Consider the following 60,948-nt stretch of genomic DNA (forward strand, 5'->3'; position numbering starts at 1 on the left):
ACCAAGGGGCCATCAACACTGTCTCTTCAATGACTGTTCAGTGAGCCTTGCTGTGTAAGTGCCTCTGCAGCAGGTGCCTGGTTTGTGCACTCATGCTGGTTGCAGTTCATCGGATATGGAGACTGGAATTTGCATGCCAATAGCACAATGGGGTGTCAACTGGGTGGCAACAAGTGGCCTTTTCAGACAAAATCATCAGACACATGGCCTTTGGCATGTACATCTGAAAGCAAACACAATGCAATAATCATCTGAAGGATCTGGGCCAGAGGGCAGTCCCTCGGTGATCTCTTCATTCTGGAAGGCACAATGGATCAACACAAGTATGCAGGTACCCTAGGGGACCACGTCCACACTTTCATGGAGTTTGTTTTTCCTTGGCACGATGCCATCTACCAGCAGGACAATGCAATGTGTCACACAGCTCGCAGCGTATGTGCGTGGTTCAAAGAGCACAAGGATGAGTTTACCCTACTCCCCTGGTCACTCCACTCCCCAGATTCAAACTCGAACAAGAATCTGTGGGACTACCTCGATCGGGCTGTTTGTACCATGGATTCTCAACCCAGAAGTCTAGCACAGCCGGCCATGGCACTGGAGTCAGCATGGCTTCACATCCCTGTCAGCACTTCCCATAATCTCAATGACACTCTTCCTGCACATCTCTCAGTAGTCTGTGCTGCAAAAGTTCATTAATTGATAGGTTGTCATATTAATGTGACTGGACAGTACAGTTTATTGAATTCTTTTGGGGTTTACATTACAACTATTAGCCAAAGATACAAGGAATGCGTGTATAATATCGCTTCCTTACTTGAATTAAAATATCTCAAATGATACACAATTAAAGACTTGTGCATCTGATCACTGGACATTAGTTCTTAGAACCAACCATACAATAGATGCTACAACTAACAAAATATACAGAGTGAGCACAAAGTCTTGCCTTGATTATAAAAATTTATAACATAATAACCATTTGACATAATAAGTTACATTTGATGCTGTTACATAGGTTAGTGTTACTAGTTGTTTTTTAAGACCACTTACGTTAGTAAACCTCAACGTGTGCTCCCATGGTAGCTCGGAGAATGTCAAGGCGGTATTCAATTTGCCGCCAGGTGTTTTGTAACATGTGTTCTGTCACAGTACCCACAGCAGCTGGTATCTTTGCCTTCAGTTCATCGACGTCAGCAACTGGTGTGACGAAGACTCTGTCCCTGATACAGCCCCAGAAAAAAAAAAAAGTCAAGGGGCGTAATGTCTGGAGAGCGGGATGGCCAGGGTGTTGGACTGTTCCTTCCAATCCACCGATCCAAACATTACAACCCTTGACTTTTTTTTCTGGGGCCATATCAAGGACAGAGTCTTTGTCACACCAGTTGCTGATGTCGACGGACTGAAGGCTAGGACACAAGCTGCTGTGGTTACTGTGACAGAATACATTACAAAACACCTGGCGGGAACTGGAATACCGCCTCGACATTATCCAAGCTACCAAGGGAGCACACGTTGAGGTTTACTTATGTACGTGGTCTTTAAAAAAATATAGTAACAATAACCTATGTAACAGCATCAAATGTAAATTATTATGTCAAACGGTGATTCTGTAATAAATTGTTACAATCAGGGCAAGACTTTGTGCTCATCCTGTATTTGCCAAGAACAAATATATATGTGGTAAAAGAGCAGACACAGAATACATTTAAATTTCATTTATAATTGTAACTGGTTGCAAAAATATTGATAACATTCCACTGACAAGAAAGTTGATGATCATAAAGCCATTCTGTTCAGAATTGTTAACATGTCCTCTCCCTGTAAAATATATGGTGAGGAAAGGACAAGATGGTTTAATAACGTGTGTTATGAGGAGTCTTGAAGATTAAGAGAATGTGGCATCAGTGTTATAATTGGTATAGAACTGTGGGATCAGATGTGGTAAAGATAATGTTCATAATTGAAAAGAAAAGATTGTCATGTCTTAAAAGAAACAGGATGTAAAAAAGAATGCTGCAATAATACACCTGAAAATATGAGAGTCAGGCTGAAGATTATTAATAGTGAGCATAACAGCAAAAGGGGTTCACCAATCGGATTTGGTGATCTGAATAATAAATATTTCAATATTTTCTGTACTGACAAGGTACGGCAAACAATGAAGATCGACACTCACAACACAGTATCTTACCACAAGTATTTTTGGAAAATTTGGCAAATTTAGTTAGGTGTATTCAGTTTTAGATTGACTGAAGGACAAGATATTTTTAACTTTCTTGAAAAAGATGAACTTCAGTAGTGATACTTGGGCGCCGAATACAGTAATGTTAAAACATGGATCACTTCGTCTAGGAGAACTAACACGTGTAATGAACACACATGTACTGGTACTGCAGCTCTCAATAATACTGAAGTGTGTAAAAGTTACTCCAGTTCATATGAAAGGATACCTCTCAGGTTGTGACAATTACAGGCCTGTATCAAATTAAAGCTGTAATGAATAAACAAACTGTAAACTACTTTGAAGAAAACAAGATCTTTAGTGATAGTGTGTTGCATTAAGCAACTATAAAACCAATCATCTACACCTACATCCATACTCTACAAACCATTGTCAAGTATTTTCCATTGTACCTCTTATCAGGACTTCTTCCTATTCCATTCACATATGAAGTATGGAAAGAATGAGTGTTTACATGCCTCTGTGTTCACTGTAATTAATCCAATCTTGTCCTCACAATCCTAATGGGAGCAGTATATAAGGGTTGTAATACATTCCTAGAGTCAGTCATTTAAAGCCAGTTGTTGAAACTTCATTAGTTCAATTCCTTGAGATAATATGCCTCTGTCTTCAAGTTGCTGCCCAGTTCAGTTTCTTCAACATCTGTGTAACACTCTCCCATGGAATAAACAAACCTGTTACAATTCACACTGTCCTCCTCTGTATACACACAGTATCTCCTGTTAGGCCTATACGATATAGGTTTTACATATTTCAGCAATATTCTAGGATGGGTGCACAAATGATTCATAAGCAATTCCTTTGTAGGCTGATTGCATTTCAAAGTATTCTACCAATAAACCGATGTCTGCCATGTGATGGTTTTATGTGACATCTGTACGAAGTGTAATGGCAAGGTATTCGTATGAGTTGACCACTTCAGACTCACTGATTCTTTAGTCATAGGATACTCTTTTTTTTTTTTTTTTTTTTTTTAAGTGCACAATTTTATATTTTTGAACATTTAAAATAAGCTGCTCATATTTGAACCACTTTGAAATCTTATCAAGATCTGACTGGACATTTGTGCAGCTTTTTTCAGGCATTACTTCTTTACAAATAACTGCATCATCTGTGAAAAGTTGGAGGTTACTCTGCAAGGTCAATAATATACAGCATGAATGGCAAGTGTCTTAACACAATTTCCTTGCACACACCCAATGTTATTTCTACATCTGCCAATGAGTCCTCTTTCCAAGATAACATGCTGCAGTCTCCCTACCAAGATATCTTCAAACCAGTGACCAATTTCGATTGATACCCCATAAAATCGTACTTCTGACGATAACCATAGGTGTGGTATTGAACCAAATGCTTTTTGGTAATCAAGGAGTGCTACACCTATCTGACTGCCTTGATCCATGTCTTTTAGGATATCATGTGAAAAAAGTGAAAGCTGGGTTTCACATGAGCAATGTTTTCGGGATCCACTGTTTCACAGCAGACTTGCAGATTTGTCAAAAGCTTTTAGACACTCTCTGATATTATTAAATAAACTGAAGTACTATGGCTTCACAGAAAATGCTCTTCAATTAATGAATCCTTAGGTAAGTAGTAGAATGCAGAAAGTTGTTAATGGTAAAGAATCTAAGTACTTGTGAGTGTGACATTCATACCAAGCTGGTATTGAGTTCAGTCTTATTTATTGTTTGTATGGTGAGATGAATACAGATTTTTCTGTCTCAACACCTTACTCCTTTCTGTGTCACACTGATTATTCCTCAATGACGAGTTACCCCCAAATATGATGCCAATAAAAACAGAAAACACAAGTCAACTTTTGGGCATTTTTATCACCTCGTGTTATCTACAACGTGAAAGTTGCAGAGCTTTGACGTTTAAGATGATCTATAACATTTGACTTCCAGTTCAGGTTCTTATAAATATACACAACTAAAAATTTAGAATATTCTGTTTCATTTACTGCTTTACCAAGATGCGTTTCTAATGGTGTGGTCAATTTTACCATGATGCATAATTTTCCACAGTGTGGTCAGACCTTGTGTAGCACTGAACAGCATGTATTACATTTTAAAGAATTCCATGACAGCTCATTTACAGATAACAAGTTATTTGTTTTCAAGAAAATATTCCTTACACTTTAAAGTGTTGAAGTTACACCTTAGCGTTTATTATAATACTTGTATCATCACCAAATAAAACTATTTCTGCTTCTTGGGTGAATGATGCAGAGATCATTTATATACAATGGGAAGAAGAGTGGATCAAATACCAATCCCTGTAGTGATTATTCCTAATTCTGAAGATGCTGTTTCACTGGGTACTGTAAGATCTCAAATATGTAATATGTAAGCTTCTCTATCAGAATACTTTACTGCAAATCAAGTGCTTTTGACAAGTTACGGAAAAAAAACCAGTAGGCAGTATTTTGTCATTTAACTTTTGAATATTCTGATTTTTTAACTGAAAAATAACATGTTCCATGATAAGATCCTTTTCTTCAACAAATTAAGACTAGTTAATCTTATTTTGAGAGAGGGTGTTATGGTTCTTTCAAGCATAATTATTTTTCCAGTATCTTTGAGAATGTCACCTCGGTGGTCTATCTAGTAGAGTGCTAGACTCTGGCTGTGGAGGTCCAGGATTCAACTCAGGATAGAAGCAGGGATTTTTTCCTTGTTCCAGCTCCTTGGGACAGCCCTAGGTCCATTCAGTCTGCTATAAAATAAGTACCACGGTAAAAGACAACCAGGGTGACGCGTCTACCACCCTTCCCCTGCTACTACCATGGCGAAGAAAAGTTCCACTCTACCTGCACTAGGCCTAAGGCGCTTGAGCCACAGATTTCACTGCAGCTTTTACCTTCCAGGATGAGGTAAGTTGTGATACTAATCAGTTTACTTTCAAGTACATGGTAAGTTATGTGACTGATCATGTCATATTACCTTGCTAGTAAAAGGATCTGACAATATCACATTTCAGTCTTTCTGGAAATATACCTTGATGGTGGCGGGTTCCATATGAGACTAAATACACTGCATACGTGGAACAGGATATTAGAACTTTAATTGAGATAAAGTCATCTCCATGAGGATTTTTAGTTTTGAGGGAGCATGGAGTAAATGTAAATTTCCTTCTACTGCTTGACCCTTGAACTGTCCATGTCACTACTTTGAGTTACTTCAAGGAAGTGATTGTTAAATATTTGACTATCTGACTGCTATAATTTATTATTTTGTTATTTTCTTCAGTAAAAAGAATTCCCACGTTCCATGGCTGATCTGATTTTTCTTTTAACTATTAATCATATAGATTTAATTTTATGACATCAATTATTGATTTAGGACGATACACAGATATTTTCTGATTTTTTACATCACTTTCTTCAAGACAACACAATATTTCTTGTAATTTGTATTCACTCCTGCTTCTCTACTTGTCCTAATCATTTCAAATAATTTCCTTTTTATAATTCACAATTTCCTTGCAAATGATATTTTTACTGCTTTTTAATCCATGATTTTTTAAGTCTTATTAGTAACATCCTTTATGGTTTTCTTGGCAAAGCAGCTGTTAAATATTGACAGAAACCCATCTGTAAATACATTAAATTTAAATCAGTATAGACTGATACTAGGCACATAGAGGAGGTGCTAAGCGGCACATTTAAAAGTGGACGTGGACTAAGCCACTGGATAAAGGGCTTCACCAGATTTGGAAATACACACATGTTCATATATGCACAACTCTCTCGCTCTCTCTCTCTCTCTCTCTCTCTCTCTCTCTCTCTCACACACACACACACACACACACACACACACACACAGTTCAAGGCACTGAAGCTCAACTCGAGATAGCACCTATCTCAGCTGGAAGGCTGCTAGGTGCAGCATCTGGGGGAGGGCAATCTGAAGTGTGAAAGAGGAGAGAAGCAGATAAGAGGAAAGGACTATTCAGGTGCACTGGGGAAAAGAAGACGTGTGAGACTGGAGTCAGAGCAGGGAAGGGCACAGCATGGTAGGGGGAAGGCAGTAACTAGCAACAGGCTAGGGGGATTATGGGAATGAATGATATGTTGCAGGAAGAGTTCCCACCTGTGCAATTTAGAAATGCTGGTGTTAGTGGGAATAACTCAAAAGTCACAGGCTATAAAGAAGTTGTTGAAGTAGAGCGTCTTATATAGCGCAATATGTTCGGAATCTGGGTGGTTCAGCTATCTCTTTGCCACAGACTGGCAGCGGCCATTCATCCAGGCAGCGTAGGTGGTGGCCATTTATGCAAGCAGCTAAACTATTGGTGGACATACCCTCGTAGAATTCAAAACTGTCATTGTAGCTAAGCTGGTATACTGGATGGGTATTTTCACAGGTGGTCCTGCCTTTAATGGATAAGAAATGTCTGTGACAGAGCTGGAGGATGTATAGGACAGGTTCTGGAACTAGGTCTTTTACAGGGATATGAACCATTGGCAAGGTGGTGGAAGCTGAGGTGGGACATGAATTGTAAAGGATACTGTGTAGTTTGGATGTGTGCAGAATTCAACTTTGGAAGGAGTGGTGGGGTTTCTCATTTCATTGCATGACAAGAGGTAGTTGAAATTCTAGTGGAGAACGTTATTCAATTGCTCCAGTTCTGGGTGGTACTGAGTCATGAGGGAGGCACTCCTTCGCGTGGGATCACTGGGTATGTGAGGGATGATAGTGGCTGGAGAGAGAACGCACAGAAGGTCTCTTTCTGAACAAGGAGTGAACACCTTAATTAGACACTCGGCATATGTGGAAAGATAATGCTTGTCATTGCAAATGCAACAACCATGGGTGGCTGGGATGTATAGAATTGGCTTTGTAGTGTGGAATGGGTCAAGATGTAAAGGGGTGTGTTGGTGGTGGTTTGTAGGTTTGATGTGTATAGAACAATCAGGGAGGTGGAGGTGGACATAGCAAAAGGTGGCTTGTTGGGCCAAGGTCCAGGATTTTCCTCTGTCACATTAAATTCGGGACAGACATCTATCACTTTATACAGATACGGTTTCCTGTAAGGCTGTCTAGGAACTGTCTGTTGACTGCTCTTTAATTATTCTTTTTTCCATGATACCACTTCATTACACTTAAATTCATTATCAAGTATGGGTACTTGTGCATCAGGTCAGAGGGGCCACTAACTACTGCGCAACCAATTATGTCACCTTGAAAAATATTGTCTATTAGTATACTGCTTTTCTCTGTAATTCTGGTGGTAAAATGAACAGAGCACATTTCCAGGTGACACCAGCCTATTGATTCAATGGAAAAATTATCCCATATGTTGTAAAAAATGAAAGAGAAAATTTGTGGTTGCTATGCCAGGAACAGCCTAATACAAAATCCCTAAAACATAAACAAATAACAAAGATACAATAACTGTTCATGCACGTCAGAATAAAAACAGTCTAGTATCAAAAGTGTTACTAAAAGCATATGCCAAGCCTTTGACGTTGGACTACATCGTATTCCTTAATTCAACGTTCTCAGGAACCACTAAGGGTTTTATGGGTTGAAACAATTAACTATGCTACAATACATTTTGTAGAAATTCTCTTCACAGCAAAACAGTTTTCAGGAAACAGAAACTGAATACAAGAACTGTGCATTTAAAAAAAAAAAAAAAAAAATTCACACAGAGTCAACATTTTTATTCAAAATAACAAGACCACAGAAAAGACTGCGTGATAACATACACAACAGTAACTGCAAGTAAAATAAGCACCCTTCGTGGGCAAAATTTCACACCATGTTAACTATCTGTATACAATGTATTTCTGAAACTCCGATAAATGTATTTAACGTCATATAAACTACAAACCGGTTGTCACGTAACCTCTTAGTGTCTCGGTCATGCTCCTCTGTAGGTCTGCAGTATGTATCACATATTTGAATTAACATATTCAGTTACAGTGTCAAATACTAAAATAATTCTATGTCTTCTGTACGTATCGTGCTTCGTCCGCCATAAAAATCCAAATATAAATCCTTCCCTCTGGTTTTATACTTACGTAAAACGTAGCACGCAAATACTGTTTTGCTTCCCTGTTAAAGGCTATATATTGTGAAGATTTTAATGAATAAGTATTTTTTTAAAAAATACGAACGGTAAGAACATGATTGTTATTCAACAAAAAAAAAAAAAAATTATAACGGATTACCAATCATTCTTTTAGGGAATACATCACGAATGAACCTCTTTATCGTGGACACTAGACACCTAATCATACTTCACCTGTCTCAAGTTTATTTTTTTGTTTTTTGTTCGTACAGATGGAAAGACAGCTGAGAACCACATGACGAAATGTTTAGATGGCGAGCATGTATTGTCAGGCATTTTCTACAAAGCATCCCATTACTAACATTTCACAGCAAATAAGTGATTATACCCAAGACAATAAACTACATGATACTCGTATTTACTAACCGAATACTACTTTCTTAACAGGTCAGTTAACACCAGAATTACTTCAACGGTGCGTATTGAACAGATTACATGTGATATTGTGATCTGTGGTGATGGATTCGTATCATTGCCCCCTAATGCAATCGTTCCATTGTTCGCTGTATTGCGAAATAATAAGATCTCTTGTGCCATTATTAATCATACGCGTTCCTTAGCAATTCTGCTTAAAAAAATCCTATGTGATGGATACGACCTACGTCAATAAAAACTTTGCATTTTATGATAAAGGTTTCAAGGACAGCAAATGAAATATTAACAGTTATCGCATTACCCAGTATTTGGGAGTGTGAAAGTTACCATTCGTGCAGATTATCCTATAATTTCAGAGTATATTTAATATTAGATGTTCGCAATCACATTTTTTTTTTTTTTTTTAGCTTTCAGGCATCTAACTTCGGAAATGAGTAATTTAACGAAGACGCCAGACCTACCCTCACAGCCCTGCCCCCTCCCCCCAATTCTTCTTAGTCACTGATCAGTTGTAACAAACAAATATGTAATACCGTGTTTCAACTTCGCGAACAGATCAATACTGTGTCACTAGCGTTTCCCCTAAGTTCGCATGTAATAGAGGGTACCTTTTCAAATACATATTTGTATATGTGGTAAGTTTTAGTCAACTGAACATATGTGCCCACTGATCGTATTGAAAATCCCGTAACGTACACATAGCTCTCATGAACCAGTTAAAGACGTCTGAATGCCAGTGAAACTGGTACTGTGGTTTATTAGATTAGATTAGATTCAGTTTCATTCCAGAAACCTAAAAATGAGATGATTCTCAAGGGTGTGGAACATGTCAAAGAGCATAAACTAGAACATTTGAATGTAATACTCACTTCCCAGATCATTTGTCAGGAGGCTGTCAAGATATCACATTACAGTGAACTGGAACTGCTAAGATTTACAGGTTTAATACATTGTCAGAATGAAACAGTGTTATGCGCTTTAATAAATTTGTCGTACACAGAATACCTAATCTTGACAGTTGTTACCAAGTCCTGTCAAAACTGACATCCTACACACATTTCTACTTAAGAAGGTCGAACAGTCCCTGTTATGGTATTCCATATAGAATAAAAGGAGTTGCCTACCAAAATGCCTTTCAAACTCTGTTTAAACTGTGCTTCTATCTGAAACAAAGTTTATAGCTTAGTCTTGTAAATCAATAATAGAATATTACTACAAAGTTCTTTTGAAGTCTGCCAGTGTTAGAACATTCTTCCATAGCTAGCACCATAAAGACCATTGTACTTACCAAATACTATTGGATTATGTCACAAGGTCACATGGGATGTTAAACCATTTACATTCTGTAGAATACATAAATGTGATAGAATAAAAGTGTACACACCACAAATGTGATCATATAAATTTCTTCAAGAGTGGTCTCATGTATATGTTTATGCAGAGACCTATCTTCGTGAAATACTGGATAAATATGTTACCATTGTGTTACCAATTCTATGTCATTCGCCAGCCATGGCTGGACAAACTGCGTAAAAATTATGATAATCCTACACAATTAAATGAATATAATATTGTAACTGAGACTATGACATGAAAATGGATTTTATAAGAATTAGATTACAATATACTTGAAAATAATAACAAATATAAAATAAAAAAATAGTGTAATTAAGTAGTGGAGTCCCTGTTGTTGTTGTTGTGACACTGAATTGCAGCTCAGGTAGACACTCTTCTATTACCTGAGAAGAATTCTTCAGTACTGTACAAAAGGTTGCTCTCTTAATTTATATAAAATTTTAATTGTAAATTGCTCCACTGGTGATGACTGAAAATCTTTAGGTAGTGCATTAAATAGTTTTAGGGCCACCATTGGGAAACTGTTTTGTGTCTTTGTTAATCAACATCTTGGGCTTTCTGATTTATCTTTGTGTGAAGGGGGCAGCTGAATCTATATTGGCTAAAACAGCTAGAACTCCTAATCTGTAAAGAACTGATTTACAATACATAATTTTATGGTTGAGATAATGATATTCATTGCTTTCTTTTGCAACAAAAGCACAGTCTTGCAGCCTGCACAGCTTGCAGCAGCAGCCTATAGCTGATGTGACTGTGGAGCATTGATTAGTAGACTTTTAGTTGGTACTGTTCTGATATTGTACTTTTTAGTTTCCACAAGAGATGCAGGATACATGAAATTTGAAATCTATGTATTTAGTGGTCTCTTGCCAGGTTAACTTATTATTAACAAAAAAAAAAAAAACAGACATTTAACAGTGCTCCAGTATCACTGAGGTTGCACGTCTCAGCATTAGGTTCTTGCCTTGCTAATTGGGACTTCTGCTTGTTGAACAACACTTTCTCCTTTTGAGAACAAGGTTGTATTGTCCATGAACAACAAGGTATGCTAATCGAAGCTTATGTCATTAACGAAAAAGCTGGAACAACATAGGCCCTATTAGGGATCCCTGTCACACACCTTGTTGTAACTTCTTTTCATCTGATTATGCAAGGATCACACTCCTTGCACTGATGCAGTCTGTCATCTGTTATTCAGGTAGGACTGGAGAGTTTGTAGAACAGTTCCTCCAATAACATATGAGTTTAGCCTTCTGAACAGGGCCTTTACATGGCATACAATTGAATGCTTTACCAAGATTACATAGTGTCAATGCTTTAGACTCTTTGTCTTCAAAACCCTGACTTATATTTGTAACTAAGTCAAGTACTGCTGTTATTGTTGACATGCCCTTCCGAAAGCCATGTTTTGAATCATAAAAGAGGTGACGGTTGATATACTTTCCGGGATGTGAGGTCGTGGTCCAAGAACTTTTCTGCTCATTACTGAGCAGAAAAGTTCTTGGACCACGACCTCACATCCCGGAAAGTATATCAACCGTCATGTCAACCGGTCGTGAAAGCCTTCATTCTACAATCATAAAAGAGGTGATTTCCATCTAAATAATGCAAAAGAGCTGGTCTTTCATTATAGACTCCATCACTTTAGCTGGTGCTGGTAGTACAGTTATGAGGCAGTAGCTTCACATTTTATTTTGCAAACTGGTACCATGACTGCTTTTATGAAGTCTGGAAATTCCCCAGCATAGTTGCATTTATTTTTTACTTTTGTCAGTGGTTGAACAGTTCCTCAGATTTCAGACATGCCCTGAGAGTCTTTTTACAACTTTTACTAGATCTTTTGGATAAACATTCTTCCATATGACCATGCCACATTTATTTCAAAATTTCACAGCAGCTGCAGAATCTCTTCTAATGTCAGATGTTTCACCTACCCTGCAGTCCAATTTCTTTATAAAATGTTCATTAAATTCATCTGAACTGCAAAGAATTAAAGCACAATGTGGGCTTTAGCTTGCATTCCTAACAAGATCCCACACTGATTTGTGAGAATCACGAGCTGCTTCAATAAGTATAGCATTGCTTTCCTCCTTTGGTTTTTGTACTTCTCTTTATGTAGGTCCTTTTGACCTAATCCCAGTCTCTTTAGCAGCTTTGTCCTTATCATTTAGTATTTGGGCAAAGCATTTTATTTCAGTTAGTCCGAGGGAACACTACCTTTTCACTTTGACAGTTTTCTATAGGCATTTTGATTCATTTTGATTTAGTATTTCGATATCTCTTTGGTTTCAGTGAAAACTTTTCATCACGTTTGATATAAATGGTCTGAAACATGCAGCTGAATGCAAATTTGGTGCCAGTCCTTGATATATTCGGTGCCAATCTACGGAAGACACTAGTTTTAAAAGCATCTAAACTTTTCTTTGTAGGAACCCTGTTTATGAATGCATGATTTGAATGCCTGTTGAAACTTTCTCGAGTACTCACTGACTTTGTCCATAGCTTCATGATTACTACACTGTGGCCACAACTATTTAGTTTTGTGACACCTGACTCAAGATAAACTTCACTTCTTGTTCGTAGATAATTTGCCACTAATAGTCCATATACTGACAACTAGTACAATAACTATTATGTTCTACTTGTATATCAAATGACAAATGTAAGAAATAGAAGCTCTGCAGCAAATAATGCTTCAGAATACAACCAGATACCAAGTAGCAGCATGTGTGGGCACAATAAGGAAATAACTAAATTGTGTTCCTACATATATTTATTCATAATAAGATCATTGCAGATCCTAAGCAATCATAGTTTCTAAAAATCACTTTTGGAAAATGCAAAGATTTATTCTATAAAGGCATTCCGTACATTTCCTGCATCATTGCGGACTTTAAGAAACTGCTTCATCTCAGATGACCTCTGCTTGGAGCATTTTATATCTTAGAAGAAAAGCAAAATCAAGACAGGAACACATTATTTCTGTTAGGCGTGCAAATGCCAAGGTCTCATTTTTTCCTCTCTTATGGCATACCTTCTACAACTACATTTACACCTATTTTGTACTCTCCAAACCATTGTGAAGTGCATAGAGGACATGTCCCACTGTGCCAGTTATTAGGGTTTCTCCTCGATCCATTCACATAGGGAGTGCAAGAAGAATGATTGTTTGAATGCCTCTACTGTAATTATTCTAATCTTGTCATCATGATCTCTATGTGAGCAATACATTGGGGAGTTGTAGTATATTACAAGAGTCATTATTTAAAGCCAGTTCTTGAAACAGTAGACTTTCTCAGGATAGTTTACATCTATCTTCAAGGGCCTGCCAATTCAATTTCTTCAGTATCGTTGTAAAACTCTCCCATGGGTCAAATAAACCTGTAACCATTCATGTTGTCCTTCTCTGTATACATTAAGTATCTCCTGCTAGTCATATATGGTATGTGCCCCATACACTTGAGCAGTATTCTAGAATGGGTTGCATGAGTGATTTGTAAACAATTTCCTTTGTAGACTGATTGCATTTTCCCAGTATTCTATCAACAAAATAAAAGTCTACTATCTGTTTTACCCGTGACTGAGAATATCTGATCATGCCATTTCATACCCCTAAAAAGTGTTACGCCCAGGTATTTGCACGAGGTGGTCAATTCCTTTTGTGACTCACTTATATTATAGTAATAGGATACTACTTTTTTTCATTTTGTGAAGTGCACAATTTTACATTTCTGAACATTTAAAGCAAGTTTCTAATCTTTATGCCTCTTTGAAATCATATCACTATCTGATTGAATATTTATGCAGCTTCTTTGAGACAGTACTTCATTATAGATAACTTCAACATCTGCAAAAAATCTGAGATTGCTATTGATATTGTCCACAAGGTCATTAATATACAACATGGACAGCAGGGGTCCCAACACACTTCCCTCGGGCACACCAAAGTTACTTCTGCATCTGTCGATGATTCTCCATCCAAGATAACATGGTGCATCCTCCCTACCAAAAAGTCCTCAATCCGGTCACAAATTTCACTTGATACCCCATATGATCAGGCTTTTGACAAGAAGTGTAGGTGTTTTAGTGAGTCAAATGCTTTTCAGAAACTGAGAAATAATATGTCTATCTGACTGCCTTGATCCAAAGATTCCAGTACGTCATGTGAAAAGAGTTGGGTTTCACATGATCGATGTTTTTGGAATTGATGCTGGTTGGCATGGAAGAGGTCATTCTGTTCAAGATACCTCATTGTGTTTGAGCTCAGAGTACAGTATAAGAGTCTACAACAAACTGACGTCAAGTAGCTTTGGGCTAAGAAGAACCCTTCTTTTATAATGTAAACAGGTTGTATTAACCCTAATACAAGCTTTGTTTCACGTGCTTGTTTTTTTCAGACAGATGAATTGGTTTCTGTAACAAGAGTACCAGATGGATTCCGCTAAAAAAGAGAGCAACAGTGTTAAAAGAATATGGTTTCTTGTACCCGTTGCTGTTTTAGCAACAGGCTGGCTGTATTTCTTGACAACTATTGCCCCAAAACTCAATAATGGAAACAAGGTAAGCTGATCAGAACTATAACCTGTTTGAGAAGGAATGTCATTTGGCTGCATTTCTTGATTGATGATGCCCCAAAACTTGAAAATGAAAACAAGGTAATCTAATCAGAACTGCAGCCTGTGATAGAAGAAACAACTTGTATGATTGATTTTTTTAGTTATCTGTGACTTTTAAAATTTCATAAATATTTCTTTGGGACTCAGTGGTAAAGTGTCAGACTAAAGTTCCAAAGGTCCTGGGTTTGAGCCCCAGTCTGCCCCAAGATTTTTATCTGTCACTTATCACTTCTTTCACCCCTGACTATTTTTGTTAATCAAAAAAATATGGAACTGCGCTGTGGTTCAGAGTCCATGTTAAACTGTAATACCACCTATAACTGGTTGGGAAAGTCAGTCCAAGGCATACCATCTCCAACAGGACCATGCCTAGTAAAGCACTGTGGTGTTCTGATGAGTTGATGATGGCTTTTCCTTTATGTAGATATTCCATTCTGAATTGCTTCTTATTTGCTACTACTAATCTAGATCAAGTTTATTATATATTTTCTATTTTTATGTATTGTATCATTCTCTTCTTTCAGGATGAGACTCTGCTTGTATTATGTTTTGGCACATCATACAATTGTGTATGAAGCCTTATAAAGTGTTCATTCTTGCATCATCCTTTAATAATTATTAGGTGCCAATATTTGTCAACCAAGTTTATTTTTCCTATGTGAGCTCTTTTAAACTTCAGTTGATACTTTCTCACATCTAAATTCGATTGCTGTCAGTTTTTTTTCCTTCATGTTGCATTTCAAATAATATCTGATACATTTTAGCACATAGCTTGACACACATTGTTATTTTATTACTTTCCTTTAACACATGGTATCAATTCTGTTTCTATAGAGAAGGTCCCCGTGACAGCAGTCAGACTGTTAAATATACCATATTGAGCTTCTGTAGGCAACTCCCTTCAAACCCTGCTGATGTTGCTTATTATTGCTGATTTCTGTGACAAACTATTTGAAAAATAAGTCCTTCGTGTTTTTTATGTCTAGATAAGTGATGTAGAAACATATGCTTACAATTTGCACTCTGTTAAATTTCTGAGATCTGGAGAATGTGTGTTAAACTGTAGTCTAGTTGTAGATTGTGACTGACATTGCTGTAGTTCTAGTGTTAAGCTTTGATGGTTTAAATGTTTCCCATCCAACTGCTATGTTAGTTTTTCATCTGATCTTCAATAATCTGTAGGATAGTTCAGATGTATTTGATAAAGTAAGCAATCATTATCACCCAGCCACACTTCAAGCACTTTGACTTCAAAAGTTACACCAAAATTATTGGTTGTGATAACTGAAGCTGCCATGTCATCATAGAGTACTTTCAAGATTGATATATATTTAATTGGGTACTCATGGAATATAAGAATTCTCTGTAGAGTACTATGATCAGCAGTATCAGATGCCTTCACTAGATCTATAAAGAACTGTTGAGGTGTGTGTTCTGTTTCTAACACTTCTTTTATAGTTGTTGCCCTGTAAATGCCATACCAATTTAGGTGAGTATGTTTAAGATGCTGGATTTGCATTTGGAAGAATGTTCCTTCATTTTCCTGCCCAGGCATATAGATTTAGGTTTTCCATGGTTTCCCTGAAGTCATTCTTTTGAAAAGGATATGGCCAATTTCCTATCCCTTTCTCCCCTGATTCTGATCTTGTGCTCCATATCCAGTCAGCTCATCATTGACAGGACATTAATGCTTAGTTGTCCTGCCTGCCTCCTTTATGTCATATCTGTCATAACTTTGTTTGTCTGAGAACTTTATTTTGGTCAGAATCTTTTCTGAAAATATTGAGATAAGTTTGCATTGCATCTGAGCCATGATCTTCCAAGTATTCAACACAAATGAGTTTCCCTGCTGGTATGCTGTCTGGACTTGCTGGTCTGTGTGCCGTAGTATGAGTTATGGCTTTCTAGACTTAAGTTAATGTTGGAGGTATACAAAGTTCTTCCTTTACTGGTGACTGGTCTAAAGTCATTTTCAAGGGAGCTAGATGCCCTAGATGGTACTGATATGAAATGTGTTATCTAACTATAAATTGGAAACTAATTGTGCTAATGCAACAAAAATTGACATACTGGTAAACATTCACAACGTACATTACCACACAATAGTACAGTATCATGGAGGCTGAACTCCTTCATGCATTAAACTGTGATGCCCATCTTAAAATTATTTAACGCTTTGTAACCATGGATATGAAGCAAGTTTACACTACATATTAGAAAAAAAGCATACACTAATGAATTCAATGTTTGTTTATGTGGAAAGTGCAAAGTTTCCCTGTGGTTCCATGTTAAACAGTAGTTGCCCAAGAGGCTGGGTAAATCAGTTCACAGGTCTGAGGAAGGCAAGCAAGGGGACCATGACTACTAAAGCACAGTGATGTTCAAAACTATCTTCAGATTGATGAGTGCTGTATAAAAAAGGGTCGCCTTTGTTGTGCAGTAAGTGGAAATCCTCACCATTAATGCAAAGTTGTATTTTCAAGTAAAAAGCTAATTGATGGATTGCCTAGAAGTTAGGCAAACCGCACTATTGTCATGCATGTCACCTCAACTAATATCCTGGAATTCTGTATCTCTCAATGTGTTGATTCTATATTCAGTCAACCATCTGGTTCACGTTTTGATCCAAATGCAGATAATTTCCAATTTATTATTGAATGACACTTTTCAAGTCAGCACTGAGTTCCCTGAAAAATGACTTTAGGATCTACTATAGAATGCAGGCTTTCACAACTGCTGTTTGCATAATTGCTGATATTTGTTTTATGGGCATAAAGTCATGGTCCAAGGCATAATTTGCTGCCTATGTTTCATCTTCCAATGCTGGAGACATCATTAGAGACTGTAACAAACTCAAAAAGCAGTTACAAACTCAAAAAATTCCTAGCAAGACAAAATTTTTACATGTATCCATGCAACGATTGGTTTTTGATGTCATCAGATCACTGCTTAAGATCATGGAATCATGCCAATATATGCTACGGAACTTGTAGTGAGGTACAATTGGTGCTGTTTGTTTTATTTAGAACTGAGGCTGCCAACTTGTCTAATTTCAATGCTTCTTCTTCTCTGTTGAAGCTGTTTTTGTGATTTTGAATTTAAATGCCCTCTCAGGACAACCTAATTTAGTAGTTAGTAGATCTTGGTAAAACCATAGTGTCAGAGAAACAAATGTGGTAGTTTCTTGGTCATAGTGCATGACCTGCTCCAGCTGATTCATCCATCTCGCCCAGGCAACAACTGCTCTTATTTTATTTTTTCCAATTTCTGTCGGAGTTGTACTCACAAATCTTTATGTGTGGTGACTAATTTCAGACTACATTGTCCATTCACAAACCATAAATGAATGCTAATCACCACAAATAAAAATTTTTGAATGCAGCTGTGCTGAAATGTGGAAAAAGTAAAATTTAGTTATCCATGTTGTATCCTTGTTCCTACATTGTATTGGAACATCATAATTTGCTCTTGTGTTCCTTGAGGCAGATGTTAATGTTTATTTTTGTAGTTCCTATGTACACTTGGCCACAAGTGCAGGGGATCCGACATATTCCTGCTGCAGCAAGCAGGGCTTGTAGGTCTTTTGTAGTCTTCAAATATTCACACAATATTTCTTGTTGGCTGAAGCATTGTGTCAATACCATGTTTTCTGAGTACTTTTCTGATATGAGTTTTCTTTCATTAGAAGCTCTAGGCCTTTTAGGATGTAGTGCTCTGTTTATATCTTCGTCATTTCTTCAGGAGGGAGTTTTTAAATGATTGAACTTGTCCTCCAAACACTGTGGTTCACAGAGTCTTTTAATTCTGCATGGGGTAGGGACTGAAATTTCTGTGCAGGTGTCTACCCATATTAGTGGGCCTTCTGTAGACTGTGCTCCATAGTTCCAGCATGTTTTCTAAGTACCTGAACAATGGAATTTGACCTTTCTCTTTTTCCATAGTGATCGTTATATTAGAATTAATATTATTCAGAAAATTTAGAAATTCAGAGGGTTCTTTTTCTTCATAAGGCCATATAACGAAAGTATTATCCACATACTGAAACCAACAGGAGAGTTTCTTCTTCACCATCTAAAGGGTTGCTTCTTCAAACTTTTCCATACGAAAGTATGCTACAACTTCACTGAGTGTATTACCCAAAGCCACAACATCAGTTTGCTCATATAATTTATTGTCTCACTGAAAGTAAGTAGATGTGAGACAATATTTAAAGAGATCTACCATATCCTTTGTAAAAGTACTTTCCAAGTGTATAATAATAATGGCGTGTGACGAGGGCCTCCCATCGGGTAGACCGCTCGCCTGGTACAAGTCTTTCGATTTGACGCCACTGCGGTGACTTGCGCGTCGATGGGGATGAAATGATGATGATTAGGACAACACAACACCCAGTCCCTGAGCGGAGAAAATCTCCAACCCAGCCAGGAATCGAACCGGGCCCTTGGGATTGACAGTACGTCACGCTGACCACTCAGCCGCCGGGGGCGGACACTTTCCAACTGTGATATCACCTCTTTAATAGAGTGAATAAGTGCTTGGCAGTCTCATAGGTTGGACAATCAATGGCACTAACAGTTGGTCTCAGTGGAAAGCCCTGTTTGTGAATTTTTGGTAAACTATGCAATTTTGGTGGATTGCTTCTGATTTGACAAGACCCTTCTTGTCAGCAGGAGAAATTGAAGAGAACTTCATTAGTTAGCATTTCCATTATCCTGAGAACATAAGTTTTGGGATCTCCCATAAGTTCTCTCTATCTTCTTGGATCTAACAAGTCCCTAATTTTACTGTAGTATACTTCTTTCTTCATTGCCACTGTAGCAATGCCTTTGTCTGCTGGAAGAATTTGATTGTCTTTATCAGAATTTAAATCTTAGAGACACTTCATCTCACCTTTCGTTAAGTTATTGCTAGGTCATTTGCTCTTAAGCAGGATCCTGGCTGGGATTATACATATTTATTCTGCAGCTGGTTTAGGTAAAACATGGATTTCAGCTTCAATATTAGCAAGTGCTAGATGATGCAACCACATCATTTTCTCCCTTGGCAGGCATCTCTGTTTCATTCTTAGACAGAAGTGTGTCAGACTTATTAATAACAGCATGACTCATATCTGAAGGTAGGAAAGTTACTCTCTTCTTTTCCAATCTGTCGAATTTCTCCTTCCATATATTAACTGATATTGCAAAATCTGCTTCCATGGCTTGGTACATTAAACTATCAGTCTTGTCCCAATAGTAATAGACGGCAAATCATCGAGTAAAACTGAAGTGATATCAGGTGTTCCCCAGGGAAGCGTCCTGGGACCTCTGGACCTCTGCTGTTCCTGATCTATATAAATGACCTGGGTGACAATCTGAGCAGTTCTCTTAGATTGTTCGCAGATGATGCTGTAATTTACTGTCTAGTAAGGTCAGCCAAAGACCAGTATCAGTTGCAAAGCGATTTAGAAAAGATTGCTGTATGGTGTGGCAGGTGGCAGTTGACGCTAAATAATGAAAAGTGTGAGGTGATCCACATGAGTTCCAAAAGAAATCCGTTGGAATTCTATTACTCGATAAATAGTACAATTCTCAAGGCTGTCAATTCAACTAAGTACCTGGGTGTTAAAATTACGAACAACTTCAGTTGGAAAGACCACATAGATAATATTGTGGGGAAGGCGAGCCAAAGGTTGCGTTTCATTGGCAGGACACTTAGAAGATGCAACAAGTCCACTAAAGAAACAGCTTACACTACACTCGTTCATCCTCTGTTAGAATATTGCTGTGCGGTGTGGGATCCTTACCAGGTGGGATTGACGGAGGACATTGAAAGGGTGCAAAAAAGGGAAGCTCGTTTTGTATTATCACGTAATAGGGGAGAGAGTGTGGCAGATATGATACGCGAGTTGGGATGGAAGTCATTAAAGCAAAGACGTTTTTCGTCGCGGCGAGATCTATTTACGAAATTTTAGTCTCCAACTTTCTCTTCTGAATGTGAAAATATTTTGTTGAGCCCAACCTACATAGGTAGGAATGATCATCAAAATAAAATAAGAGAAAGCAGAGCTCGAACAGAAAGGTTTAGGTGTTCGTTTTTCCCGCGCGCTGTTCGGGAGTGGAATGGTAGAAGAGATAGTATGATTGTGGTTCAATGAACCCTCTGCCAAGCACTTAAATGTGAATTGCAGAGTAGTCATGTAGATGTAGATGTAGAATATCATGACACAGCTTTAACAATAAAGAATAAGCATTAAAATTAGACAAGTTGTGGGCCTTAGTGCTAAATAAAACAAACAGTGTCACTTATTCGCACTACAGTTTCTATAGCATACATCAGTGCATCTCTGCAATCTTAGACTGTGGTCTGATGATGTCACGGACCAAACGTTGCATGGATACACATTAAACTGTTTGGCTTGCTGAGATTGTTCAAGCTTGTACCTGCTCTCTAAGTTTGTTAAAGCCCTTGATGATGTCTCCAGCATTGGAACATTAAACATTAGACACAGAATTATGCTTTGGACCACAGTCCTATGTCCATAAAATAAATATCAGCAATTTAGTATCTGTGTCATATATTTGTTTGTGTATTTATTTGTTTTTAGAAAACTGCTCGTGGTGGGTCAGCATATAATAATGAAACACTGTGTATGTATTATTTGTAGCCTTGATGAGAGTGTAAGCATTTTCATAGCTTTGGATTTCCATTGGTCATTTTTGAGTGTTTTTCTTTTCCTTTGCACACCTGCTTTGGGTTCCTAGGAGGCTTTCATCTTGTGTAATGAGCTTTCATCTTCTTATCTATAAGGTGCTGAAAGTTTTTGTTATTCTTGTTGAACATTATTTTCTTTTTTCTGTCAGTAGTGGAATGAATTGCATTTCAAGTTTACTTGTTTTCTAGGGGATTCTGAGGTTATTCACAAGGGAGATTTGTCCTTAAATTTTTATGTAACATTAGTTTAATCTCAGGGTTCCTTATCTTTTCAACAACAGATTTTTTTAAAAAATTAAAGCCCTATTTGCCTTCTCTTAACTTTTAGTTCTATACTAATTAGTTAAGTCAGCAGCCTGTCCAGCAGTCATTGGCACTAGTCATTGCCTCATTTGTAAAAACACCATTCTGGTCTCTTTTTCTGACAGCGATATAGTGTGTTAGATACTAATGCTTGGGTTATGGATCTTGCTGTGATGTTTTATAGCGATATTTCTAATGGATTATTATAGTGTTCTCCACAATTAGGCAAGAGAAATTTTATGTTAGAATTTGGTGAATCAATTTAATTTCTCCGAAATATGTCCTCCTCAGAATTGAGTCATGCCCACTCTTTTGTTAAAATCTCTTAGGAAAATTAGTTTGTCAACTGTTTTCTGTATGTGAGAGAATGAGGTCATGGTCTACATACAATTTTTCTTTGGTGTTATCTTCTGCCTTTGAAGTAGGAGCATAAGCACTGATAATTAAGGCATGTTGACTTTCATTGAACTTCTCTTTTAGTATCATGAGCTGTCAATTCATGCACCAAAGAGTTTCAGGAAGACAGTTGAGTGGATCATCCCCAATGGTGATGATACACCATGGAAATGAGTTTCATCTGCAGGCTTTCAGAATAATGTAAGTCCCTCACCTAATTCTGTGAACAATTCTTCATATGAGAAGTGATTTGCAGAGAGTACAGCTATGTCGATATAGTGCTGTTTAAGCTGTTGATTGATTGACTGATGCTGTGGGCTGTCATTTATGGAGTTGCTCATTAGAAGCTTTACAATCCAGTCTGCAATATAAAAAGAGACTGGCTGTTTGATCTGCTAATGTCTGTCTGGGACATGTAGCTAAAGCTACTGGTGGAATGGCCCTTATCTGCAAACAGTCTTTTTAATTGAAAATTAGTTTAGCTATAATTCTGAAGAAGATATGTACACCCTCCCCCCCCCTTTCCCACTTTCAACATTTTGTCAAAAATTACTAATGAATGAGGAAAAATATGAACTGCAGTGGCTTTGGCATTTAAATTATGTATATTCAGCAGGTCTTCTCACTAAGTCTGTTTATTACTACTGATTTACTGCTTCCAGTTCCAGGAAATAAGACTGATGATACTGGTTCTTTCACATTTACTTCACGAAGAGAAGAAAATAACCTTGTATTTTCTTCTTACATAATATGAGACCATCTTTTATTTTTTCAGGGCAGTATCAAACTGCAGTTTCCAAGCAGCCTGCAACAAATGAAAGATTTAGCACATTTGCTGGAGCAATATCGAGAACATCATTTACTCTATGTAATAATCCTCTTTAGCAGTGCATATCTCTACAAGCAAGCATTCAGCATACCAGGTTCAGCTCTTTTGGTGAGTGCTTACAGTGAACAAATTTAAAGTATTATTGTTTTTTGAATTAATGCTTTTATATATAGACTTTTTTTAGATAATTTGTCATTTCTGTTTATATTTAGAAGTACTGACAGCTGGAAGCTTCTTCACATGTTTCTTTGAAAACTTAAATTGTGTAACTTGTGTTTTATAGCACACTATAATTTTACAAAAAGAACTAAAACTTTTTTTTAAAGTGTGTGACTTGTTAGTTCAGTCAACTGAGTGTCACATTGTTAATGCAAAAGTGTTATGTTCTGTAGCTGACTAATCCTAGAATTTTTTTTAGCACATATACTCCAACTGCCACATGAACCATGGACCTTCCCGCAGTGTGATGCCTTTTGTGCTTCAGTCATACAGATATTCATACTGGATGTGAAACAACATTGGAGATATTCAGTAGTTGCAGGGTTAACAGTCTGGCTAATTTTACCTGAGAACATTTTTCGGCAGGACCTTGCTATTTTGTTATTGCAAACAACTGAAAGCAGAGGGAAGCTACAGCATTATATTTCCTGAGGATATGTCACTCTACTATATGGCTTAATAATGACTGCAATGTATTGGATAAAATATTCCATAAGTAAAAATACTGCTCCCATTCAGATATCTGGATAGAGACTACCCAGGAGGATTTCATCATCAGGACAAACAAAACAGGTGTTCTACAGGTTGGAGTGTGGAATTTTGATCCCTTAATCAGATAGGTAGGTTGTTGTTGTGGTATTCAGTCCTGAGACTGGTTTGATGCAGCTCTCCATGCTACTCTATCCTGTGCAAGCTTCTTCATCTCCCAGTACCTACTGCAACCTACATCCTTCTGAATCTGCTTAGTGTATTCATCTCTTGGTCTCCCTCTACGATTTTTACCCTCCACGGTGCCCTCCAATGCAATAGGTAGGTTAGAAAAATTAAAAAGAGAATGGATAAATTGATGTTCAGTGTAGTGGGAATTAGTGGAGTGCAGTGGTGGGAATTATAGGACATCTTGTCAGGTGAGTAAAGGGTGAACAACACAAAATCAAGTAGCAGAAATTCAAGAGTAGATCTAATAGTGAATAAGAAAAAAGTAATGTGAGTAAGCCACAATGAACAACATAGTGAACACATTGTCCTAGACAAAACAGATACAAGTCCAACACCCGCCACAGCAGTACACGTTTATATGCCTACTAGCTCTGCAGGTGAAGAAGAGATTGAAAGAAATCATTCAAATAGTTAAAGGAAAAAACTTTTTTTGTGATGGGAGACTGGAATTTGATTGTATGAAAAAGGAGTAAAGGAAAATTATAGACAACATGGACTAGGGGAAAGGGATTAAAAGAGAGGCCTTCTGGTAGAATTTCGAGCAGAACGCAGTTTAATCATTCCTAAAACATGGTTCAAGAATCATGTAAGAAAGCTGTGTAAATGGAAAAGACTAAGAGATTCTGGAAGGTTTCAGATATGTTTCTTCCTTCTTTCCTTTCCGTTGCCCTTTATCGAACCAATGCCATCAGGACTGGTACAATATGTCTCCAATTTCATGGAGACCAACCGTACCTATATATAGGCTATTATTATATTGAGGTCACCACTCCCAAGGTATTTTAAAGCTACTGCCAGCTCCTCCAGAGGGGACTCTGTGTAACCTTTGTTACTATGTCTAGTGTAGTTGCATGATCAAATGTGACATTGGGTTTCAAAGTGTTTGCACATTATGTATCTGTGATGGGATGTGTGAACCAGTCCAGTATTTACTTAGCTGGACGTGAACACTGTTCTGAAAACCACCTCTAGGCTGGTCACCACACCCTCCAATAAGTACCCTGAAAGTGTCTCTGCAACACACTTTGTTATGTGGATGAATTTTGAGATAGATGATATAATTGTAAGACAAAAATTTTGAAACCAGATTTTAAATTGCAAAACATTTCCAGAGGCAGAGGTGGACTCTGGCCAGAATTTATTGGTTATGAAATACATATTAAAATGAAAGAAATTGTAGATGGGTAAGAAATTAAGGATATGGGGCTTGATAAATTGAAGGAATCAGACATTGTTCAAAGTTTCAAAGGAAGCACTAGGCAACAATTGACTGAAACAGGGGAAAGGAACATAGATTTTTCCTAATACTGTCAGAGATGGCAAACTACATTGAAGAGCAGTTGAATAGAATGACAAGAGTCTTGAAAATATAATATGAACATCATCAAAAGCAAAACGAGGGTAATGGAATGTAGAATTAAATCAGGCAGTGCTGAGGAAATTTGATTAAGAAATAAGTCACTAAAAGTTGTGTATGAGTTTTGTTATTTGGGCAGCAAAAGAAGTGACAATGGCAGAAGTAGATGGGATATAAAATGCAGACTGGGAATAGCAAAAAAGTATTGATGAAAAAGAGAAAATTGTTAACGTCAAGTATAAATTCAGATGTTAGTCATTAAAGATGAAAGTTCTGACCAGTCTTGATAGGCATTGAGGAAAAATCAGATTTTGCTTGCTAAAGGATCCATCAATGGAGCGATATAGTGAAATAGTGGAAAATAGTTCAAATGAATTGAACAGTGACTTTAAATAGCCTGTCCCAAATAAAATTGCATTGATTTATTGCTGCACAACCCATCTGGTAAAACAAAATAATAATAATTTGTGGTAGAAAGAGCAAGAATCACCAAGCATGAATTAATCCAAGGTCTTCAGTAACACTTGAAAGCCAAAGTTATTTATTCTTGCATGGTTGATTACTCCCTAATGTTCACTGGCAGTTTTTTGTTATAGGTAGGCATTTATCTGTCCCTTTTTTTTATTTGAATTGCCCCATGCAGAATTTATTTTCTTTGCATTTAAGCCATTTCTCTCATTACTACTTACAGAATGTGTTAGCTGGAGCTCTGTTTGGAAGTCTTGTGGCCTTTCCATTGTGTTGTGTTCTCACAGCATTAGGAGCATCATGTTGCTATCTCATGTCCCGATACTTTCTTGGTGACTTGCTGATGCTTTACTGGAAGGACCAAGTACAGAGATTGCAGGAAAAGGTAAGATGATGCAGTTTATAGCTGATCAAAGTGGACAGAAAAATATTTAAACTTTACTCTACACTTGCAAACTGTGTAACATGCTTATGTGTTGCAATAAAACTTTCGTAAATTTCACACATCAGTTTTCATTGCATCCACATTGTTTTGGAAGCCTTAAATTCTCCTCCCATCATCTGCCAGAAGATAAGAATAGTGTGTATGCTTTCCAAAGTGTTACGGGAATTGATGTGACAAGAAATCAGAGAAAAATTTTAGTATATTGAAACATTGTGAAACCTTCATTTGCATATCCTTATATATCCTACACTACTTAGTTAATATTAGTGCTGTTTATGTGATATTAATTGAATTAATCTGGTTTATTTGGTTTTTGCTTGAAATGTCACAAATGTTGCTGTTATGTTCTTTGTCAAAGCCTGGTTTTATGCAGCCCTCAACACTGGTTTATCATGTGCATGTCTCTTCATGTTTACATGACTCTGGAAGCTACGTCAATATTTGTTTCTTTACTGTAGTCCAGTCTTTATCTCCCTCCACAATTTTTACCCCACCGCTTCCCAAATACTCTCTCTCTCCTCTCTCACTCTCTCTCTTTCTTTTGTTTTTCCTCCATCATCTGATGATTCCTTGATGTCTCAGGACATGTCCCATTGGCCGATCCCTTCTTTTAGTTAAATTTCAACTTGATTTGGCACCTCTTCATTAATTATCCTATCTACCCATCTAATCTTCGGCATTCTTTTGTAGCATCATATTTCAAAGGCACCTCTTCTTTTTTTAATTGTTTATAATCCAAATTTCACTTCCTTGCAAGACTTCACTCCAAGCTAATACCTGTAGAAAATACTTCCTAACACTTAAATTTATATTTGATACTAGCTTAGCACCCACTCCTTCGCTCATGTAGACCGTGTTTTTGTTTTTCTTTAATCGAATTTTATTTATTTATTTGTACGTTGTTCACAAATTGCAACAACTTTTAAAATTTTCACACTAAATAAGGTCATAGAAGCATGGTCTTTGCCACATGTACTTCTGACCAAAAAGTGATTCTGGTAGTTGGAGTTCAAGGTTTTTGTCAATCATGCTTTTGTATTCTTGTGGTGGTATTTCCATTGAAACTTCATTCCCTAATAAATATTTCTTTATATTTACCTGAGAAGTGTAATACCAATTTTCATACATTTACCTTTAAAAATTTGTTAATACAGTGAAATATTTTGTTAAAAATATTGATCCCCTGTTTTTCCCCCTTATTGGTTGAATTTCCAGAAATGCTGAAAAATGTATTTTTTATTACTGACTGGGAAATCAAATACCACTTTTCGTAATTCTAGCTTCAAAATTGCCATGATAATGACATATTTTCAAAAAGTCTTTTACCTCCTATTTCACTTTCTTAGGAGTGGAATTTTGAACAGTCGCTTCTGAAACAATCCCCACAGTATAAGATCCACACCCTCTCCAAATTTCAAGTTTCTATCCTTAGGAGTTTGGGCTAGGTGATGATGAGTCAGAGAATCAGTCTGGCCCTATTCCATCATCTCAGGGGTTAAATTTCCGGAAATAGTGAAACACAATTTTTTAAAAAAATTCTAACTGACAAGCCAAATTCCAACTGTCATATATGTAGCTTTGAAAATGCTTTCACAATGAAATGTTTTCATAAAACATAATGAAAAACAAAGAAGCCAGGTACAAATTTTTGTAGATTTACCTTCAAAAGTGCTTGCATAATGAAATATTTCTATAAAAACTTTCATCCCTTATTTTACCCCCGTAGGGGTTCAATTTACAAAAATAGTGAAACATGTATGTTTTATTTATAACCAAGAATCCAAATTCAAATTTTCGTAGATTTAGCTTCAAAACAGCTTTCTTAATGAAAAATTTCATAAAACATCCCCATAGGTGTTGAATTTCCAAAAAACACTAAAGCATGTGTCTTTTTTTATTTCTGACCAAGAAGTCAAATACCAATTTTCATAGGTCTAACTTTAAAAATTCTTTAGTAGTTCTTTAACACATTGACTGCCACGATGAAATTTGGACCAGGCGTTACTATGCCACATTGAAATCATGAATATTACTTTCGAAGCCAAATTGATTTTTTGCATCAGATGTCTTCTTTTGAACATGTAGAATTAAGTTACTTGATAAAATGTCAATTTGTGACTGATCTGGACTGATATCAGGCATGAGTCATATATGGCTCACGTGACCCAACAACAACAATTTAACACAATTATAATCTGTGGCTACATGAGCCACATGTTGTTCACATGATTTAAAACCACAATAGGTATAAAAAAATCATTTTTCAAGAAACGATTCAAACACTTCGTTTATTTGATTATATTAGCTACATATAATGCTGTATTATTTACAATTTTTTTTTTGTTCTGACAATAATGTTTATGAATAAAGATCTTAGAATACTTTACTTCTACGACACAGCATTGTGAATGTCACTAAAACATTCGTTGCACATAAAAATTGCACATTTATTGCATTTAATGCACACCCTCTTCACTTTCTTAGCAGCATTCTTTCTTTCTTTCTTTCTTCTGTTCTTCGCAGGTGCTCATAACAGCCCAAACATCATCTTCAACTGCTCTGCTTTGATCCCTCTTCTGTCACAAGGTGATGGCTGTTATCTTCGTGGAACAGTTGTAGTGTTGATTGTGGTTGTGGATCTTTGTCATTCAATAGTAGTAGAGTCAAGCGCTCTCTGAAAGAAATTATTTGTATGCGAGACTTGGATCCTACGTTTGCCAAGTTGTACAGCACTTGAGAATTTACAACAGATGTTCCAAAAAGGATTTCAAAACCAATCTTTCTGTACCATTTTACCATACAGTAGAAAGGCTACCTTCCTGTATCTTCTTCTTGTTCCTCTTCCATTGTATCAGGTCATCTGGTAGGATGTAATGCTTATCAGATGACTCTGCTTGAATATTCGTCATCTGTGAACACTCATTGTAAGTGTTCTGATTCTGTGGTCAAGCTTTCTGTGTTGGAGAGTGTCTTGGCTTAAGGTACAAGTGTTCTGAGCACCCCATTCTTCTGTGCTGTGTGGTGGAAGCTGTCAGCCAGTAAATATAAGTTGGCTTGTGTTGGTTTCCTATATACACTGTGGCTGAATGTGCAGTCTGCCTTTGTTTTCACCAGGACATCCAGGAATGGGAATTAACCATCATTCTCTAATGCCATGGTTAACTTAACATTGGGATGTCTTTTGTTCAGATTGTGCAAGACATCATGCCATCAAGATCCCACCCTGTGATTCAGACTGACCTACAGACTCCTCTCAAAACCTCAAGCCCCTCACAAGGACTAACACTTCAATGCACAGAACTTCTTACCCCATCCAAACCATGTGCCCCCACCTTTTACTTTCTTCATAATACTCACAAACTCAGTAGCCCTAGCCATCCCATAGCTGGCTTCGAAGCAACCACTGAATGTATATCTTGCATAGTTGATCAACACCTGAACCTATAGTACAGAGACTTCCTTCCTATAGTAAAGACATCAATCATTTCCTAGATCATCTGAAATCTGTCATCGTCCCACTCCCAGCACTTGTTACCATTGATACTGCCTCCCTCTATACCAACATCCCACATGTACCTGGTCTGTCTGCCAAGAGCAATTTCTCAGTCAGCACCCACCTGATTCCAAACCTGTGACGTCTTTCCTTTGTATCAGGGGCACAGACATTGGTGCAAGGAAGGCTCCTTCTTATGTCAACCTTTTCATGGATCACTTGGAGGGAGCTTTCCTGGGATCCATAAGCCTTCAATCCCTGGTTTGGATGACATCTTTGCCATATGGACTCATGGTGAAGCTGACTTGTTAAAATTCTTGGAATCTCCGAATCCATTCTCCCAATTAAATTTCACATGGTCCTATTCTGAATCCCGTACCACCTTCTTGACATTGAGTTCATCCTCACTGACAGTTAGCTACACACTTCTGTTCACATTAAACCTACTACCAAACAATAGTACTTACATTTTGACAGTTGCCATCCTTTCCATGTCAAATGTTCCTTCCCATAAAGCTGTGGCATTCAAGGCAAACATACTTGTTCAGATGCAGACTTTTTACAGCAATACACCACCAGTCTCACCTCAGCCTTCACTGAACATAATTACCCCACCAGCCTAATTCAAAAGCAGATTTCCCAGGCCATCACATCCAATCCTGGTACTGCTGATCCCTACAAAAACTACTTAGGAGTATACCTCTTGTCACTCAGTATTACCTTGGTCTTGAATGTATTAATGAGCTACTGCAACAAACTATGACTTCCTAAAAACTTGCCCTAAATTGAGGTCCATTCTGTCCGACACTTTGTCCACCACACCTAGAATAGCTTTTCATCACCATCCCCATCTCCTCAGTATCCGTGTCAGACCCTATGCTCCTATTGCACCCATTTTCCTACTTTCTGGCTCCTACTCCTGTGGCCATCCCCACTGTAAGATTTGCCCTATGCACCATCCTATCGACACCTATACCAGACCTGTAACTGCGAAAACATGTACATCAAAGGGAGAGCCACATGTGAAACAATGCGTGTTGTATACCAGCTGTTATGTAAACACTGTTTGTCCTTTTACATCGGCATAACTACCACCAAGTTATCAGTTAGGCTGATTGGGCATAGGCAGAGAGTGTGTATTGGCAACACACAGTATCCTGTCGCATAGCATGCTCTACATCACAGTCATGACCTCGGTGCCTGTTGCACCTCAAGTGCCACATGGATTCTTCCCCCAGACAACGATTTCTGAGAACACAACAGTTGGTAACTGGCATTACAATATGTCCTTGGTTTTCAACCCACCTGGCCTTTTTTACCTTAATCTCATCATTCAAGCAGTTCTTCATTCCCTTTTATTTTTCTATATCTTTCATTTTCTGACCTGCCCATTTTTCCCCATCTCCCTATCACATAAATGCTATTACTTTTCTGCTCTTATTAACTCATGCACAATGTATTGGCAGTATTCTCTGTCTTCTGGATTACCCTATCTTCCACCTTTAGGCTCTCAGGTTTTCAAATCTCATCCTGTACAGTCAGTCTTTCCTTCTCATCTTGTCCGGTAGGTCTCCCCTGACCCAGGGTTCTGGGTGACTTTTCCAAACTCTAATCCTTTTCCTAAACCTCACCAGTCCTTATCCTTCACCTGTCTTCCTTCCCCTTCAACCATTCTGCCAGAAGAAGGAGCCTCTGGCACCGAGAGTTTGCAAATTTAATACTTTTATATGTGTGTTCCTCTGCTGCCGCTTGGTGAGTAGATTTTTTATCCATCCAATCAAACAACAAACACACACACACACACACACACACACGCACGCGCGCGAATGACTGCAGTCTCAGGCAACTGAAACAACACCGCGAGCAGCAGCACCAGTGCATGATGGGAGTGGCGACTGGGTAGGGATAATGAGGCTGGGGAGGGGAGGGGGAGGGATAGTATGGTAGAGGTGGCAGACAGTGAAGTGCTGCAGGTTAGACATTAGATGGAGGGCTGTGGGAGGGGGAGGGATGTTACTATTCAGTAGAAGAATTCATAAATGTCAAACTGACAATTTGAACAGGAGAGAGCAAGTATTTAGAGCTGTTAATTTTTAAAAGTTTGTTACTCTTGAAGAAAAATTATTAATTGCTTAATTAAGTAATTAATCAGTACCATATATTATATTACTGATATCATAAGAAAACTGTAAACCAGTTTTTGTGTTTTGACGACTCTCCTGTATATTAAGTCAATGGCTTGAAATTGTATGTTATGAGACAATAAACTTCTATTCCATTCTATTCTGGGGATCTTGCTGGTGTGGGAGTACCTCAACATTATGCAAACAGTTCATAGATGTACATGGTGTGTTCATGAACAGTGTCCTGTTGAAAAATGATTCGTGATAGGAGATAACGTGAGATGCAGGATCTCCATGACATACTGTTGTGGCATCATAGTTCCCTCAGTCACCATTAGCCATGACACGAAGTCATATCCGATGGCTCCCGACACAATAATATCGGAAGTAACACCAGTGTGCGTCTCCAACACACTGGAAGAATCGGACCTCTCTCCAGATCACTGCCAAACGTTTCCAGCGATGTTCATCTGAGATAATGCAAAAACTGCAATTCACTCCTGAATAAAATGCAATGATATTCACCAGCAGTCCTTGTTTCCTGGTCATGGCACTCCCCCAAACACAGCCATCTGTGTTGTGGTGTCAACATCAGCCTACACAGGGGACAGTAAATCCCTGGTCTGGGTACTGATAGCCTCTGACCAATGCAGTGGGATGACGCAGAATGTCTCAGGATGTCCATAACTTGTTCACGTATGGCACATGCTGATGTGAAGGGGTAATGATGTGCTTGATGCACAGTATTGCGGTTCTCCCTTGTGGTCATCAGGCGTGGTTCACTGGAACCTTGACAATGAATATTTCGTCCTCACATTCGCATGCAATTTATTGGGCCACTGTGCCATCTGAATGCCCCCAAATCTGGATGTTGCACCATTGAACTAGCTGGCTGAATGGAGACCCACAATGAGACCCCTTTCAAACTCTGTCTGGTGCTGATAAAGCTGTTTCACACAAGCATACGGCATGCCCATGCCCTTCACAGTGATCACTTAACGTATGCTATTTACATCCCTCATATACCTCACCAGGGCTGGCAACAACACTAAACATTAACAACACTAATGCACTCTGATGGCGATTCTACCTGTCACAGAGAATTGCTACTCTAATCTACCTGCTGAAGGTGTGTACTGTACAAAGTTACTATGACTTCGAGCCATGTCTTCTGAGTGCTTCACTTTCCTTACCATGCAGTGTAAATCGACTTCCAGCATAAATCAGTAATTGAGAATTCTTGGTAGTAGCAGGAAGGTGTTATGAAGAAAGATTGCTCCTTAATAGGAAGTGCTGATCAGTAGAGAGATACATAAAAAGATAGTTATGACTGCTCTTAGCTGTATAATCCTTTTTCTCATAGAAAGCTCACACATTCTGATAGCAGTGCCTTTGAGTGTTGCTTTATCCTCACATACTTTTTATATGGAGAATAAGACTTTTACACATGGACTTTTGTTTTGCGTATGATAGCTGATATCCAATGTGAGATCTACAAATCGTCATCTGTTACAAGTTTCATACTACATGTTTATATAAGGCTTGTTTATATAAGACCAGTTTGTGCTGTGTCTAAACATTTTTGTGCACTTGACTGAGGGACAGTATTATGAGGGAAAGGTGAAAGGCACATAGCCTAGCTGTGAAGATGTTTCTATGGTCAAAAAAACTAATAATTTTCTCAGCAGTCCTCTTTTATAGCAAATTATTTTTCCAGTTTTCTGCAGTGAATAAATATCATCTCTGAAATGTGATTCTGATAGGTCAGCAAAATACCCACTGAGTGGAAGTGGACATCATGAAGGCTCAAAAAATGAAATTTTGCTTTTTGTTTAATAAAATTTTGTGACGCTTCCAGATTCTTAAAATATATACTTTATGTATGTTACCTCATTATTTTTATGTTTTAATGACTAATGCAAATGTGACATATTTTTTAAATGCCTTGCCATCACACTATTGTCAAACACAAATGGACAGAAGCATACAGATGCACACCCCGTGGCAGAAACTGTTATGGCAGAACTAAAGCCAATCTACAGATATCTTACAGATTCTAAGTTCCGTGAAAAGTATTTATATAGCAAAATGCAGAATCCAAATGAAAATTTCTGTAGTTGTACTTGGGAGTCCTTGCCAAAAACTGTTTTTGTTCACATGTCAGCATTTCAAACTGGTGTGATGGACCCCATAATATGTTTTAATGATGGAGTAACAAAAAGATTAAAATCCACGAGCAGAGTAGGCATCAAAACTGGGGACAACATGAAAAATGGGCTGCTATGAGTGGACAGGCAACATTTTACTGAAGCTGAAAATGCTGCTGAAAGCATGACAAAAGAGGCCAGAAGACAAGAAAGAAAGCCAGAGAAGACGAATAGGACACCCAGGACCAACAAGATTATGCAGCTGGAATGTTATTATTGAGAAGAAAATGGCATGCAAATCTTTTTGTTTCAATTTCCTGTAATCAACCTTTTTTGCATTCTTAGTTATAATTATCTCAACCATTATTAATACTGTAAAACAAAAATGTGCATGGCAAGTAATACAGTGGTTGCCTACATAAGAACCAGATTATTCAATGATGCATTAAGTATTTTACACTGGAGCCTGTCATATGTTCTTAAATTATTACTAGAAGAAATTGACTTCTTAAAAAGACTTTCTTTTTAAATGTACAAAACAAGAAATTGGTAAATATTACTGCTTTACTCTTTTATCATGTTTATAATTAAAAAAATAAAATTTGTTTTAACTTCTTATTTTGAAATGTGTGGAAGTAGTGTGTACCTAAAATAAATATTACACATCATTCAGCATTAAGGCAAAATCTATTTTCATTCCTTTATGAATTCCACAATATTTAAATTTTTGTCTCTTAGCAGTCATAATGCACTAATTATTTAGTTATAATGTAATGGAAGGGTAAAAAATATACACAAAACAAAAGTCCATGTGTGAAACTCTTATTCTCCAGATAAAAAGTATGTGAGGATAAAGCAACATTTAGAGGCACTGCTATCAGAATGTTTAGATTAGATTAGATTTACTTTCATTCCAATTGATCCGTAGTGAGGAGGTCCTCCAGGATGTAGAACATGTCAGAAAAACAATAATACATGACAAATATTTACAACTGAAACAAAGAAGCTAATGTACCTTCCACAGGCCGCAAGTGGAATGACCGTCATTTTTTTAATGAGCACTATATGAAAGCATCATTTTACAAACACTAATGCTCTGAATTTAATGCAATAAACATGTAAAACACACACACACACACACACACACACACACACACACACACAAATCAGTTGGTTCTACTGAGAAAGTCATCAATGGAGTAGAAGGAGTTGGCCACCAATAAAGTGGGACTATCCATTCATTCTTCTCTTTTGTCTTGCATATTACTTCAGCTGTAGTGTTTTGTGTTGTGGACAATGGCAAATTATTTATGATCTGTTCAAAACACTCTAGATATTCTACCCAATGTGTCCATTGACTGGGTGCATTAGTGGATGTAAACCTATTCAGTTCATGGAAAATTCTCACCATGGGAGTCATCAATGGAGTAGAAGGAGTTGGCCACCAATAAATCCTTTAGGCTTCTCTTAAACTGAATTTCATTGTTGGTTAAGCTTTTTATGACTGCTGGCAAGTTATTGAAAATGTGTGTTCCTGAATAATGCACACCTTTTTGTACAAGAGTAAGTGACTTTAAATCCTTGTGAAGATTATTCTTATTCCAGTATTGATTCCATGAATTGAGCTGTTGGTTTGAAAAAGTGATATATTTTTAATGACAAATTTCATTAAGGAATAAATATATTGGGAAGCAGTAGTTAGAATCCCTAGTTCCCTAAACAGGCTTCTGCAGGATGTTCTTGAGTTCACACCACATATAACTCTTAATGCCCTTTTTTGTGTCTGGAGAACTTTAGCTTGGCTTGATGAATTACCCCCAAAAAAATAATTCCCTATGACATTATGGAATGAAAGTAAGCATAGTATGCCAGCTTTTTCATTTTTATATCCCCTATGTCTGACACAATTCACATTGTAAATAGAGGTTTGTTAAGATGCTTCAGCAGTTCTGTGGTGTGCTCCTCCCAGTTGAATTTATTATCAAGCTGTAATCCCAAGAATTTAACACTGTCCACTTCTTCTAGCTGCTTGTCATCATATGTTAGGCATATACTCGTGGGACACCCCTTACAAGTTCTGAACTGCATGTTGTGTGTTTTTTCAAAGTTTAGTGACAAAGAATTGGCTAGGAAACAGTGATTAATGTCCACAAATATTTTACTAGCCAATCTTTCTAAGACTACACTTGATTTGCTATTTATTGCAATGTTTGTATCATCGGCAAACAAAGCGAACTCGGCACCTGGTAATGTTACTGATGAAAGGTCATTCATATACACAAGAAAAAGTAAGGGCCCTAAAAGGGAACCTTGTGGGACCCTACATGTAATTAGTTCCCAGTTGGATGATGCCTGATAGCTTAATGCATGTCTCTTTCCTAATAACACTCTTTGTTTCCTGCCAGAGATATAAGATTTGAACCATTTTGCAGCATTTCCTGTTACACCATAATATTCTAATTTACTTAAAAGGGTATTGTGATTAACACAGTCAAATGCCTTTGACAGATCACAAAATATACCAATTGCATGCAATTTTTTGTCTAATGAATTAAGCACATTTTCACTGTAAGTGTAGATAGTCTTCTCAATATCAGAACCCTTTAGAAATCCTTACTGCGAATTTGACAGTACATTATTAGAGATAAGATTATTATAAAGCTGATTGAACATTACTTTTTCTAAAATTTTTGAGAATGCTGGCAAAAAATGAAATTGGATGGAAGTTTGATGCTATTTCTTTATCTCCCTTCTTAAACAGCGGCTTAACTTCAGCATATTTCAACCATTCAGGAAATATTCCACTGATGAACTACTGGTTACACAGATAGTTTAATATGTTACTTAGCTCAGAATCACATTCTTTAATTAACTTTATTGATATTTCATCATACCCACTAGATGTTTTTGATTTTAAAGATTTTATGATGGACTTTATTTCTGCTGGGGTAGTGAGGGTCAAATTCATATTATGAAAGTTACTTGAAATGTCTGGTCTGAGGTATTCCATAGCAGCATCTACGAACCTGACAACCCCATCTTTTCAGTAACAGTTATAAAATGTTTGTTAAAAAGTTCTGCAACATTATACACATCTGTCACCAATGTATCATTTACTCTTAATGCTATTTGTCCCTCTTCATGTATGGTTCTACCTGTCTCCTCCTTCACTATATCCCATTTTGTCCTTCTTTGGTATCTTATATGACTATCTTTCCCTTGTAATATATTTGCTTTGATGTTCGTATTACAGTCTTTAATATTTTGCAGTATTTCTTGTAATGTGCTATAGCATCAACATCAGAACTGTTTCAGATTGACAGATACAGTTTTCTTTTTTGTTTTACAAGATACCCCTATTCCTTGAGCAATCCATGGCTTCTTTGTAGACTTTGCTCTAACCTTGGTCAGTTTTGGGGGAAAACAGTGTTCAAATCAGGTAAGCATTTTATTAGCAAAAGTGTTATATTTTTCATTCATGCCATGAGCACTGGAAACATCAGTCCAGTGAATGTCTCTGAGGAGTGTCCTAAAATAATCGATTTTTGGCTTATTGATTACCCTCTTGAGCTCAGATTTAACAGATTTTATATCCTGTTCAGTATTAACATTTAACAGAAGGAACTGCATGTCATGATCTAAGAGGCCATTGACTATTGGTTTTGTAATATAATTTTGTTCTTTTGACTTTTCTATAAAAAATATTATTCATGACTGTTTGTGAGCAATTGGTGCCCTAGTGGGGAACTTGACAGTGGGAATTAAATTGAATGATAGTGTTACTAACTCAAATAAGTTCTTATTGGGAAAGTCTTTAAGGAAATCTACATTGAAATCACCAGCAGCCACTATTTCTTTGTTTTTGGTTGTTAAATAGGCCAGTACAGCTTCAAGATGGTTTATGAACAGATTAAAGTTACCTGCAGGTGCTCGATATACACTTAATATTATGAAGGGTTTTTTGTGAAATTCTACTTCTGTTCCACATGCTTCCATATGCTGTTCTAGGCAAAATATTTGAATGTCTATGTTCTTAAATGTATGACAGTTCCTGATGAATGTGGCAACTCCTCCTTTCTCCATTTCTACTCTGCAAATGTGAGATGCTAACCTAAACCCTGTAACACTTAAAAGCTCTGTACCAGTGGTCACATGATGTTCAGAGAGGTAGATTATGTCAGCTGGGTTTGAGGACTCTAATTCATCTATGCAGATAATTAATCCATTAATTTTATTTCTCAGTCCTCGAATATTTTGATGTAATAAAGATAGCTGACATTTCACATTGACTGAGATAAAATTGGGTAGAGTTGAAATATCTGCTGATTGTTGAAAATTATTAACCAATAGCTGTTTATGCTGAGGTAATAAGCTAGAATTATGTTTTCTGGTTTCTTTCTCAAACTGAAGCTTTGTCTCAGTCCTAACCTCTCTTAAAATTTGGTTTCTTTCTGTCTGCCCTACCCTAAAAAAGGATCTTTTCTGAACCCTACAACCACCAGTATTTTATCACTCATGACAGTGCCTCCCCCCTTTAACTTTCCTGACAGTGTGAGCTTTCTATGAGAAAAAGTATTATATAGCTGAGAACTTTCTATGTATCTCTCTACTGATCAGCACTTCCTATCTATGTGGCAGCCTTTCTTTATACTACCTTTCCTGCTCCTACCAAAAATTCTCAATTACTGATTTATGCTGGAAGTCGATTTACACTGCATGGTAAGGAAAGTGAAGCACTCAGAAGACATGGCTCGAAGTCATAGTAACTTTGTACAGTACACACCTTCAGCAGGTATAGAAATGATTAGAGTAGCAATTCTCTGTGACAGCTAGAATCGCCATCAGAGTGCATTAGTGTTGTTAATGTTTAGTGTTGTTGCCAGCCCTGGTGAGGTATATGAGGGATGTAAATAGCATACGTTAAGTGATCACTGTGAAGGACATGGGCATGCCGTATGCTTGTGTGAGACAGCATTATCAGCACCTGACAGAGTTTGAAAGGGGTCTCAGTGTGGGCCTCCATTCAGCCAGCTAGTTGAATGGTGCAGTGGTCCAATAAAGTGCATGCAAATGTGAGGACAGACATATTCATCGTCAAGGTTCCAATGAACCACGCCTGACCACCACGAGGGAGAACCACAATATTATGCATCAAGCACATCATTACCCCTTCACATCAGCATGTGCCATACGTGAACAAGTTATGGACATCCTGAGCCATTCTGTGTCATCCCGCTGCATTGTTCAGAGGTTAGCAGTAGTCAGACCAGGGATTTACTGTCCACTGTGTAGGCTGACGTTGACGCCACAACACAGATGGCTGCATGTGGAGGAGTGCCATGACCAGGAAACATGGACTGCTGGTGAATATCATTGCATTTTATTCAGCAATGAATTGCAGTTTTGCATTATCTCAAGTGACCATCACTGGAAACATTTGGCAGTGATCTGGAGAGAGGTCCGATTCTTCCAGTGTGTTGGAGATGCACGCTGGTGTTACTTCCGGTATTATTGTGTCGGGAGCCATCAGATATGACTTCATGCCATGGCTAATGGTGATTGGGGGAACTATGATGATTCGAGGGTCACTCCAAAAGAAATGCACACTATTTTTTTTTTAATTCTATCTTTTATTCTACATGTTTGAAAGTCTTACAGTGTGTAGATACATCCTTTAGGTACAATATTTTCATTTCTCCACATAATTTCCATCCCTCTCAATTGCCTTATGCCATCTTGGTACCAGCGACTGTATACCGGTCATCATCTTCAAACCTTGTTCCACAAAGAGAGTCTTTCAGTTTCCCAAAGAGATGATAGTCACATGGAGCCAGGTCAGGACTGTAAGGCGGGTGTTTCAGTGTTGTCCATCCGAGTTTTGTGATCGCTTCCATGGTTTTTTGACTGACATGTGGCCGTGCATTCTCATGCAACAGCAAAACATCCTGTTTTTGCCGATGTGGTTGAACACGACTCAGTCGTTCACTGTGATGCGTCTGTCAGCAGTCACCAATTTGTTAACTCTCTGCACATTGTCTGGAGTGTGTGCAGTACGAGGCCCGCGGCTTCGAGGACAATCCTCAATATTGCCATGCCCACTTTCATCACATAACCTGCTTGCCCACTGACTAACTGTACTGCTACCAAGGTGAGTCAACGATTGACTCACCTCCGAAGATGTTCTCCGTAGTTGAGAACGAAACGTTAGGGAGAAGAAATTTCTATGAAAGCATGTTGCTTCTGATGAACATCAAGTGTAGCAGCCATCTTGAAGACATGCTGTGAAGGCGATACTCATGGGAACAGGTTGAACTAGATTAGATTAGATTAATAGTTCCATGGATCATGAATACGATATTTCGTAATGATGTGGATCGAGTCAAATTTTCCAATACATGACATAATTAAGTTAATTTAACAACATACTTAAGTTAATATAAAGTTTGAAAACAAGCGGGAAGAATGTATCTACATACTGTAAAACTTTCACACATGCAGAATGAAAAGTGTATTTTTACAAAAACAGTGGGCATTTCTTTTGGAGTGACCCTCATACAACAGTATGTCATGGACAGCCTGCATCTTGTGTTATCTCCCATCATTAGCCATTTTTCAACTGGACAATGCTTATGCACACATCATGTATGTCTATGAACTGTTTACATACAAGGGTGGTTTGGAAAGTTCTCAGAACAAAATAGAAAAAAAAGTACTTACATCACTGAAACATTTTCCTGGTTTTCAATGTAGTCTCCTTGTAGATTAATGCACTTGGTCCAACAATGTTCCCATGCCTTGATCACATCTCAAAAATGAGTTTCCTCCAGGCCTGCAAGACAGTTGTCAACTCTGGCTATCAATTCTTTGTTTGAAGTGAATCTTCATCCACCAAGAAAAATTTTCAGTTTTGGGAAGATATGGAAGTCTAACGCAGCCATATCAGGTGAATTAGGTGGACATGGCAACAATTCATACCCTAGTTCATGTAATTTTGCCATGGCGATGGCACATCTGTGCAGGCGCACATTGTCTTAATGGAAGATGACTTCCTTCCCTGCTAAACATGGCCTTTTTTCATGTATCTTTTATTGCAATTTGCCCAGGAGGTTAGCATAGTATTCTCCAATAATTGTTTGCCCAGTGGAGAATTAATCTACAAACAGAATCCCCTTCGCATCCCAGAACGCTGATGGCATGACCTTTCCCGCCGAAGGAATTGTCTTAGCTTTTTTTGGTGGCAGAGAATCAGCACGTTTCCACTGCTTTGACTGTTGCTTTGTCTCTGGGTATAGTAGTGCATCCAAGTTTCATCTGTGGTCACAATCTGGTGCAAAAAATCTTGTTCGTTTCTCCTAAAACAGGCCAAAAATGGTTCCGATATGTCCAACCTCACGCATTTTTGATACAGCTTCAAGAGTCACGGCACCCACCTTGCAGGTAATTTTTTCATTTCTGATTCTTCAGTTAAAATGTGATATACTCTTTCAGATGACATCTGGCAAGCTTGAGCAATTTCATGCACTTTCAATCGGCGATCCTCCATGACCATTTTGTGTACTTTTGCAAGTATTTCTGCAGTAATGGCACATCTTGGCCAACCACTGTGCAGATCATCATCTGAGGTCGCCAAACCAAATTTAAATTCATTTGTCCACTTAGCAACAGTTGAATATGAAGGAGCAGAGTCCCCCAGTGTATTCTGGAAATCAGCATGAATGTTCTTTGCTTTCATACCTTTCTTCCCGAAGTACTTAATCACTGCTCAAATCTATTTTTTTCCATCTTAAAAAATCACTACACGGGAACAACAACAGGGCCATGTCACCACCACAGCTCTCTTCCAAGAGCACTGACATGGCAACAGTCCAATGAATATCACATGAACAACTCGTTGCGCTAGTGCTGACCTGCTGTGGTGATTCCGAGAACTTTTCAAACTACCCTCGTAATGTTGAGGTACTCCCAATGCCAGCAAGATCCCCAGAATAGAATAGAGTAGAATAGAATAGACATTTATTGTCTTGTAACATACAATTTCAAGCCATTGACTTAATGTACAGGAGACTCTTCACAACACAAAAACTGGTTTACAGTTTTTCTTATAATGTCAGTAATATAATATACAGTACTGAATGATTACTCAATTAAGCAATTAATAATTTTTCTTCAAAAGTGACAAACTTTTAAAAATTAACAGTCCTAAATGCCCAAATTTTCAGGTTGTCATTTATGAATTCTTCTGCTGAATAGTAACATTTCTGCACGAGTTTCCCATAAAGGTTTTTTTCAATGTTTATAAATTTACGCTGAGCAATTCTCTTCCTTTCACTTTGTTATAAATTTTCATAGCTATATAATATGGAGTTCGAGCATAAAGTTTTAAATGGTGGGTGGGCAGCATAAAATTATTTTGATTTCTGGTGTTGTACTCATGTTGAAAATGATTTGCTACAAATAAATCAGTGTTACTATGTACAAAGATAATCAGCTCAAATATGTATACCGAGGAAGCCCTTAAGATACTTAGATTTTTTATGAGTGGGCAACATGATTTTCTTCGCCCTACATTATGCATATCTCTGATGGTGATTTGCTGAAGTCTTAGATATGACACATATGGTTTGAGTTACCCAAAAATACAATTCCATACCCTATTACTGACTCAAAGTAGCTGTGATATATTACTTTTCTTATGCCCATACTGGTAGCATTGTACAATATCCTCACTGCAAATGCTAGGCTATTTAATTAATTTGCAAGGTACTTATATGTGATCCCCAAGATAGATTTTTATCTAGCATTCCTACTCCATGTGAAATGGTTTTCCATTTTGAAGTATAAGTTTCTCTCTCTGATGACATAACCACTGTTTGTCTTGGGTTGATCATATAGGACTTATACCATTCTAATACCGTGTCCCCAATTCCATGCTTTTCCAGTTTACAGAGTAGCAAGGAGTGATTCACACTATCGAAGGCCTTTGATGTGTCACAAAATAATCCTGTGGCATGCAGTGAGTTGTCTAGAGATGAGCTAATTTTACCAACGAAATGATTTATAACAGATACTGTGGTTTTGCCTTTTTGAAATCCGTACTGATTTTTTGAGATTATTTTATTAAATTTTTCAATAAAATTTTGAGTTTGTGTGTTGTCTACCTTTTCAAATATTTTTGTTAGTGATGGAAGAAGAGAGACTGGGCAATAGTTTCCCATATGTTCTTTTGTGCTTTTTTTTGAATAGTATGTTAACTACTGTGTACTTGATTGCATCTGGAAAATAACCTTCTTGAAGGAACTGTTTCACTATTGTAGTTGTGGCTGGCTGTGCAATTATTTTAGAGACTGTTTTTAACACTTTTGTTGTATCCCTTCCCATTCCACTGATGTTTTAGTTTTCAGTGATAGTATCACATTTTCTATATCTTTTACACTAGTTTTGGTAAATGTACTGAAGAATTCACCTTCAAATTGCTCACTGTTGAAGAAATTTACATTGTCTGGGCAATCTTCTACATTGATGTTTGATTTGTTTACATTTATAAAGAATTCATTAAATAAATCTGTGGCACGTGTCTCAGCTTTGATCACTGGCCATAATGTCTTTGATTGGTTTTCACTATCCAATATAAATCTGTCCCTAATAGAATGTGTGGTACCAGCTCAAATGTCAACTCCATCCCAATGCCTGTATCGAAGATATCAGGCACCAATTGCAGCAGCAGTGGGGCTGTTTGCTTCAGGAGAGGCTACATTCTCTTGATGACACCCTTCTCAACCGAATCAGTGCATGCATCCAGGCGAGAGGGTTGCAACATTTTAATGATAAATGGGCTTATACGGCCAAGTTCTGAACTCGAGTCGATTTTTTAATTGCTGCAAAAACATCACATAGCCTGTCAACAATGAAGTTTCAGTTCGTTTTTCTTCTCCCCTTCTCAGCACATCACATTTTTTGTCAGGCAATGCATATAACACCAGTCTACATGATATCAGATGACTGAAAATAGATGTGTTTTCATAACTAATTTTTAATGCTGATTTTATAACTGATCTTAATTTTCTTCTGTCATATATAGTTTTTCATAATAGAATAAAGTTTATTTTGTGTTTAATTGTAGGAATTTTGTTAGGAAAGCAAACTGGGTACATGAAAATGCGAGTTTGCTTAGTAACTAAAAAAGATAATTTTATAAACATATATTAGGTCTACTAAAAATTAATGTATTAATGAGCTATTTCTTTTTCTATGCAGTTCTGACAAAGGTAATTTGTCATGGTAGCTGTTAAATAGCTTTCTTTGATTTAGTCCATTAACTGCAACACCTTCTAAACTTTTCACACTAACTAAGGCTTCTAAAGTGTTGTCTTTCCCAGAATGCACTTCTGACCAAAAAGCAGTTCTGGTAGCTTGAGTCCAAGGTTTTTGTTAATCATGCCCTTTGCATTCTTGTGATGATATTTCCAGAGAAACTTTCATCCTGTAACACATATTTCGTCCTATCTAACCAAGAAGTGAAATACCAGTTTTCATGGATTTAGCTTTTTTTTAATATAGCAAAATATTTTCTTAAAAATTTTCATCCCCATTTGATCCCCTTGGGGGCTGAATTCCCATAAAACAGTGAAACACCTTTTTTTTTTATTTCTAACAGAGACGTCAAATACAAATTTTATTAGATTTAGCTTTGAAAAGAGTTTCATGATGAATAATTTCGTAAAACTTTTCATCCCCTAACTCACTCCCTTAGAGGGTTGAATTTCCAAAAACACTGAAAGATGTATTTTTTGTATTTTTTTTTTTAAATTTCTAATCAAGAAATCAAAACCAATTTTCAAATATGTAGCTTTAAAAATACTTCAGTAGTTCTTTAGTAACAATTTATTCTCAAAAAACTTTCACCCACTATTTTACCCCATTAGTGGTTGAATTTCCAAAAACACTGAAACATATATGTCTTTCATTTCTGACAGAAAAACCAAATACCAATTTTTGTGGTACCTGCTTGAAAATGAAAATAGCCATATATTTTCTAAAAAACTTTCATCCCCTATTTCACCCCCTTAGGAGTGGAATTTCAAACAATCCCTTCTTAAACGATGCCTACATTGAGTTTCCAAAAACAATGAAACACTTTTTTTATTTCTAACTGACAAACCAAGTACCAGTTTTCATATATGTAGGTTTGAAAATATGTTAGTAGTTCTTTAATAATGATTTATTTAAACAAAACTTTCACCCCCCCCCCCCCCTCCCCATAGGCGTTAAACTTACAAAAATGCTGAAACATATACAGGGTTATTACAAATGATTGAAGCGATTTCACAGCTCTACAATAACTTTATTATTTTAGATATTTTCACAATGCTTTGCACACACATACAAAAACTCAAAAAGTTTTTTTAGGCATTCACAAATGTTCGATATGTGCCCCTTTACTGATTCGACAGACATCAAACCGATAATCAAGTTCCTCCCACACTCGGCGCAGCATGTCCCCAACAATGAGTTCGAAAGCATCGTTGATTCGAGCTCGCAGTTCTGGCACATTTCTTGGTAGAGGAGGTTTAAACACTAAATCTTTCACATAACCCCACAGAAAGAAATCGCATGGGGTTAAGTCGGGAGAGCATGGAGGCCATGACATGAATTGTTGATCATGATCTCCACCACGACCGATCCATCGGTTTTCCAATCTCCTGTTTAAGAAATGCTTCTGCTTTAGCCTTTTCCGTAAGATTTTCCAAACCGTCGGCTGTGGTACGTTTAGCTCCCTGCTTGCTTTATTCGTCGACTTCCATGGGCTACGCATGAAACATGCCCGCACGCGTTCAACCGTTTCTTCACTCACTGCAGGCCGACCCGTTGATTTCCCCTTACAGAGGCATCCAGAAGCTTTAAACTGCGCATACCATCACCGAATGGAGTTAGCAGTTGGTGGATCTTTTTTGAACTTCGTCCTGAAGTGTCGTTGCACTGTTATGATTGACTGATGTGAGTGCGTTTCAAGCACGACATACGCTTTCTCGGCTCCTGTCACCATTTTGTCTCACTGCGCTCTCGAGCGCTCTGGCCGCAGAAACCTGAAGTACGGCTTCAGCCGAACAAAACTTTATGAGTTTTTCTACGTATCTGTAGTGTGTCGTGACCATATGTCAATGAATGGAGCTACAGTGAATTTATGAAATCGCTTCAATCATTTGTAATAGCCCTGTATATCTTTATTTTTGATGGAGACACCATACACCAGTTTCGTAGGTTTAGCTTCAAAATTGTCTTAATAGCAGCATATTTCCAAAAAACCTTTCATTCTCTATTTCACTGCCTTAGGGGTGGAATTTCAAAAAAAGGTTGGTGGGATGATACCACAATCCAAGCAGTTAGAAGAAAAAATGGAGCATGGAGAAAATGGTGGAAAACTAAAAATGACGAAGACCATAAAAGATATATAGAGGAAAAGAAGAAGTGCAAAGAAATAGTGGAAACAGCAAAGAAAAAGGCATGGGAAGAGTTTACAAAAAAAAACTTGAAGAAGATGTGAAGAGCAATAAGAAAATGTTCTATAAAATGATGAAAAATAAAAGGAAGGCTTCTGAAGTACCAGTAAAGATGGAAACAGACGATGGTACCATTATTGAAGATCCAGGGAATATAAAAGATCTCTGGAAAGAACATTTTAAGAAGCTGTTAAACGCTGAGGAGCAGGTACATGAGGAAACAACAAATAATGGAGAAATTGAGAGAAGTTGGGAAGCAGAATTAGGACAAATTACACAGGAAGAAATGGAAAAAGCTGTGAAGAAGATGAATGGAGGGAAAGCCCCAGGACCTGATGAAGTATCAGTGGACATGATAAGAGCAGCAGGTCCAGTGGGAATGCAGTGGCTGTATAGAGTACTATCAAGCGTGTGGAGAAATAGTAAAATACCTGGCGACTGGAGAACAGGAGACATTGTTCCCATCTTCAAGAAAGGCAATAAAAGACTTTGTAAAAACTACAGAGGAATAACCCTCATGAGTCATACAGCCAAGATTTTTGAAAGAACTTTACTAAATTGAATAAGTGAAAAGATAGAAAAGGAGCTGAGTGAAGAACAGCATGGGTTTAGGAAAGAAAGGAGCACAATCGACCTGATATTTTCTATCCGTCAACTGATGGAAAAAAGTTGGGAGTATAACAAAAGGGTGATAATGGTTTTTATAGACATAGAAAAGGCATATGACTCAGTTGACAGGGAAAGACTCTGGGAAGAACTGAAGAAGATAGATATAGAAGATGGATACATTAATGTTATAAAGACAATGTACAGAGGCCACAATTGTAGAATTAGAACACCATTGGGGAACTCTGAATACTTCAAAATAAGACAAGGACTTAAGCAAGGAAGTATTCTATCTCCTGCGATTTTTAATGTTGTGATGGAGGGAATGAATAGGGCAGTTAAAGATATAGTAAAAGAAAAAGACAAAAAGATGATTTTTGCAGATGATATGGTAATATGGGGTGATAAAGAGGTAGATGTACAGTTACAGCTTGATGCGTGGAAGGAAATAATGAAAAGGTATGGATTAAAAATAAATAAAGATAAGAGTGAAGTAATGGTATTTGGAAGAGAGAAAGGAATCAATGGAAATATTACCTTGAATGTAGAACCCCTCAAAGTGGTAGAAAGTTTCACTTATTTAGGGAGTGAAATATCTAGGGATGGAAGAATAACTAACGAAATTAATAGGAGGTTACAGAAGGGAGGCAATTTCTACCAAACAATAAAACATCTGATTTGGAATAATGAAGTTTCAGAAAGAGCAAAACTCCTGATGTATAAGAATTATTACTTCCCTATTGTCACCTATGGTGGAGAAACATGGACAATGAAAGAAAGGGACTGGAGCAGACTGCAAGCAGCGGAAATGAAATTTCTCAGAGCAGTTAAGGGAAAAACAAGAATGGACAGAGTAAGGAATGTAGAGATTAGAAAGGACCTCAAACAAGAAAGTATGAGAGAAGAAATTGAAAGAAAGAGATTAAGATGGTATGGGCATGTTAAGAGGATGCATGGGCAGAGACTCCCCAAAATTATGGAAGAACTAAAGATGGGTGGGAAAAGACCTACAGGGTGCCCAAGAACACGGTGGAAAATGGGAGTGAGAACATCTGTTGAAAGGAGAGGTGTGACCTGGCAGCAAGTGGAGGAAGAAAAGTGGTGGGAGGACCGAGCCAAATGGAGAGGACTCATCAGCACCCAGACCCGGCAGTAGCTGGAGCGGGATTCGGATATAGATATATAGGGGTGGAATTTCAAAAAAAGGCTTCTTAAATGACGCCTACAGTATAAGATCAACATCCTCTGCAAATTTCAAGTTTCTGTCCTTAGTGGTTTGTGCTGGTCAATGATGGGTCAGTCAGTTGGGACACTGTCTTTTATAAATATACAGATGAGTGTGATAGGTGGGCAGTGCAAACATTAGAGGACAAAGCTTTGCCCATATCAGAGATATTTTGTGCCTGGGACTAAAAACATGATGTCTGAACTGTTCATTGACCACAAAAAAATATTAGTGAATGACGCAACCAGCCACAAATATTTTTAAATTTTTTGTTTTAGTGCCATAACTGATTCTGGGCAGCCATGTCCATCTTCAGATGGCTAAATTTTTTCTTTACACAGAGGTTTTGACCAACAGCATGTTGTCTGCTCCATACTGCTCAAGAATATTGAATGTTACAAAAATAGATGCATGGGCTGCCTACAGATCTGTTACCAAAACCTTTCTAAGGAATAAAAAACATATAAGTTACAAGAACATTCTCAAAACCATGTTGGAAAATTTCAAGTTGTTGAGTAGTAACATGGGTGTGAAGTCTACATTCTACACTGACATATTGAGTACTTCCCTGTAAATTTGCAACATCTTAGTGAAGAGTAGCATGCAGTTGTGGAGAGGTAATAGGAAAGATTGAAATAATGTATGATTGCTCACTATTGTTATGTTTTGAAGATGGACAATAAAGATGAAGGTTCTGCAAGGAAATAAAGAAAGATAACACTTGAAAATTAAATGTAAAAGAGAACTCATAATGTAGCTGACAATTGTTTACAGTATCCTTGGTATATGCCTATGAAAATAAAACAATAATTATAATCATATAGAATTTGATTGAAATTTTATTTTAAGATATGTGTTTCAGTTACTTAAATCTTTAGAATATGAGATCTTATTTTATGAATAATTGTGATGTGACAGAGCAAAATGAAAGTAATTTTTAGAATCAGCAATACAGATTTAATTCTAGAATACCTACTTTTGAGAAATCATCTGACAAAAATTTTTAAAATGTAGACTTATGTATTGATTACAATTCAGATAATACTCTTACTGTAACAAAAGTCTCTGTTCAGTTTCCATCATGTATTTCTCCTTGTATTGATGTGGAGTGGGACAAATAGGAGGGCACTGAAATACCTGTTGTGTCCATAGAATTCCTAACTTGGGGTATTTTCGGGGTGAATGTTAAATCATAATCGCCAAGAGTCACTGAATTCAAGCTTAATATAAACCTGGGTCCCTGACCCAGAGGCTTGTCTGTGCTGCCATTCTTCCAGTACCTCAAGCTCTGGTCAGTTATAAGCCACCATCATTGTGAACAGTGATGAGGTATTGTGTGAGCAGAGAATTAAAGGTTTAACCTCAGCAAATATAAAACAGGATTTATGTTTTACACCAAAAGAGTCCTCCAAACCACTGAAAATTACAAGTGTTCATGACATCCAAAAACTTCTATAACCTATGAGACTATGACGAAAGTTCACAATTCTATACTCAGTGATTGCCGGTTAATGGCATACATGGTCACTGATATTGCAAAGATCTCAGTAGCACACTTTCAGCAAATTTGACGCCTAGCTTTGTGCATAATAAAGCTTTCTACTCAATGGATACCATGCCTGATAAACATAAACCAAAAACACATTCAAATGTGCATTTCTCAAGTGAATTCAGACTTGTTTACACACAATTTCATTTATAAACAATATTTTAAAATTGTTTTAAATATCAATAGACATAAACTTGCTGATTTCTCTCATAAGGAATATGTCAGCTGTAGTAATTTCATTGAGTTTGCTTCAATGGCTGTCATTTTCTGGGATTCTCATGGCATGATTGTTTATAGACTTCTACTACAAGATCACGTCTATCACCACAGGATTTTACAAGTCACTTTGTAAACAAGGTAGTGTTCTTTAATCACACTAATGCATTAGAGTAATAGTGACTATTGTGGATATTGCATCCACCATCAGAAGTAAATTATGTGTTATCAGAACATGTACACAGTGTGATCAAAAGTATCCGGACACCCCCAAAAACATATGTTTTTCATATGAGGTGCATTGTGCTGCCACCTATTGCCATGTACTCCATATCAGCGACCTCAGTAGTCATTAGACATTACGAGAGAGCAGAATGGTGTGCTCCACAGAACTCATGGATTTCAAATGTGGTCAGGTGATTGAGTGTCACTTGTATCATACATCTGTACACAAGCTTTCCACACTCCTAAACATCCCTAGGTCCACTGTTTTCGATGTGATAGTGAAGTGAAGGGACATGTACAGCACAAAAGCATACAGGCTGACCTAGTCTGTTTACTGACAGAGACCGCCAACAGTTGAAGAGGGTTGTGATGTATAATAGTCAGACATCTATCCATACCATCACACAGGAATTCCAAACTGCATCAGGATCCACTGCAAGTACTATGACAGTTAGGTGGGAGGTGAGAAAACTTGGATTTCATGGTTGAGCGGCTGCTCAAAAGCCACACATCACACTGGTAAATGCCAAACGACGCTTCACTTGGTGTAAGGAGTGTGAACATTGGACGACTGAACAGTGGAAAAATGTTGCGTTGAGTGACAAATCACAGTGCACAATGTGGCGATCGGATGGCAGGGTGTGGGTATGGTGAATACCCGGTGACGTCATCTGCCAGAGTGTGTAGTGCCTACAGTAAAATTCGGAGGTGGTGGTGTTATGGTGTGGCTGTGCTTTTCATGGATGGGGTTTCACCCATTTTTTTGTTTGGCACTATCACAGCACAGGCCTACATTGATGTTTTAAGCACCTTCTTGCTTGCCACTGTTGAAGAGCAATTTGGGGATGGCAGTTGGATATTTCAACACGATCGAGCACCTGCTCATAATGCATGGCCTGTGGCAGAGTGGTTACACAACAGTAACATCCCTGTAATGGACTGACCTGCACAGAGGTCCTGACCTGAATCATATATAACACCTTTGGGATGTTTTGGAATGCCGACTTCGTGCCAGACCTCACCGACCAACATCGGTACCTCTCCTCAGTGCAGCACTCCATGAAGAATGGGCTGCCATTCCCCAAGAAACCTTCCAGCACCTGATTGAACATATTCCTATGAGAGTGGAAGCTGTCATCAAGGCTAAGGGTGGGCCAACACAATATTGAATTCCAGCATTACCGATGGAGGTCGCCACAAACTTGTAAGTCATTTTCAGCCAGGTGTCTGGATACTATTGATCACATCTGTTCCAACTCAAATAAAAACTACTTGCACAGTATTATTGAAATATGCTAGAGATGTAAGATACTACTGCAACAATTAATTTACTTATTCATTCATTCATACCTGCGCAACCCACCTAGCACACAGCAGCGGCACTACTTAGCCTGATATGAAGTTGCCGTGCTACAGTTATCTCTTTTGTACTTGACCATCATTCTCAAGTGACAGTTTCTGGTGCAACTTCTTTTTTAACCAGAAATTGCCGGATTGATTATTAGATTTCATACAGGGACAATGAAAGAGAAGAGCACTTATGAATGTGAAGGTCTAGATCAAAAATGAATGTTCTTTTATTTATACATGTTAGTTTACCACATAACCAACTCTCTGGCTTCTACACAAAATTGGCCACATAATGTGCCTTGTATGAAGCTACAGTGTTCTTACTGCTATGTGTTGCAATTAACCTGAAGAGCAAGAGACAGTATTCTGCTTTCGAACACACAATGTAATTGGTTGAATAGTAACTCAGTTACAAAGGCCATACTTTACCTTCCGCTTTGCTGATTAAAGTGGCAAGTTCATTAAGACATTGGATTCACATTTAGCAAGAGTTACACTCAAGGAAGGAAAGGTAGAAAGAGTGGGGTGTAGCTTGCTGCCAATAAGAAAGGCTTTAGCAGAGCAAAAACTCAGATACAGTTAGGACAGGAAAGGAATGATGTTCTTAAATGAATCATTCCATCAATTGCCATGACTTATTTAGAAAAACTGCAGAAAATGTCAATTAAGATTGCAGGAAAGTGGTGTAATTCCACACCTCTTGACTGTTATTCATTCCAGTGTGATAACCACTGTCCCATTTCATTTGCTGAATGGGTTTCAAGTCCTCATTCTTTTTGTTTCCTCATCCTCTCTCTGTCACAACTTCTGCTCTATATCGATAATCTTCCATATTTTTGGACAATTTCTTCAAATTAGACATGGCTCATACACAAACTTGAGAGGATATAAAATGAAAATTTTGTAAAAGAAACAACTGAAAACAAAATGATTATGAAGGAAATGAGATAGAAACTTCTGTTGGGCAGACATCACATTTCATTAGTTAAGAATCTTGATGGGCAGCAAACAAAGTAAACAGAAGAGTACAAATGGCTTGAAGTACCTTTGATAAATTAAATAAAGTTTTTAAAATATAGCTTCCATTGTGTCCCACAGGGAAAGTTGACAATCAAAGTGGATCTCCAGTATTAGCATATGTTTGTTGGACATAGCCTTTTAATGTGTAAACCATCATCAAATACTGAGGATCAAATAGAAAGGAAAGAACATGTATTTTGGGAATTACTGGAAGTCACAGGGAAACAAAAAAATGGATTGGGGAACAGACTACAGTAAGACACATAATCATGACTGTAATGAAAGTAAAACTGAGGTGGGTGGGGCATGCAGTCAATTTACTAGATGGCAGATGAACCATGGAAGCTCTCTTTATTAGATTTCAAAATAATTTATGTCTTGAAGCAAACAATACATGTACTAACAAAAAGATGATGTATAAAAAAGCTTCTAATTGCACAACTTTCTGGTTGTCATCCACAATAAGTGACCTAAATTTTATTATTAAATTAATTTTATTAAATTTATTATTTTATTTAGTTGTTTACATATAAACTTTGTATCTGTATCATTGAAATTTTAATCTTGTTGACGTATTTCTGTAGGAACTTATAGAATGCATAGTCACTATATACTTTTATGCTTATGTACATGTCTATAAATACAGATCATTTATTGTTTCACAGGTTGCTAGCAATTCAAATTGTCTGCTCTACTATCTTTTGTTCTTGCGACTCTTTCCTGTTACACCAAACTGGTTGATAAATCTTATAGCACCATTAGCTGGTGTACCGCTCACACAGTTTCTCATTACTGTGTTTCTTGGTGAGTACAGTATGTTAACCTCTTTTGTTTTCTTTTTAGCGTGTGTAACAGAAGTACAGATATGGAAGAGAACTCCAACATCAATGCAACATTACATCAGCAACTATTTGTGATAATTTTCTAAACATAGTTTGGGTGCAACAAAGCATTCATAAAGTCTAGAATTTATTCATATAAACATTCTCAAGAAAATATCAACCTGCTGCAAAGGCTGGCAGTTAGCTTTTAATGAAGAGAAAGTTGTGCACTTCACAAAATGTAAAAATGTAGTATTGTTGGACTGTAGTATTAATGAGTTACAAATAGTGTAAGTCACATCATACAGATATTTGGGAGTAACAGTGTGTAGATGTATGAAGTGGGATCATCACAGTCTGGGTTCTAATTAAATCTGATAGCATGCTTTAATTGATTGTCAGAATACTTGGAAATTGCAGTTTTTCTACAAAAGAAACTGAATAAAACACACATGGCCCATACATAACAACTGTCCATGCTCAATGTATGTGGCCTATATCAGGTCAGACCTACAGGCGTATAAAGTGTACACAAAGAAGGCTGATGCAGTTGATCACTGGCTTGTTTGACCAGTGAGAGATTTTAACAGAAATGTTGAAAAATCTCAAATGGCAGACACTTGAAGGAGGCATCATACATCTTGTGAGAATGTGCTTAGAAAACTTCAAGAACTGCCTTTCAGTGATGGAAACTGAACATAGTTTTCTGTCGCCAACATATCTATCCCAAAGAGACTGTGCAGATAAAATTGGGAAAATAATAGCTTGCCTAGAAGTGTACCACGATCATTCTTTTCATTGCCCATCCATTAATGGAATGGTCTGAAACCTTAATATATGAGAGAGTTACAAAATTACTTCACATTGATCACAAAGTATAGATGGGGTTGTCAAAGTTAACAACTTTGCATGGAGTAGGGAATTGTGTTGAGATGTAGATCCATCAATATATTCCCAAGTCTCAATTGACGTGCATACAGAGGTGAAGGAGTAAGAACATTAGCCACACACAGGCCAAAAGTTATGTTACCCAGGAAAAAACTTGAGAGATAATATTCTGTTGCTGGAAAGGCATTCTTCTCATAGATTTACTCCATGAGCTCCTTGCTTCTAAAGCCATATACTATGCCATAAAAGTAAACTATAGAAAGAAAGCACCTCATCCATGTCCCTAAAATGTGACAGTAAAAGTGAGTTCAGACGCAGTCAGGTCATGTCAAGTCTTCGAACAGTTTACACAGGGATTCTCAGACTCCTCACACATGATAAATCTATGTACAGAACTTCAAGGAGACTATGTAGAAAAGGACAAATTTCTTTTTGATGTGTACTAATAAATTTAAAAAATGAAGAATGGGTGTTTGTTTTACAGTCCCTGTAGTGGTAACACCTGCTTTATCTTTTCATTGATTTGTTGTCCTTGGTGTTGATGTACTGGCTAAAATATGGTTTGTGGAAGTGCAACTACTGTAAATAATGTAGCCGAGAGGTGCGCAGTTGCATTTCACAGTACTTTAATTTCACTGTTCACAACCCCCTAATAATACAGTTATATGGCCAGTGCACTATTGTTTAACTTTCGATAAGCCTCATTAATAGTTTGCAGGCAAACCTTCACATACTGCTACAATAGTTTCCTGTTGAACATCTACGAGCAGTAAAACCTAACCAAAAAGTTCACATTCTTGAAGAATAATCAGATAGTATGGAGAAGACACTGTTATTGTTTTTAAACATGGCCTAATTGTTTAACACTTATTCCACGGTTAAGTTGAAGCATTGTTGTTGTTCTAACCAACACATGTTTCTTGTGTGAAACTCGGCTGTGGACTGACTGTCTCATAACCAAAAATTGGGCCCTTATATATCTTCGCAATAACAGGTACTGAAACTACACATTGTTCAAAGTTAAATTTACAGAAATTACAATTAAAATCTAACTCATTAAATTAACTGAATACATCGAAAATTCCGTCTTTTTAACAGTTTCTTCTACTACAAGAGTTAGGCTGAATTATTTGTTTAAATCATGAAATTAACAAATGTAAGTAGGTGCACAAAGAATACTTTTGACAAAACTGTTAATTACTTTGGAATTAATTAAGAGCCGGCTTTGCTAACATGTTTTCGAATAGAGCCAGAAAAATCCTTTAAGAATACAATTAGTTGTTCCTCCAAATGTTTATAATTATTATATAATTTATATTTGTTTATACGTCAACAGTAGAATTTAAATTACGAAACAATTACTGATTTTGTCCTGTAACAAAAGATACTAACTAGGAATAGTCAAAATAAATTAGAAAATCAATTACATACATAAAACTAAGCACAAAATTAGATCTGGTGTTACATTCTTTAAAACTGAGGACTAATCTTTCTCTTTTTTTGAAAATGCAGATTATATTCATGTACGTTAATGATAATTAGTTCAGAAATGATAAAAAATGAAGTTAAGTAGGTAGCTGGCAAAACAAGAGGGGAAGAAAAAATATTCCAGCTTGCTTCATCACAACCCCCTCCACAGCTTATGTTGCGGAGACTAGTATGGTGCTCATATCTCAAGCAGTTGGTTTCATTCTTGATGGAGAAAGAAATCATACCTCAAATATATAAGCCCCTATGAAACTTCAATGACTGCAGAAACGACATGTGTTGTGGGCTCCAGGTGTTTCTGTTTCAGTTGCTAAATTGTATCGTGATGATGTGGTACAATACTGTGCAGACATATTGGATATTAATAAAGGGTGTGCTTATAACAAGCGTTCACATTATCATCAACATTCAAAGACTGTTTGGTTGAGAATCTGCTCTCTCTCTCTCTGAGTGTGTGTGTGTGTGTGTGTGTGTGTGTGTGTGTGTGAGAGAGAGAGAGAGAGAGAGAGAGAGAGAGAGAGAGAGAGAGAGAGAGAGAGGGGGGGGGGGGTTATTTTATAATGAATCCAGTGAAAGTAGAGTATTGTTCCTACAGAAGCAACAGGTCCTCACTGTAGGTTTTGCATGCAGTGTTTTTGTAATTTAAGTATTGACAAAAATTCGTGCTCAGTCAACACTATTAATTTGATCAAGACCAAAGATGATCATGATATTTTCCCGCAACAACTCATAGAAAGGCCCAATGCGAAGGAGCATAAGCCTCAAAGTGACCCTCTAAAATATCACACAATCTCCTTCAAATGAAGTAGTTTGATTAATGGCAAGAAATTAATGTATGCAAAGTACCATAATCCCTGAAATCTCTTATCAGATTCGTGGTCATATTAAATCTTTTCCAACTAAGCTGAGCCTGTTTCATTTTTGGAATATAAAGTACTTAGATGCTAGATTAGACATGAAGACAATGTAGTCTACATTCCTTCATTTGTATCTAAACTCAAATGTGAAATACAAATTTTACCTCCATTAGTTTAATCTGTAATTAGCTCAAACTCAAACTGAAGCCTGCACAAAAAATGTTAAACTTCACAACAAAAGTGGACACCTCTGTGAGAACTATAATTTCACTAAAGAACAAAGAAGTTTTATCAGAAACTGAAGTTATGAACAAGATAATATTGTTGGTCTTACAGATGCTTCCATTACCAAAATTCCCATCCAAGAAATTTACTTATGTTACATATACATCAGTTGCTTTAGTATTGACAAATTGAAAACCAAATAGTGTAAGTTTTCTTTGTAATCATGAAGGAAATCAAGGAAAGGAGCCAATGATGTTTGTACCATATGGTTCAAATACATAATTGATAAACAATATATACCTCTTTTTCATATGGTTGACCTGGGCAAAACTGCAACCATGTAAAAATTGGGTTGTTTTGAAAATCTGCCTTATGCAAACACAATTAGATTATTTTTTTTAATTTTTACCCAGACATTTTTATTTCTGTAAAATACAATATCAAATTTATAATAATTTAACTGTTGCAGCCCTTAGAATTTTACAGAAATAAAAATTTGGCACATAGGTGTCAAAACATGTCGGGGTAAATATAAAAAAATAAATAAAAATAAACTAATTGTGTTTTCATAAGGTGGATTAAAAAAAAAACTTATCCATTATAGGCCATTCCTTGTTTCCCAATACCAGAGATTTCTTCCTTAAAAAGACTTCACAGAATTTGAAACACTGGAAGTCTTCTTTATTTTGAAAAATAGTGGTGGGCGGGACTATTACAAGAAAATGCCCTTACCTACTGAGTCACTAGGAAAGGCTGTTGCGGAACAATCGAAAGTAATATTTTTTTCTAGTACACACATGAGACTCGTAGCTGTCAACAAATTTATATATGGCTTAGTGTATCACTCACAAACTCATATTCAAAAAACAACAGTAACCTTAAAACATCATGCTTCCCGGGATTCTGTTGTCCTGGGGATGTTTGGCTGATTAATAAATAGTTAAGATGTGGAAGAAACAGAGTGAGTATATACTGCAGGATTTCTAGAGATTTTATGAAAATTTCTTCCAGTGGCCTAATGCTGAGAGGAACAGTCACAGTGCAGGCGATGAGGTACCCCCCCCCCCCCCCCCCTCACATACACACTTTTTGTATTATGTGTATTACTGTTACTGGAGTAAATTTTTGGAATGTTGATTTTTATGACACTTTATTGATATAAAAGAGTTAAGCAATATTCAGTTTTTTTTTTTCACATATGAAGGTAAATTGAACTCAAAATATCATTCAATGTATGTTTTCTAATAAGCATAAACTTTTCTTTTCTGCCACAAAGTGTTATCCATTTAGTAGGCAGAAACCACAAGCTGTTTTCTGAATTTTTAGAAACTTAAATTGAAATCAAATTTAGTAGGTGATCACACCAATGTTTTAAGTATGAGATGTGTGTATCTTTTCCAAATTGAGAACAAATTCCCCCTTTTTATATGCTGTTTTTTTCACTCTCTTGTAAAACTTAGAAAAAAAGTACTTATTCTTTCAGATAGAATGTATTAAAATAATAAAGTGAAATGTCACTTTTTTGGCAATTGTTTTTACATGTATCTCCTATAGAAACGAGAGACTGCCAGGAGAAGAAGATGGTAGTGACAGTAGGAACTATGGAAATGTTTCTAATTATAGCTGATGATATCTGTTCCAGGTTTAATGCCATATAATTTTATGTGCGTTCAAGCTGGTGAAGTTCTGTCCTCCATCACGTCTCTCGACACACTGTTTAGTACAGAAACTTTCATTAGACTGGGTCTGATGGCAACTGCATCACTGTTGCCAACATTTGTCATCCGCAAGCACAAAATCCAACAATCTTTGGACAGTTCAGTGCAGAAAAATACACACAGCCACAAAAGCTAACATCCAAAGTTAACTTTGGTTAAACTTGATGATACTAGCACTTTTTTATTTGTTAAGTACATAATCTTGCAAAGATTAAACATGTACATACATTAAAGATTTATTTTTTTAACATTGTTATTTAATATTTGTGTGTTGTAAGGCTGAGACAAACTGAAAAGAATGTATAAGTATTTTAAGTTTTCCTTCTTGATTGCTTCCCTTAACATATTGTCCAGTCTTTCATGTAGAATCTAGATGCTTGATGATGTATTTGTATTTAAAATAAATAAATAACAAAGCAAATAATTCTTTGGCTCTGATTGAGAGTGGGAGTCAACATGAATACAATGAAAACACTGATAGTATAAACTGAGTACAGGTGTTTATCATGTCAGCAGGTGTCAGTTCAGCTGCCATGATTCAAATAACTGCCTTTTCTAGTTAATAAAAATTATCTTGGCCCTTTGAAATGTAATTTCAGTGTGCTAACTTACTTGTAATGGTAGTGGTACTTGCTCTTAACCTTTTGCACTCCGTAAGGCAGACATAGGGTAGCTCAGCGTACTCTTATTTAAATCACCACTGCCTGGGCAGCGAGCATGCCACAGAGAATTGTGTGTTTTCTTTATGGAAACAATGAGGCCACTGACCAACAGGTAGAGTATACATTAAAGCAAAGAGTATGATTTCATCCAAATATATTTCCAAAACATTACAATACAAAGGTCCTCATTTCTGCCCTGGGTTTCTTTCTTCACCAATGAAGTCTCTTGTAACACTTTTACAGAATATTTTGTGAGGCAGTTTTTCCAAGATGTTTTTCCCACAGTGATTCTTGTGTAGCAAATAGCTGTTTACAAGTCCTACTTCCAACAACCGGAAATAACAGTTTTTGCCACCACTCCAGACTTTTCATCAGAAAACCATAACTGGAAGTAAAATGGTCAGATCAATACACTACACCTATCTTGAAAGTATAATCAGTAATCACATTTGGTTACATTACTTCTTCCCTTTCCTTTCAGTTTCTCCTTTCTATAAGTGTCACTGAGCTATTTGCTTTTGTAGAAATGATGAGAACAATTCATTTACCTTGCCATGCCAGAACTATCATTTTGTTATTGCGGAGGCATTTTATTTCATGCTTCTTCAGATGCAGAACTCCTTTCTTGATTGTAGCTGGAAGGTTTTTGCGATTGGCCTGAAGTGTTCCTGTGCGATGCACGCTCTATTTCGACAGTTCATCAGCTGACAAAATAAATCTCGGATGAACGGCCTGGTATGAGTGTGCATACGACACAATATTTCGGCAATCGACCACATTTCCATCATCAGGTGCGCTGACGTACTGACCAGCAGTGGGCCGGCGCCATGTATATATAGGACAATCCCCCTCCCACTCCTCCCTCAGCCGCTTCCTATGAGTCGGTGCGGCCTGCGCCCCGCATGCGGTCCAGGTACAGCGTCTGTTCGCCGCCGTCTGGGCGCTGCATCCTAGGTCTTCTTGTTCAGGAGGGTCTGCTGGCACTGCTCTCGTTATTCTTCCCTCCTCCCCGGAAGTCGGTACACTCTGGGAAATATCCTTTATCTTCTTAATCCGGGTGATTGTGGGTTCCCACGCCTTGCTAAGGATATAACCGCTATCAGATTTAGTTGTGGCTCCCTTGCACTGATCTCTATGGCTTCCTTGATGACACAGTCCCAGTATTTGGAAGTCTGTGTCAGGACTTTGGTTTGGTCATAATCCATGCTGTGGAGTTCCAACAGGCAATGCTCAGCGATTGCCGACTTACTGGGCTGTTGCAGTCTAGTGTGCCGTTGATGTTCTTGACATCGGTCCTCAGTGGTACGAGTAGTAGTAGTAGAGGGTTTTTTTGGGCGCACGACAGCAAGGTCTTCAGCGCCCACTCAGTAACAGATTGAGATGGGTGTCAAGAAAATAATCAGAACAGTAAAATAAAACAGAAAGTAAAACACAGGTAACAAGGTTTGAAAAATATGGTCCTACCGACACCGAAGCGTGGGACGAAGCATGTCGTCAGCAGTAAAACATGGACAACACAGGAAGAAAGTGGTAGAGGGAGCTAAAACAATATAGCAGATGGAAGTATCTGGCTGACAGCAAGGATAAAAGGGAGGAGCCAGCCACTCTGCAATACACTAAAACCTCCAGCCTAAAAGTATAGGCCAGAGTCCAGACACATCACAAAACTTTAAAACCCTAGACACACGCGTCTCATTGTTAGCTAAAACATAAGGCAGATCCCCAACTTGTGCTTCTG

The 60,948-nt window shown here is 37.3% G+C and overlaps 1 protein-coding gene across 3 annotated transcripts; it reads left to right on the forward strand.

Moving 5' to 3' along the window:
- The first annotated feature begins 8,049 nt into the window (after positions 1-8,049).
- On the forward strand, positions 8,050-58,871 carry LOC126253480 (transmembrane protein 41A-like). Of its 3 annotated transcripts, none has more exons than XM_049954843.1 (6): positions 8,050-8,136; positions 14,452-14,614; positions 22,838-22,999; positions 25,879-26,040; positions 53,217-53,355; positions 58,473-58,871. In XM_049954843.1, exons 2-6 carry the CDS (start codon positions 14,486-14,488, stop codon positions 58,682-58,684), a joined length of 804 nt encoding a protein of 267 aa, XP_049810800.1. In that variant the 5' UTR covers positions 8,050-8,136; positions 14,452-14,485; the 3' UTR covers positions 58,685-58,871. The 3 variants fall into 3 exon arrangements, with proteins under 3 accessions (XP_049810800.1, XP_049810798.1, XP_049810799.1); XM_049954841.1 differs by lacking the exon at positions 8,050-8,136 and adding an exon at positions 8,551-8,710 and having other exon boundaries at positions 58,473-58,870; XM_049954842.1 differs by lacking the exon at positions 8,050-8,136 and adding an exon at positions 9,152-9,333.
- Positions 58,872-60,948: the final 2,077 nt, after the last annotated feature.

Source organism: Schistocerca nitens, chromosome 4 (assembly GCF_023898315.1).
Source record: "Schistocerca nitens isolate TAMUIC-IGC-003100 chromosome 4, iqSchNite1.1, whole genome shotgun sequence".
NCBI lineage: Eukaryota > Metazoa > Arthropoda > Insecta > Orthoptera > Acrididae > Schistocerca > Schistocerca nitens.

Coding starts and splice junctions, on each gene's coding strand:
- LOC126253480 (XM_049954843.1), top strand. CDS start 14,486: ATGGATTCCGCTAAAAAAGAGAGCAACAGTGTTAAAAGAATATGGTTT. Junction 23,000..25,878: donor TACCAGGTTCAGCTCTTTTG/GTGAGTGCTTAC, acceptor TACTACTTACAG/AATGTGTTAGCTGGAGCTCT. Junction 53,356..58,472: donor TCTCATTACTGTGTTTCTTG/GTGAGTACAGTA, acceptor TATCTGTTCCAG/GTTTAATGCCATATAATTTT.